This window comes from Sapajus apella, unplaced genomic scaffold (assembly GCF_009761245.1).
Source record: "Sapajus apella isolate SASKATOON/1434 unplaced genomic scaffold, GSC_monkey_1.0 scaffold4, whole genome shotgun sequence".
Taxonomy (NCBI): domain Eukaryota; kingdom Metazoa; phylum Chordata; class Mammalia; order Primates; family Cebidae; genus Sapajus; species Sapajus apella.
In genome coordinates, this window is record NW_022436944.1 from 47,396,087 (window position 1) to 47,468,175 (window position 72,089).

General features: G+C 43.0%; 1 non-coding gene and 1 pseudogene across 2 annotated transcripts; one reads left to right on the plus strand and one right to left on the minus strand.

Moving 5' to 3' along the window:
• Positions 1–20,173: 20,173 nt before the first annotated feature.
• LOC116543028 lies at positions 20,174–21,083 on the minus strand (annotated as a pseudogene). The gene has a single exon (XR_004265446.1). The product of XR_004265446.1 is annotated as a 40S ribosomal protein S2 pseudogene (transcript).
• A 157-nt stretch (positions 21,084–21,240) lies between these two features.
• Positions 21,241–21,399, plus strand: LOC116545053. The gene has a single exon (XR_004266171.1). It is a non-coding gene; the product is annotated as a U1 spliceosomal RNA (small nuclear RNA).
• The last annotated feature ends 50,690 nt before the right edge of the window (positions 21,400–72,089 follow it).

Consider the following 72,089-nt stretch of genomic DNA (forward strand, 5'->3'; position numbering starts at 1 on the left):
TATTATCATTCACCAACAGACTCACTAGCTATATCTCTCTTTTAAACACCAATTCACAATAGTGCTTATAGGCTGAGCACAGTAGCTCACACCTGTAATCCCAGAACTGTGGGAGTTCAAAGGACACAGATCACCTGACGTCAGGAGTTCAAGACCAGCCAACATGGTGAAACCCTGTCTCTACTAAAAGTACAAAAATTAGCCGGACATGGTGGCGGACACCTGTAATCCCAGCTACTCAGGAGGCTGAGGCAAGGAGAATCGCTTTTTTTTTTTTTTTTTTTTTTTTTTTTTTGAGATGGAATCTTGTTCTGTAGCCCAGGCTGGAATGCAGTGGCACGATGTTAGCTCACTACAACCTCTGCCTCCCAGGTCCAGGTTAAGCAATTCTCCTTCCTCAGCCTCTTGAGTAGCAGGAATTACAGGCACACATGACTATACCCAGCTTATTGTTGTATTTTTAGTAAAGATAGGGTTTCACCATATTGGCCAGTCTGGTCTTGAACTCCTGACCTCGTGATCCACCCATCTCAGCCTCCCAAAGTGCTAGGATTACAGGTGTGAGCCACTGAGCCCAGTGAGAATAGCTTGAACCTGGGACATGGAGGTTGCAGTGAGCCAAGATCGTGCCACTGCACTCCAGCCTGGGTGACAGAGAAAGACACCCTTTAAAAAAAATAGTGCTTATAATATTAGCAGAGTTATAGACCATAGTGTCAGTCATAAGCTACCCTCTGTATATAATAACATGACTGCTCACTATCAGTCACACATATTCTTCAAGACCTTAGTGCAACAGCAAGGATGGAATGTGACTTTTTTCATGTCCCACATAAGATATTCATTTGTGAAAATATGTTGTCAGAGAATATAAGTCTGGCATCTTGAAACACAATAAAGCAGCCAAACGCAGTGGCTCACACCTATAATCCCAGCACTTTGGGAGGCCAAGGTGGGCAGATCACTTGAGGTCAGGAGTTTGAGACCAGCTTGACCAACATGGTAAAACTCCAGTTCTACTAAAATACAAAAATTAGCCAGGCACAAAGGTACGTACCTGTAATACCAGCTACTGGGGAGGCTGAGGCAGGAGAATGGCTTGAACCCAGGAGGTGGAGGTTGCAGTGAGCCAAGATCGCGCCACTGCACTCTAGCCTGGGTGACAGAATTAGACTCCCTCTCAAAAAGAAAAGAAAAGAAAAGGAAAGGAAAAAGGAAAGAAAAAGGAACACAATGAACCATCCATAATTAGGTACATCAATAAATCATATGCATTTTCTAGTGCTTATTGGTCCCAATGGATCCATCAGTCATGAATAATTTTTAACCCCTCCCTCTAAAGACACTTCCTGAAACTAAATTGGTACACTCTTCCTGAAAAGCAATTTGGCAACATGTATTAACAATCTCAAAAAATATTTTGAAGCCTGGGCAAAATAGCAAGACCGTCTCTACAAAAAATTATTTTAAAAATAAACAGGGCATGGTGGAATGCACATGGAGTCCCAGCCACTCAGGAGGCAGACACAGGAAGACTGTTAAGCCCAGAAATTAAAGGTTTCAGTAAACTGTGATAGCACCAGGGCACTCCAGCCATGGTGACAGAGCAAGACCCTATCTCAAAAAAAAAAAGAAAAAAGAAAGAAACCCGGTCCTTCAACTAGTCCTTCAACACAGTAATTTCTTTTTCTTTTTCTTTTGTTTTTTTTTTTTTTTTGAGATGGAGTCTTGGTCTTTCACCTAGGCTGGAATGCAGTGCTGCCATCTCAGCTCACTGAAAACTCCACCACCTGGGTTCAAGTGATTCTACCACCTCAGCTTCCTGAATAGCTGGGATTATAGGTGTGCACCACCACAACTGGCTAATTGTTGTATTTTCAGTAGAGACAGAATTTCACCTTGTTGGCCAGGCTGGTCTCAAATTCCTGACCTCAGGTGATCTACCCGCCTCGGCCTCCCAAATTGCTGGTGTTATAGGCATGAGCCACTGTGCCCAGCTCTATGCAAACCTGATATAGAATATAATTCCCATGATAACTATCAACTTATGAATGATCAACATTAAATATTTCAAAGTTAATAATGAAATGATTGAAAGGAAATAGACTAAAATGCCAACGGTTTTTATTGATGGGTAGTGAAATCACAGGTGGTTTTTTTGTTGTTGTTTGTTTACTTTTAGCATCTCGATCTGTCACCCAGGCTAGAGTGCAATGGCACGATGATAGCTCACTGCTGCCTCGACCTCCCAGGCTCAAGTGATCCCCCCACCTCACATTCTTCTTTTTCTTTTTTCTTCATTTGAAATTTTAATGAAAGCTTGTATGTAAGATTACTTTATTCCTGCACCTTCACAATTGTTTCTTCCTTGTATTTGCCCTTTTCCTTTCCTACTTGGCAAGATTTGGCTTTCTGCTCAAGGATCTTTTTGCGGTCTTTGTCCAGTAAGCCTAGTGATAACTGCCTTGCTGGGTAAATGCCTGCATGGGCAGTTGTACCATTAGCCTTTTCCCGCTGCACCCGTTCAATGTAGGTTACATATCTCTTCCTGTAAACCTGGACTACTTTGCCAATTTGCTGACCTTTATAGTGACCTCGTACAACCTGAACTTCATCATTTTTTTGAATAGTCATGGATCGCGTGTTTTACTTTTGTTTCAGCTCTTTGGAAAGAGGAGAAGACATAATCTTCCTGCAAATGTAGGAAGGTGCATTGAAATGTCTTTTGTAATTCTTGCTTCAATCAGAAGCAAGGATTCAAAGGGACTGAATTTCATTTTGGCCACTTCTGCTTCGGTGATGGCCACAAAAGGGCATCTCACCTTCTTGAGTAGCTGGGACTAGAGGTGTGTGCCACCAGGCCCCGCTAATTTTGTAAGGTATTTTTTGGTAGATATGGGGTTTCACCATGTTTTCCAGGCTGGTTTCCGACTGCTAGGCTGAAGCAGTCCTCTTTCCTTGACCTCCCAGAGGGCTGGGATTATAGGCATGAGCCCCAGTGCCTGGCCACAGTGATTTTAAAATTATATTTTTAAAATTTTATTTGGCTTTCACAAATTCCTACAAGGAATAAATTATTTTTATATTGAAAAAACTGTAAACATTATTTTAATTATTTTAAGACAAAATACTCTAAAATGCTAGTGACAAATTTTTCAATGCATTGTAATAGGAATGTTTCCAAGTTAAATACCACTTTCTAAAAGTCAATCACATTAGTAGTAACTAAAACTAAACAGTGTAATTGCAGTATAAGTACTCATAACCTGTTAGTAGCAACCACTATTTGAGGCCAAGTCAAACACTGAATGGGTTAAACTAGAGTCTTCCTGGAAGTCTATTGACAATGCTATAGAGACCCAAAATAAGAATATTAAGTTCTTAGAGTAAATATGCTCAGTGGCATCTTTTCTGGAGAATGGAGACAAAAAGAATATTTTAATAAAGAGAAAACTGCAGGAGTGTCAGAAAGTCTTATGTCTCAGAAACAAAACCCAGTTGACAGAGTGGCCCTTTGCCTAGCAACCTAATGAGGGTTTCATAAAGGTGGCATTTAAGTCCATAGGTCATTGGCATCAGCCAACACAAATTTGAATTGGAAATTTTCAGCCAATTATTACAACAAATCTTCAAAGATCTTCCGAATAATCCTTCTTTAGAATAAAAGCATCTTATGATTACTGCCAGGTTGGAAGCTAAAGTTTTTGTCTTTGCTTTAGATTCTGTGAGACCAGGGTTTCCCAATTTGGCTTGTTTATAAGTAGCATCTGGGGTACTTGTGAAATACATGGATTTCTCTGAATATTATGATTCAGTAGGTCTGGGATCAGGCCAGGGAATTCATCATTTCAAGAGCCCTAGGCCGGGTGCAGTGGCTCATGCCTGTAATCCCAGCACTCTGGGAGGCCAAGGTGGGCGGATAACCTGAGGTCAGGAATTTGAGACCAGCCTGGCCAACATGGTGAAACCCCCATGTTTACTAATAATACAAAAATTGGCTGGGCATGGTGGCGTGTGCCTGTAATCCCAGCTACTCTGGAGTCTGAGGCAGAAGAATTGCTTGAACCCAGGAGGTGGAGGTTGCAGTGAGCCGAGATTACGCCACTGCACTGCAGCCTGGGCAACAAAGTGAAACGCGGTCTCTAAAAAAAATCCCTAGATAGTTCTTATAACCAGCAAGTTTGAGAAACATAATTTTAAACTTTCATTTCCTCCCTAGCGCTTCTTGCTAGTTGTAATTACATTCTGTCCTTACTTGTTTAATAATTTATTTAATGTCTGCCCCTACCATCAAACAGTTTAAGTTCCACGAAAACAGTGATGGTGTCTATTCAAGGATCAGTGTGCACATATCTAAATACAAACTTGACATAGAGCATATAATGCTGCCATATAATAAGAAATATTGACTTGGCCACAGAGCCCAATTCCTGGCACACAGCTCCTAAAACTCTTGTAAATCCTGAGCAATAAGACCGTTGGGTACATCTTTTGTTCTAATATTTGGTCTTTGACCTCAGTCCCTGACACAGAACTACTAAATCCCTTGAAATTTCCTGGGTGATGATAGGAACATCTTTTGTTCTAGTGACATGACTAAATGCATTCCTGAATGGAGCTGGTCACCAGTAAGTCCAAGCCATGATTAGAGACTTGAAACTTTTGTTTGTTTGCTTTTTGTTTTGAGACGAAGTCTCACTCCGTCGCCTAGGCTGGAGGGCAGTGGCATGATCTTGGCTCACTGCAACCTTTGCCTCTTAGGTTCAAGTGATTCTCCTGCCTCAACCTCCCGAGTAGCTGGGATTATGGGCACCCGCCATCGTGGCCAGCTAATTTTTGTATTTTTACTAGAGATGTGGTTTCATCATGTTGAACAGGCTGGTCTCAAACTCCTGATCTCTGACCTCAGGTGATCCTCCCACCTCAGCCTCCCAAACTGCTGGGATTACAAGTGTGAGCTACCACGCCCAGTGAGGCTTGAAACTTTCATCCCGCTTTCTCATTCTCCAGAGAGGGGAGAGGGGATAGAAATTGACTTAATAATCCAGCATGACTACGTAATGATGTCTCTATAAAAATTCAGATAGTATGGGGTTCAGAGAGTTTCAGGGTTAGTGAGCACATCAATATGTCAGGAGAGTGGTACACCCCAACTCCACAGGGACAGAACCCTGTCAGACCTCGCTCTATGTATCTCTTGATCTAGCTGTTCATCTGTGTCCTTTATCATATTCTTTATCAAAATAATAAGCTGATAAATATAAGTATTTCCCTGAGTTCTGTGAGCCACTTAAGCAAATTAATCCATCTGAGGAGAGGATTGTGAGAACCTCTAACCAAGCGGGAGAGAAGTTGTAAGTAACCAGGAACCCACTGCTTGGGATTGGTGGCCCAAGTGTGGGCCAGACTTGTGGGACTGAGCCCTTAACCTGTGGGGGTATGCACTGACTCGAGTTATTGACAGAATTGAACTGAATTGTAGAACACCCAGCTGGTGTCCACTGGAGACTTGCTTGGTGTGTGGGGAAAATCCCACCCATATCTGGTGTCCAAAGTGTTCAGTATATGAGAGTAGAAGGAAAAAACTTGTTTTTTTTTTTTGTTTTTTTTTTAGTAGAGTCCATTGTAACTGTCTATAAATGATCAACTGAAGGTAATACATAAAATAGTTAACAATGATATTATTGAAAAGAAATAGACTAAAATGCTAACATTAATATATTTCCTGAATGAATCAATCTATGCATCAAAATTTCTTTTCTCTTTTCCTTTTTTTTTGAGATGGATTCTCACTCTGTAGCTCAGGCTGCAGTGCAGTGGCACAATCTTGGCTCACTGCAACCTCTACCTCCCTGATCCTGATGCAAGCAATTCTCCTACCTCAGCCTCCCAAGTAGCTAGGATTACAGGCATGAGACACCATTCCCAATTGATTTTTGTATTTTTTAGTAGAGATGGGGTTTCAGCCTGGTCTTGAACTCCTGACCTCGTGATCTACCCATCTCGGCTTCACAAAGTGCTGGGATTATAGGCGGTGAGCCACTGAGCCCGGCCCAAAATTTCTTTTGTTACATATCATAAGAGCCCAACTTAAGTCTGGATTATCCTCAGGATTGTAGGAAAAGCTCTACTCCTGGAAGACACAATGTGAATCTAGACTATCTTGTACTCAAGCATGGAACTCTTGTTATCTTAAGGAGAGAGACACGCAAAACTGGAAGACTACCGCAAAACAAGATATGCTAACTGCCAGGTGTATTAAGACATCAAATTCATAGAGAAAACAAATATATATCTGTCTATATCTACTTTACTATCTCTACTTAAGCAAGCATATAAAACTTAACTTTCTGGTTCTTTTGAGGCCAGTCCTGAGGGAAGTGATAGCCAAGAAGGTCAGGGGCCAGTATGACTAAATAGGTTCCAGTTTCTCCCAATACTTAGGCTCACCAGAAACTTTAAGAATAAAGAATGTAGGCCAGGCACAGTGGCTCACGCCTGTAATCCCAGTACTTTGGGAGAACGTGGCAGGTGGATTACCTCCGGGTGTGGTGGCAGGTACCTGTAATCCTAGCTACTTGGGAGGCTGAGGCAGAAGAACTGCTTGAACCTGGGAGGTGGAGGTTGTAATGAGCCGAGATTGTGCCACTGTACTCCAGCCTTGATGACAGAGCAAGACTCTGTCTCAAAAATAATAATTATTATTGTAATTTTTTTCTGAAACAGAGTGAGCTCCAGTCACCCAGACTAGAGTGCAGTGGTACAGTCGTAGCTCACTGCAGCCTTGAGCTCCTGGGCTCAAGCAATCCTCCCACCTTAGCCTCCCAAGTGGCTAGGACCGCATGCCACCACACCTGGCTAATTTTTAAATTCTTGTAGAGACAGGGTCTTGCTATATTGCCTGGCTGGTCTTCAAATCCTGGCATCAAGCAATCCTCCCATCTCTCCTCTCAAACTGCTGGAATTACAGGCATAAACCAACACACCCAGCCTGTAATAAAATTCTTATGTGGCATTTACCATATGCCAGGCAGTATGCTAAGGTCTTTGCATATGGTAATTTCTTAGTCCTCACTACAATCCTGTGAGGAAGCTGAGGCATAAAGAGGTTAAGGTAACACAGCTAACAAGTGTCTGGCCCAGGTAGAAAGGATACTGCAAAATAAATAGGTTATCAGAAGGATTCAAGAAATGAACAAAATCATAATTTGGACACTCCAATAAATCAGCAAACAAGTCATGGTGGAAATTATGAGAATTAATGTGATTGCGGAAATGGGTTATTCCTAATAACCACATTCTGAGCAGCTGCAGATTCCTTTTGTGTGTGGGATTAGGTGAAAAAGTAATGTTTAAGAAAATAAAAAGAGGCCAGGTGCTGTGGCTCACACCTGTAATCCCAGTACTTTGGGAGGCTGAGGCAGGCGGATCACTTGAGGTCAAGAGTTCAAGACCAGCCTAGCCAACATGGTGAAACCGCATCTCAATGTTTCAGTATTTGTTTAAAATAATTTTATAAATTCATGTTTTGTATTTTTAGTAGAGATGGGTTTCACCATGTTGGTCATGCTGATCTCGAACCGTTGACCTTGTGATTCATATATATATATATATATATATATATATATGATCCCTTACATGAATTTATAAAAATCACATATATAAAAATATATATATGGTTCCTTACATGAGTATATATATATATATATATATATTTTTTTTTTTTTTGAGATGGAGTCTTACTCTGTCACCCAGGCTGGAGTGCAGTGGTGCAATCTTGGCTCACTGCAACCTCCACTTCCCCAGGGTCAAGTGATTCTCCTGCCTCCCTCCCAAGTAGCTGGGACTACAGGTGCTTGCCACCACTGGCTAATTTTTTTTTTTTTTTTTTGAGATGGAGTCTCGCTCTATTGCTCAGGCTGGAGTGCAGTGGCACAATCTTGGCTCACTACAACCTCCGCCCCCCGGATTTAAGCAATTCTCTCACTTCACCCTTCCGAGTAGCTGGGATTACAGGCACCTGCCACCATGCCCAGTTAATTTTGTGTGTTTTTAATAGAGACAGGGTTTTGCCATGTTGACCAGGCTTGTCTCAAACTCCTAACCTCAGGTGATCCATCCACCTCAGCTTCCCAAAGTGCTGGGTTTACAAGCATGAGCCACTGTGCCTGAACTAATTTTTGTATTTTTAGTAGAGATGGGGTTTCAATATGTTGGCCAGACTGGCCTCAAACTCCTGACCTCAGGTGATCCACCAGCCTTGGCCTCCCAAAGTTCTGGGATTATAGGTATGAGCCACCATGTTTGGCCAAGAAACCCAATATTTTAAATTTGTGGTTTCACTGTTATAAAATTCATTCATTTCAGTCTCAAGTCATATGATCGATACTATTTAGCTTTATAATGCACTTTATTCACCAAATGTGATCCCAGAGACTTGGCTTCTTTCAAAAAGTAAGTCCACCCCAAAGTAATACCAAGAATAGATTTTCCAGTCTTGTCTGAATAATTCACTGCTTAACACCAGAAGCTGGCACATAGTAGGTGCTCAAAATATTGTTAAACAAAAGAGTGACTTTCAAAAAAAATTTCCAAACTATTTTAGGAAATGATAATACTGTTGGAAAACCTCTCTAGGTGACTGCTTTGAAGAAGCAACACGTATTTGGTTCATCAAATTACTCTGATTAATCTTTTCAAGAAATATTCATTGAGAGGCTGGGCATGGTAGCTCACACCTATAATCCAAGCACTTTGGAGGCCAAGGCAGGCAGATCAACTGAGGTCAGGAGTTCAAGACCAGCCTGACCAACATGGTGAAACCCTGTTTAAAAAAAAAAAGAAAGAAAGAAAGAAAGACTCATTGAAAACCAGGGCTTGCTACATAATTTGTGAAGCCCAGTGCAAAATGAAAATGGAAAGCTCCTTGTCCAGAAAGCAGGAAAAAAAGTATTTTTCTTTCTTCTGCAGTCTCCTTCTCAACCTGAAATTATGTTTTAAATGTGCTAGTCAATGTCGTGTTCCTTTAGGCGTGTGGTTATTCTCAGAGCCTTGCAGACACTGCAGACTGCGCAGCTCCACAGGTGGGCATAGTGCTCCTCCGGTGCCCAGATTGTAGGTGGGGGTGTGGGGGCGTAGAAGGTGGCAACAGTCACTGAGTAGGGGCAGGGGTGCATCCGGGGAGGTGGAACCAGGCTAGAGTCTAGACTTCCAACCCCTGGTGCAAACTCCATTGTTCACTGGACTTCATTTACAAAACACAAATTCAAAAATAAATTATTATTATTTTTGAGATGGAGACTTGTTTTGTCACCTAGGCTGGAGTGCAGTGGTATGATCTTAGCTCACCACAACCTCCATCTCCCAGGTTCAAGCAATTCTCCTGCTCCAGCCTCCAGAGCTAGGATTACAGGCATATGCCACCATGCCCGGCTCATTTTTGTATATTTAATAGAGACAGGGTTTCACCATGTTGATCACGCTGGTCTTGAACCATTGACCTCGTGATTCACCCACCTTGGCCTCCCAAAGTGCTGGGATTACAGGTGTGAGCCACCGAGCCCAGGTTCAAATAGAGGACAACTTCTGAGCATTAAATTCCAAGCCCACAGCTCCCTTCTGAGTGCTCATGAAGGTGGTTCTGTTGAGAATCTACTATGTGCTACTCCCTGAGGGTACTATGTGAACAAGGCAAAGACTGGTGAACCTTTCTGCCTAACCGGGAAAGCGGACAAGAAAACAGGAAATTATTCTGCACTGTGTAACAGCACTGATGGGAGTATGGGCAAAGTCTGGTAGCTTCAGTCCTGGGGTCAAGGAAAGGGTCTCAAACACAGAAACTGCTAAGTGAGATCTAATGTACAAAAAGGAATAAAACTAGAAAAAGCATGCAGATAAAGGAAACAGTACTCGAAGAACCAGGGGTAGAAGAGAATGGGACATTCCAGGAACTAAAACAAACCGGCTAAAGTAGAAACACATTTTAGGGCTGGCAGGCAGGAGGTGGGGACTTTCTCCATTACATTAATGAGTTTCAACATTTTTTGAGGGCAATGGGAGCCATTTGGAGGGATTTAAGGCAGAGTGACTTGATCAGACTTGTGTTTATGTAAGATCACTCAAGCTGCGATGGAGAGGATAAAAGTCCCACAGGGCAAGATGGGAAAGTTGGGTAGGAAGACCCATCAAGGGCAAAGAAGAGGAAGCAGAGATTGGTTTGGGGATGTATGGGAGGCACTAGATAACTAGAGGGGCTTACACTGGGATAAGAAAGACCTGGGATATTAAAGATTGAGCCATGAAGAATTCATTTAAATAACAACTAGTAGGCCGGGTGCAGAGGCTCACGCCTGTAATCCCAGCAATTTGGGAGGCCGATGTGGGTGGATCACTTGAGGTCAGGAGTTAGAGACCAGCCTGCCAACAAGCCAGGAGAACTGCTTGAACCCTGGGAGGCCGAGGTTGTAGTGAGCCGAGATTGCACCACTGCACTCCAGCCTAGGCGACAGAGTAAGACCCTGTCTCAAAATAAATAAATAAATAAACTGCTGGAGGGGGACAAATTATATCAAACAAAACAGGATGAAGCCTGCACTGTGTTTTTCTTGGGGGGAGGACTAGGCTAGGTTAGTAGCAGGCTTCCACCATGCCCGCACGTACTGCTCCAGAACTGTTACACCACGTTGAGGCTTAATAGTTGTTCTGGAGCCCATGACCAGCATTCAGTTCCACACTGTTTCTTACGAAAGAACTTACTCTGAAAAGCAAATATAGTAAGCCTGATGGCCAGGCATGGTGGCTCACACCTGTAATCCTAGCACTTTGGGAGGCTGAGGCTGGTGGATCACCTGAGGTCAAGAGTTTGAAACCAGCCTGGCCAGCATGGTGAAACCCCTGCCTCTCTACTAAAAATACAAAAAAAAAAATTAGCCAGGTGTGGTGGCACACGCCAGTAATCCCAGCACTCCGGGAGGCTGAGGCAGAAGAATCACCTGAACCTGGGAGGCAGGGGTTGTAGTGAGCTGAGATCATGTCACTGCACTCCATCCTAGACGACAGAGTAAGACTCCGTCTCTAAAATAAAATAAAATAAAATAACCCTGAGGAAATGTTAACTGAGCAATTCTGTGAACAGACCAGAAGCAAAATATAAAGACGCACGTTTCCTCCCCTTTAAAAAGTGCAGGATCTGTGCCTATGTTTAATCTTTAGGCTTAGTGCACGCAGAATAGCACCAAGGGGGTAGATGTTGGAGAGGCAGTATTCTAACATATCCAATTTGCCCTACAATTTGTTGAACACGTGAAGTATCTACCGTATTTTGAGAATTTCCTAACTAGTTTTTTGATGCAATAAGAATGATTGATAGTTTCAAAATTAATTTTGCAAGCATGAATCTTCAGGTGTTTTCTGAACAGTGTGACCAGAGCCACAGTGGACAAAAGAGGTGGTCAGAGGACCAGCAGTCTTGGCCTCTGGGAGATTGCTGGACTTGCAGAATCGTGGGACTTTGTACACACTTAAAGTTTAGGACCACTGCTGTGAAGATCTGCTTCCTGACGTTAAGTAGATTATCATTTGAGTTGGGAAAACCATAGAGAACCACTGAGCATGGAATTCAAAAAACTTCTATATAAAGTATTATGAAATATAAGGGCTATAAGGTTTAATGAGAGAGGGGCTATTAGCAACATTAATGTTCTCACGTGATACCAGAATGCTAATTCTACTTTGGGTTGGGTTACAATTAATTGCTTTCATGCCTTCTGAATTCAAAATTAATACATTCCATAAAGTTGAGGAGAATGGGCTAGTCATCTCTGTATTCCTCTCAACTCTCTGTACATAGTACATAAAGTACATAAAGATATGTTAAATAAATGAATTTATGAAACTTCTTCCTCTTTGATAAAATGATCCTGGCTGGTTGGTTAGTACTCTACAGATTACATTTTTAGGAAGATTTTCTTAGTTAAAACATAAGAGAATGTTTAGGGTCATGGCATTGCTTGCTCTAGTCTTTATTTCATTTTAGGGGAGACACAGAATTGCTCTTCAGCCAGCTCTCTGTCGGAGAAGAGAGTAAAGCTGTTCCTTCATCATGCAACAGTAATCCGAGTCACGGATATGAAACAAGCCCTTCAGGAAGTGAGCCAATTAAATGTTATTTCCTCAGATATGAAGTTAATAAACAAAATTTAGCTAAACATCAAAACATTGGAGAATCTTATATGCCCTAAAGTGGTAGAAATAAATTGCTGTCCTATGATAAAAATAAACGAGATCCATGGGAAATTTTTCTTGTTCTTCCCCATCATATTGTCTCATCTTCCACACCTTAGGCACAACATTATGAGAAAATCAGCAGAAGAACTTTTCTTTTTTCTTTCCTCTTTTGTTAGGTGCTAAATACCAGCTGGAGCTTTGTGAGCAGTGAGTAATACACCTGGCGCAGAACCAAGGCAACTGCTACCTGAAAACTTTCCACTCTGCTGTTATCTTTCTGTTCAGGAATCCTATGGTCCAAATACATGAATGGAAGAAACCACCTCTGTGGGCTTTCATACACTGGATTTTTTGGGGAGCATTGAGTGCCTGGTTAAGTGGCTGTCAACTTTCAATCTTGTCCCTGTACCTAGTCCACACCCAAATGTTCAATCTCGGATTGGTTTCCTCTTGTTTCTCAGCACCCATCTGAGCACTCTCTCCTGGCCACAATTTGGTTTGTTCTAAGGGGATGGAAACTGACTACCTAACAAGCAAAATATATTTACGACTGTCAGTATAGCAGAGGCCACAGTGACACGTCCTTGCTCATATCCCTCAGGTCTTCCCTGCAAACTTCCAGCTGTCAGTACGTACCTCTCTGCCCTCAGGCCATTTCCCCAAGCCCCAGAAGTCTGCTCTACCTATGCACAAAACAGACCTGAAATTTAGGAGAATTACTATGCCCAGGAGGAGCCATTACCAATGGTTAACAAGTGCTGGTGATTGATACTCCAGCTTCCTAGTCCTTGAGCCAAGTGTGTGTTCTGTTTCACAGTGGGGCTAAGCTGCTAATGTACCTTTGAGTGGCTGCATTTCCTATCCCTCTATCGTGCACCTGCCATACCAGTGTTTCCTGCAACTTTTTTTTTCTTTTTTCTTTTTTGTTTGAGACAGTCTCTTGCTCTGTCATCCAAGATGGAGTGCAGTGGTGTGATCTCACTGCAACCTCTGCCATCTACTGGGTTCAAGCAATTCTCCTGCCTCAGCCTCCCGAGTAGCTGGGACTACAGGCAAGAGCCACCATGCCCGGCTAATTTTTTTTTTTTTTTGTACTTTTAGTAGAGGCAGGATTTCACCATGCTGGCCAGTCTGGTCTCGAACTCCTGACCTCGTGATCTACCCAGCTCAGCCTCCCAAAGTGCTGGAATTACAGGGGTGAGCCACCGCGCCTGGCTCCTGCAACTTTCAAATAAACCACTAGTCCTTGAATCTTTGTCTCAGGGTCAGCTTCTGGCAGAACTCAAAGTGGGATGAGCAGTAGGCTGCCAAAATATTCTCATAATGGCTTCCAAGGCCAGATATATATAAATTTTGAATCTCCCAGGGGACAATTAAAAGTCAGCAATTCATAGATAAGCCAAGACTCAAAGTTGCTAAACCTAAATTCCTTCACTCACAGCATCAATATTCATCACATTGGCTCTTCATGCTCTGAAAGTGTTCTTCTCACTCAATGACCTCTGCTGGTAAATCGTTTACCAGAATGCATTTCCAATCATTTTAATGTGCTTTGAAGGTTACAGCCCCAGCCTCTGAATCATGATTCACAGGTGTTTTCCGTAACTCTAATTCCGATGTACCAAGTGACCTTGGCCATTTTAATGCCTATTTTCAACTAGAATGCACTGTGGTTGTGAAAGCATAGTTTATGACAAATAAACATAAATTTTATATTTTAGTGTTATTTAATTAATTTTCAATTTCTTCTATATTTTCCCTTTTCCTCAAATGGTGATTAATACTTTTTTCTTTTCACTGGCATTTCTCCCTCTGTTTATTTCTATCCTATTATTATTCTTTTTATCACAAAATAATACAGTCCATCTAATATGCATACAGGTGCCTTTGGATCAAGGCACTCAATCCTCCAGCTGCTGGATATTGCCTGCTGATGGCTCACAGCTCAGCTTCTCTCAAGGAATTGCCCTGGGCCGAAAGAAGTTATCTAGCCCAAAGTTATAACTCTCCCTCGGGATAGCCAGCATCCAAAAGGGCCCAGACACTTTGCCCCAATTTGGAACAAGGTTGAAGGGCAGTCACAGCTTCAAACCTCTCTGTAGGATCCACAGAGACCTTTTTTGCAATTGTATAGGGGTTCAATTTCCACTTTTGTCCAGTTCCGTTTTCCTTACTCCTGCTGATCCTGAAAGCATTGATTCTGAAAAGGCTGATCCCGAAAGCAGACACCGCAGTTAACCTTCTGCACAAAAATCTCAGACTTTCAGAATCTGGTTTCCAGAAAAGTCCCAGGAACTTCCAAATAAAATTAGAAAATTATGAAGGAACCAGGTGCAGTGGTTTATGCCTGTAATCCCAGTGCTTTGAGAGGCCAAGGCAGGAGAATCACTTGAGCCCAGGAGTTCAAGACCAGCCTGGGCAACATAGTAAGGCCGTGCCTTTATTTATTTATTTTTTCTTTTGAGACGGACTCACTCTGTCACACAGGCTGGAGTGCAGTGATGCAATCTCAGCTCACTGCAACCTCCACCTCTTGGGTTCAAGTGATTCTTCCTGCCTCAGCCTCCTTAGTAGCTGGGATTACAGGTGCTCGCCACCACGCCCGGATAATTTTTGTGTTTTTATTAGAGACAGGGTTTTGCCTTGTTGGCTAGGCTGGTATCAACTTCCTGACCTCATGTGATCTGCCAGCCTTGGCCTCCCAAAGTGCTAGGATTGCAGGCGTGAGCCACCATGCCTGGCCTGAGGTCCTGTCTTTAATAAAACAACAATTTGGTGGACTGTCCTTGAGTAAAAAAATAAATACATCAACAACAACAACAAAAGAAAATCAAGAGGGATAAATATGTCTTCATTTTAATCTATTATTATTATATTATTATTATTTGAGATGGAGTCTTGCTCTCTTGCCCAGGCTGGAGGGCAGCGGCCCAATCTTGGCTCACTGCAACCTCCACCTACTGGGTTCAAGTGATTCTCCTGCCTCAGCCTCCTGAGTAGCTGGGATTACAGGTGCATGCCACCACGCCCAGCTAATTTTTTGTATTTTTAGTAGAGACAATGTTTCACTGTGTTAGCCAAGATGTCTCGATCTCCTGACCTCATGATCCACCCACCTTGGCATCCCAAAGTGCTGGGATTGCAGGCATGAGTCACCATGCCCGGCCATTTTAATCTATTATTTGTGCACTCTGCCTAGAATATATTAGATGCTGTCACAAAAACTTAGAGAGTACAAATACATATTCGCCTATTGTATTAATAAAAAATGTATGGAAAAATCAAGTGCATAGATTTATTTGAGCTGTAGAAAATAAGTATAATGGCACTTGATATATGGAAGGAAGCCGTTTCCTGAATTTTTGACTTAGCTTTCTTACAATAAAATAGGATTTACAGCTAGCTGCAGTGGTTCACACCCGCATTCCCAGCACTTTGGGAGGCGGAGGCAGGTGAACCATGTAAGGTCAGCCTAGCCAACATGATGAAACCCTGTCTCTTCTAAAAATAAGAAATCAGCTGGGTATGGTGGCACACACCTATAGTCCCAGCTACTCTGGAGTCAGAGGCAGGAGAATCACTTGAACCTGGAAGGCAGAGGTTGCAGTGAGCTGAGATTGGGCCACTGCACTCCAGCCTGGGTGACAATGTGAGACGATACTCTGTCTCAAAAAAAACAAAAAACAAAAAAGAAAAGAAAAAATGCTACCAATAAATACATTAATTAAAACATCAAAAGTGAGCCAATAATAAAGTAAAAATAAGAAACAAAAGAAGGTAAGGGTAAGAGTTACGTTTCTAAGGCGTATTTACCATGCCCTCCGTGAAGGCACATCTGTTGTGACTGCTTCCTTTAATTGCAATACTTCAATTGCTAGCCATTCCAATCACTTAGTAGTTAGGGTGCTATGGCCTGAATGTTTATGCAGTCCTCTCCCCAGTTTTTTTTTTTTTTTTTTTTTTTTTTGAGACGGAGTCTCACTCTGTCACCCAGGCTGGACTGCAGTGGTGGGATCTTGGCTCATTGCAACATTCACCTCCCAGGTTCAACCCATTCTTTTGCTGCAGCCTCCCTAGTAGCTGGAGTTACAGGTACCTGCCACCACCCCCGGCTAATTTTTGTATTTTTAGTAGAGATGAGGTTTCACCATGTGGCCCAGGCTGGTCTCAAACTCCTGACTTCAGGTGATCTGCCTGCCTCGGCCTTCCAAAGTGCTGGGATTACAAGTATGAGCCACCATACCCAGCTCTTCTCCTGATTTATATGCCAAAATCCTGACCCCGTATTTTTTAAAATAATGTCATAGATCATTATTCTCCATGTGTTCCATAGATTAGAATTCAATGATGGTACTAGGATATGAGGACTGAGGACTTTGAGAGGTGGTTAGGTCATGAGGAACCCTCACGGATGGGATTGGCATCCTTATAAAAGAGGCCTGAGAAAGCTCCCTTGCCCCTTGCACCATGTAAGCTACAGTGATATAACTGAATTCCATGTATCAGAAAGCAGGCTGCTATCAGACACTGAATTTGCTGGCATCTTGATCTTGGACTCCCAACCTCCAGAAGTATGAAAAATAAAAGTTTATTGTTTATAAACCACCGAGTGTATGGTAATTCATTATAGCAATCCTAATGGACTGCCATATAGGCTCGTACTAACAGCTGTAATAAATAGACCTCAAAATATATATTACGAAAACATAATAACAGTCTCTCTTTCTTTCTTTCTTTCTTTCTTTCTTTCTTTCCTTCTTTCTTCCCTCCTTCCTTCCTTCTTTCTTTCTTTTCTTTTCTTTTTTTTTGAGACAAACTCTCACTCTGTCTCCCAGGCTGGAGTGCAGTGGCACGATCTTGGCTCACTGCAACTTCTGCTTCCTGGGTTCAAGCAATTCTCCTACCTCATCCCCCTGAGCAGCTGGGATTACAGGCACGTGCCATGATGCCTGGCTAATTTTTTGTATTTTTTTACTAGAGATGGTTTCACTGTGCTGGGCAGGCTGGTCTCGAACTACTGACCTCATGAGCCGTACGCCTTGGCCTCCCAAAGTGTTGGGATTATAGGTATGAGCCATCGTGCCCAGCCTAATAACAGTTTATTTCTTGCTCACCTAAGAGGTTGTCGTTTCTGAGGGGTGATGGACCCTGTCTGTATCAGGCCCCCTCATGTTACGTTAACTTAATTATGTAGCTCTCTTTTCCTCAAATCCTCATTGTCATCAGGATCTGGCCATTGAAGGGGGAAATAAAGCAGGGAAGAGACTTACATATTTCTTTTGGTGTTTTTGGGGACGGAGTCTCACTCTGTCACCCAAGCTAGAGTGCAGTGGCATGATCTTGGCTCACTGCAACCTCTGCCTCCCTGGTTCAAGCAATTCGCTTGTCTCAGCCTCCCGAGTAGCTGGGATTACAGGTGCACACCACCACGCCAAGCTAATTTTTTTTGTATTCTTAGTCGAGACAGGGTTTCACCATGTTGGCCAGACTGGTCTGGAACTCCTGACCTCAGGGAATTTGCTCACCTTGGCCTCCCAAAATGTTGAGATTACAGGTGTGAGCCACCATGCCCGGCCAAGAGTTATGTATTTCTTAAAATAACGTCATAGATCATTATTCTCCACGTGTTCCAAAGATCGGAATTCAATTGTGTGGCCACAAATAACTACAAGGCAAGCTTGGAAAAATAGTTTAGTTGTGTGTTCAGCAAAAAGAGGAAACTCATTTTTGCTGCACAGTTGACAGACCCAGACAGAGTCCCTGTGCAGCATAAGAAACACAAACATACCAAGCTTTTCAAGCCATGCTAGATGGATCTTAAAGGTGCCACTTGGCTGACTGCTAGAGTCAGTCAGTAGCAGAAACGCTTCGGAAGGAAATCCACCTTCTTTAGCTGTCCTGAGAGTGCTTAAAACTCAGTATCTAAAAATAATTCTAACATTCAATAATAGTTGTACCAATATATCAAGTAGGCCCCACAGTAAAGCACTTTGTCTGCTTCAAGACAGGATAGATGGCCTCTTAGGAACAGACTGAGTCGGCCCTTTCTCCTCCTTCCCCCTTCTAATGAATCAGCCACATTGTTTGGGAAGGCTTCTGAGACCATTATCTGGATGTCTCATTGCTCTGACACTACCACTTTGGACGCTAGAATTTCAATCAAGAAGACCAGTGAGACTTAACCAGTTCATTTTCCTAACATTTTGTCAACAAATGAAATAAACTTTTCTGGTAAAATGGCTGTTAAGAAAAAAGTTATTTATCTTGACCTATTGGCACAAGTAAACAGTGAATCTTTCAACATTCAAACTAGAGATCAGAATTTTATTTGAAGAAGATGACGACTTTGTGGTTAATGGTATTCTTTTTGTACTTACTCACTCTTCCAGATCAGCGACAGAGAATAATTGGCCATTCTGTAGATGGCTTCACAAGAGAAGAACTTACAACACATATCGGTTGCTGTTTTTTTTTCTTTTTAAGTTCAAGAAGGATGTTCCTGGGGGAAAATATAATCAGGTTTAAATTTCAAAGGAAACTGCCTGTGCAGGAGGTTTTCTATTTGTAGCCTAAATGGTTAACTCAGACATGTCTACACACAGAACAGCCAAATAATAATTAAGTGCTGTCAATGAACACCACCACACCAGATATTATCAGTGTTTACTTGTAGTGTCTGCTCATATTTACAAATCACTTTATAATGTTCATGAAAGTATTTTGCCTCAATTATTTATTTCTAACTAGTCATATAGCATGGGTGGGTGATCTTTTTTTCAAATTACTGACTACATCTCCTAAAGCAAAATCAACTATATAATTAAGTTAGAGTTGTTTTTCCTTAAAGAAACATTAACATCAAAATCGCATCCTTTTCTACCTAAGCTAACGAGTTTTATATGACACCATTCTTACCAATAAATGGAATTCCGTAAGGATAAACAAGAAAATATTAACCATTGTTAATTCTGTGGAGTAGAACTAAATGAGGGGAGTGCAAAGGAGTTTTTATACATTTTATTTTTACCCTACTGTATGTAGGGTAAAATGGATGTTAATTTTATTTAAGAAAAAAAAATCAATAAAGAAATTACCAACCTCTGGAAAAAAAAAGAAAACAAAAAGTACATAATTCTTACAAAAATGCTTTAACATGGAATTTATTTCCATTCTGTGGCCAGTTAGCAGAGAGGGGAGCGAATAGGAAGGAAGAAGGAAGAGGTAGGAGGCAGAGGTGGGAAATAGAGACCGGGATAAAGGGGTGAGAAGACATAAAAAAGGAAAAGGAAAACATGAATGACCAAGGAATGGTTTGGCAGAAACGAAGCAGGGGAGAGAATGAGAAAGAACATGAAAGAAGAGGCCAGGCACAGTGGCTCACACCTATAATCCCAGCACTTTGGGAGGCCGAGGCAGGGGGATTACCTGAGGTCAGGAGTTCAAGACCAGCCTGGCCAACATGGTGAAACCACATCTCCACTAAAAATACAAAAATCAGCCCAGTGTGGTGGTGTGCATTTGTAATCCCAGCTGCTCAGAAGGCTGAGACAAGAAAATCGCTTGAACCCAGGAGGCGGAGGTTGCAGCCCAGATTGCGCCAATGTACTCCAGCCCAGGCAACAAGAGTGAACTCCATCTCAGGAAAACAAAAAACAAAAAACATTTTTTTTTTCCAAGAAAATGAAGGAAGGGAAAGAGCAGCAGATTTTTTTTTTTGAAAAAAGTGGGGGACATTTGGATAAAGTGAAGAGCAGAACCTACCTATTAGGGAGGGGAATTGGGGGGAAAGTTTTCTATGGTACCGCAGCCGTTGTGATCAGAACAAGGCTAAGGTGAAATGAGTCCAAGATAGTCTAGCTGTGGATTGGGTTTCCTACCTTTTCTGTAGACTCCATGAAGAGCAATAAGTGACTCTTACAACCTACTTGTTTATAAATTTTGTAGATTCTTTTTTTTTTTTTTTGCAATGTTAATTCACTTTATTTTTCGTGTATAAAAACCCTATGTTGTAGCCACAGCTGGAGCTTGGGTCCTCTGCACGGAGACTCTGGTGTGGGTCTTGACGAGGTGGTCAGCGAATTCCTGATAGGGAGACTTGGTGAATACAGTCTCCTTCCAGAGATCGGGAGTCAGGTAGCTGTAAGTCTTAGAGATGGCATCAAAGGTGGCCTTGGAGAAGTTGCCCAAGGTGGCAGTGCAGCCCCTAGCTGAGGCATGGCAGTCATCGATACCAGCCATCATGAGCAGCTTCTTGGGCACAGGTGCTGAGACAATGCCAGTGCCCCTGGGCGCAGGGAGGAGGTGCTAGCACAGAGCCACAGCGGCCTGTCACCTTGCAAGGGACCGTGTGGGGCTTGCCGATCTTGTTCCCCCAGTAGCCTCTGTGCACAGGGACAATGGAGAGCTTGGCCAGGATGATGGCCCCACGGATGGCAGTGGCCACCTCCTTGGAACACTTAACACCCAGACCAACGTGACCATTGCAGTCCCCAATAGCAACAAATGCCTTGAACCTGGTGCACTGGCCAGCACGGGTCTGCTTCTGTACCGGCAAAATCTTCAAAACCTCATCCTTGATCTCAGATTCCTTGATGGGCAGAGAGAAGAGATAGATCTCTTCCAGAGATTTAATCTTCATGTCTTTGACCAGGCGGCCCAACTTGGTGACAGGCATCCACTCCTTATCCTCGGCTTTGCCTCCGCGAGCTCTGCGGCCTTGGCCCGGCCCCAGATACCACTGCCTAAACCTCAGTGGAAGCCACCGCGGTTCCCCATCTCAGGGCCCCCAGGGCCCCCGGGTCCCCCCGCCACCCCCACACCCCCCCATCCCCCGTCCCTGCACCGGCGTCATCTGCCATTTGGTGTTTTATCGGAGAAGAAGGTGTAGATTCTTTCTTAAAAATTGAAATATAATTTACAAACCATAGAGTTCATCCTTTTAAAATAAACAGTTCAGGATTTATGGTAAGTCCACAAGTTATGCAATCTTCACCACTAATTAACTCAAATATTTTCATATTTACCTGGCAGGTGAAATACCATCATCACGAAGGTGGCTCTCCCAGAGTGAGCCTTATTGATTGCACTCTGGATCTGCTGATGATTGCAATTTCAAGTATGGAAAACTCAACTGCATAATCTTTGGTAGTGGAGGACTGTGTTCACACTCTTCCCTGTAACAACAACAACAACATATATATTTTTATCACCCCCTAGGAAATCATGTGGTTTACTACATTAGCAGTAACTCTCCATTTTTCTCCTCCCTCTAGCACCTGGAAACCAATCATCTCTTTTCTGTCTCTATAAATTTGCATATTCTGGAAATTTCATATAAACAAAATCATCAAATATGTGACATTTTGTGTGTGCCTTCTTTCACTTACCATAATGTTTTTAAGATTTATCCATGTTATAGCATGCATTAATATTTCTTTCTTTTTTTTTTTTTTTTTTGAGATAGAGTCTTGCTCTGTCGCCCAGGCTGAAGTGCAGTGGCGTGATCTCAGCTCACTGCAACCTCCACCTCCTGGGTTCAAGCTATACTCCTGCCTCAGCCTCCCGAGTAGCTGGGACTACAGGCACACACAACCACATCCGGCTAATTTTTGTATTTTTGGTGGGGACTGGGATTCACCATGTTGGCCATGCTGGTCTCGAACTCCTAACCTCAGGTGATCCACCTACCTCGGCCTACCAAAGTGCTGGGATTATATGCTTGAGCCACCATGCCTGGCCTATTTTATCCCTTTGTATAGCTGAATAACATTCCATTGTATGAATATATCACCTTTTATTTAACCATTTTTCAGTTGACATTTGAATTGTTCCTACTTTTTTGCTATTATGAATAATGTTACTCTGAACATTCCTATAAGAGTTTTTGTGTGAATGTATTTTTCAGTTCTCTTGGATATATAACTAGGAGTGAAATCGCTGGGTTAGTAATTCTATGTTTAACTTTTTGAGGAGCTGCCAGACTGTTTTCTAAAGTGGTTGCACCATTTTACATTCACACTAGCATCTATGAGTGTTCCAAATTCTCTCCGCAGCCTCACCAACACTTGGTTTCATCGAATTCTTCGATTAGAGTCATTCTACTAGGTATGAAGTGGTTCTCATTGTTGTTTGAATTTGCCTTTCTTTCTTTCTTTCTTTCTTTCTTTCTTTCTCTTTCTTTCTTTCTTTCCTTCTCTCTTTCTTTTTCTTTCTTTTCTTTCCTTCCTTCCTTCCTTCCTTCTTTCCACTCTCTCTCTCTTTCTTTCTTTTTTCTTTTTTTTTTTTTTTTTTTTTTTTTTGATGGAGTCCTGCTCTGTTGCCCAAGCTGGAGTTGCAATCTTGGTTCTGCAACCTCCACCTCCCGGGTTTAAGCAATTCTCTTGCCTCAGCCTTCCAAATAGCTGGGATTACAGGTGACCACCACAATGCCTGGCTAATTTTTTTGTATTTTTAGTAGAGACAGGGTTTCTCCATGTTGGCTAGACTGGTCTCGTGCTCCTGACCTCAGGTGATCTGCCCACCTCAGCCTCCCAAAGCACTGGGATTACAGGTATGAGCCACAGCGTCGGGCCTGGATTTGCATTTATTTAATGACTAATGATGTTAAGCATCTTTTCATGTGTTTATTTGTCATTTGCATACTTTTTGCAGAGAAATATCCAATCAAATCCTTTTTTTTTTTTTTTTAAATAGGATCTCTCTCTGTCCCCCAAGCTGGAGTGCCATGGCGGAATCTGGGCTGACTGCAACCTCCACCTCCTGGTTCAAGCAATTTTCCTGCCTCAGCCTCCTAAGTAGCTGAGATTACAGGCATTCACCACCATGCCTGGTTAACGCTTTGTATTTTTAGTAAAGACAGGGTTTCACCATGTTGGCCAGGCTGGTCTTGAACTCCTGACCTCAATGATCCTCCTGCCTTGGCCTCCCAAAGTGCTGGGATTACGGGCGTAAACCACTGCACCAGGTCCCTAATCAAATCTTGACCCATTTTTAAATTGGATTTCTGTCTTTTTATTATTAACTTGGAAGTATTCTTTACATGTACTGGATACTAGACTATAGGGGAGGAAAACCACTTTTCCTCCACTTTCTTAGGTTAAGTGACTGAGGCTTGTGAATTAAACCAATAAAAGATGATTAATAGGAGAAAAGGTTTATTTCACATGCATGTGGGAGCTTCACAGAAAGTGAAAACTTGAGAGTTTGTTTATATACTATTTTAACAAAAGAAAATGGATTATGGAGAAGTTATAAGATAAAGGAAAGGGATTTGGCTTCTAGGGTTGGTAAGTTGTGGGAAGATTAATATATGGAGGAAACTAACAGAAGATAAGGGCTAATTTAGTAAAACTTATCATACAGATTCAAGTAGGTGTCCTCTCCAGTGACAAGAGTAAATTCTTCCTCTGGTATAGGAGCGAGCAGGGGAGACATCTTCAGAAGGGGAAATGTATGCCCTACTTTTAGGTAGAAAGGGGAAGAGCAGAGAGTTCTTTTTGTATCTGCTGTTCCCTAATTGTCTTCAGCTCCAAATAATGCTTATGTCAAAGTGACATATTTTAGAGTGGCAAATTCTGATCCCCTTCTACCCTTATCAGACATGTAATTTGCAAGTATTTTGTCCCATTTTTTGGATTGTGTTTTCACTTTCCCATTGCATGAAAGTTTTGCATTTATTTATGTAGGTATTTATTTATTTTCTGAGACAGGGTCTCACTCTATCACCTAGGCTGGGGTGTAGTGCCACAATCTCCGCTCACTGCAACCTCGGCCTCTTGGGCTCAGGCCATCCTCCCGACTCAGCCTCCCAAGTAGCTGGTACTATAGGTGTGCAGCACTACACCCAGCTAATTTTTGTGTTTTTAGTAGAGACAGGGTTTTGCCATGTTGCTTATGCTAGTCTCGAAGTCCTGAGCTCAGGTAATTTGCCTGCCTTAACCTCCCAAAGTTTTAAATTTTTATGAGTTCCAATTTATCCATTTTTTTTTCTTTGGTCACTTGTGCTTTAGGTGGTAGATCCAAGAAACAATTGCCCAGTTCAAGATAAAGAAGATTTCACCTTCATCTTGTATGAGTTTTAAAAATGTAGTTCTTACATTTAGGTACTTAATCCATTTTGAGTTAATCTGTTATATGGCATGAGATTGGTGTCCAACTTCATTCTTTTGCATGCAAATGTTAACCCAACACCATTTAAACAAGATTATACTTTTACTATTGAATTATCTTGGCATCTTTGCCAAGACCAATTATTTCTGGAGTCTCAATTCCATTCCATATATATACATGTCTATTCTTATGTTTGTACATAACTGTCTTGATTATTGTAACTTTGTAGTGACTTTTGAAATCAAAACATGTAAGTCCTCTAAGTTTGTTCCCTTTCAAAATTGTTTTCACTATTTTGGTTTCCTTTTGGATTTCCATGTGAATTTCAGCATCACTTTGTCAGTATCTGTAAAGAAGCTAGCTTGGAATTTGATAGGGATCACATTAAATCTTTAGATCAATTTAGAAAATGCTGCCATTTTAACAATATTAAATCCTTTGATTCATGAACATGAGATGTCTTTCTATTTATTTAAGTCTTCTTTAGTCTATTTCAACATGTGTTTGGTTTTTTTCATTTGTTTGTTTTCAGACAGCATGTACCTTTATCACACAGGCTGGAGTGCAATGGCACAATTACAGCTCACTACAGACTCTACCTCCCAGGCTCATGTGATCCTCCCACCTCAGGCTACTAAGGGACCACAGGCATGCACCAACATGTCTGGCTAATTTTTCTTTTTTTTTTTTTTTGAGACAGAGTTTCACTCATGTTACCCAGGCTGGAGTGCAATGGCGCGATCTCGGCTCACCGCAACCTCCGCCTCCTGGGTTCAGGCAATTCTCCTGCCTCAGCCTCCTGAGTAGCTGGGATTACAGGCAAGCACCACCATACCCAGCTGATTTTTTGTATTTTTTAGTAGAGACGGGGTTTCACCATGTTGACCAGGATGGTCTCGATCTCTTGACCTCGTGATCCACCCGCCTCGGCCTCCCAAAGTGCTGGGATTACAGGCTTGAGCCACCGCGCCCGGCCTTAATTTTTCATTTCTTATTTATTTATTTGAGACACAGCCTCACTCTGTTGCCGATGTTGGAGTGCAGTGGCGCCATCTCTACTCAGTACAACTGATACGGAATTTTCACCTATTGCACTGGGTGCCTTTTAGCTCTTCAAAAAAATCTTTTTGTTTTTGGGGACAGGGTCTTGATTATGCCAGGCTAGAGTGCAGTGGCATAATCATGGCTTACTGCAGCCTCGACTTCCTAGACTCAAATAATCCTCCCACCTCCGCCTCCCAGGTAGCTTGGTCTACAGGCATGCGTCATCAACACTGGCTAATTTTTGTAGAGATGGGGTTTTGCCACGTTGTCCAGACTGTTCTCCCACTCCTGAGCTCAAATGATCTACCTGCCTTAGCCTCCCAAAGTGCTGGAATTGCGGGTGTGAAATGCTGGACCTGTCTGCCCTTTTAGTTATTTTTCCTATCTAATCACCCTGGTGAGAATATCTGGGACAATGGTACATAGAAATGGCAAGAATGACCAGGTGTGGTGGCTCACGCCTGTAATCCCAGCACTTTGGGAGGCTGAGGTGGGCAGATCACCTGAGGTCAGGAGTTTGAGACCAACCTGGCCAACATGGTGAAACCCCGTCTCTATTGAAAATACAAAAATTAGCCAGGCGTGGTGGTGGGAACTTGTAATCCCAGCTACTGGGGAGGCTGAGGCAGGAGAATCACTTGAACCCGGGAGGCAACAAGAGTGAAACTGTCTGAAAAAAAAGAAAAAGAAAAAAGAAATGGCAAGAATGTACATTCTTCTCTTGTTCCTGACCTTCAGGGAAAAGCATTTAGTCCTCCATCATCAAGCATGGTGGTAGCTGTGCATTTTTTGTTGATGACCTTTATCAGATTGAGGAAGTTAGGTTTCTTGCCTGTTTGTGTTGGGTGGTTTTTTGTTGTTTTTTGTGGTTGTTGTTGTTTTGAGATGGAGTCTTGCTCTATCACCGAGGCTGTAGTGCAGTGGTGCAATCTCAGCTCACTGTAACCTCTTCCTCCCGGGTTTAAGTGATTCTCCTGCCTCAGCCTCCTAAGTAGCTGAGACTACAGGCACATGCCACCACACCTGGCTAATTTTTGTATTTTTAGTAGAGACGGGGTTTCCATGTTGGTCAGGCTGGTCTCAAACTCCTGACCTTGTGATCCACCTTCCTGGGCCTCCCAAAGTGCTGGGATTACAGGTATGAGTCACTGCATCCAGCCTAAGTTGAGTGTTTTTTTATTAAGAAAGAGTGCTGGATTTTGTCAAATGTTTCCCAAATCTATTGAGACAATCATATGGTTTTGGTTTTTATTCTATTAACATGGTACGTTATATTCATTTATTGGGATTATACATCAAACCAATCTTACATTCCTGGGATAAACCTCACTTAGTTATGGTACATAATCCTTTTTTACATGCGGCTTGCTAGTATGCTAGTATTTGGTATCAGGGTAATATTAGTCTCACAAATTAGTAGAAAAGTGTTCCCTTCTCATATTTTTCAGAAGGTTTTGTGAAGGATTGGTGTTCATTCCTATTTAATATTTGGTAGAATTCTCCAGAAAAGTCATCTGGTTCTGGGCTTTTATTTATAGAAAGGTTTTTTGATGATTCATCAACCTTTCTACTTGGTATAGGTCTTTTCCGGTTGTCTATTTTTCAAGCAGTTTGATAGTTTGGATCTTTTTTGGAATATTCCCATTTCATCCAGGTTATCTTATTTGTTGGCATATAATTCATTGTTTTCTGTCATCGCTTTCATTCCTGGTTTCAGTACTTTGAGTCTTTTTTTGAAATTTCTTTTCGGTCAGCCTAGCTAACTGTTGTCAATTTTGGTTATCTTTTCAAACAACCAACTTTTAGTTTTGCTGATTTTCTTCATTTTTATTCTATTTTCTATTTTATTTATTTCTGCTATAATAGTTATTTTCTTCCTTGTGGTTGCTTGATTTAGGTTTAGTTTTCTCTTCTTTTCTATTTCCTGAGGGAGAAAAGTTAGGTTATTAATATTTGACCTTTACTCTTTTTAAAATAGAGTCATTTAGAGCAATGAATTTCCCTGTAAGCACCAATTTAGCTGCATTGAATTTACTGTAGGTTGTGTTTTTAAATTTTTATTTATCTCAAAGTATTTCTAATTTTCTTTTTCTTTTCTTTCTTTTTTTTTTTTCTGGAGTGCAGTGGTGAAATTTTGGCTCACTGCAACCTTCGCCTCCCAGGTTCAAGCAATTCTCCTGCCTCAGCCTCCCGAGTAGCTGAGACTACAGGCACGCACCACCACGCCCAGCTAATTTTTGTATTTTAGTGGAGACGGGGTTTCACTATGTTGGCCAGGATGGTCTCGATCTCTTGGCCTTGTGATCAAACCGCCTGGGCCTCCCAAAGTGCTGGGATTACAGGCGTGAGCCACTGTGCCCGGCCTTTTTTTTTTTTTTGAGATGGAGTCTTGCTCTGTTGCCCAGGCTGGAAGGCAGTGGCGCAGTCTCAGCTCCCCACAACCTCTACCTCCCAGGTTCAAGTGTTCTCTTGCCTCAGCCTCCTGAGTAGCTGGGATTACAGGCACACCCCACCATGCCCAGCTAATTTTTGTATTTTTAGTAGAGACAGGGTTTCACCATGTTGGTCAGGCTAGTCTCAAACTCCTGACCTCATGATCTGCCCACCTCAGCTTCCCAAAGTGCTGGGATTACAGGCATCAGCCACCTGGCCCGGCTGTATTTCTAATTTTCTATGTGACCTCTTCTTTGACGCATTAGTTATCTAGAAATACGTTGTTCAGGCAAGGTGCAGTGGCTCACGCCTGTAATCCCAGCACTTTGGGAGGCCAAGGTGGGTAGATCACCTGAGGTCAGGAGTTCACCACCCACCTGGCCAACATGGTGAAACCCTGTCTCTACTAAAAACACAAAAATTAGCCAGGCATGGTGGTAGGCACCTGTAATCCTAGCTACTTGGGAGGCTGAAGCAGGAGAATCACTTGAACCCGGGAGGTAGAGGTTGCAGTGAACTGAGACCTCGCCGTTGCACTCCAGCCTAGGCAACAAGAGTGAAACTCCATCTCAAAAAAAAAAAAGAAAAGAAAGAAACATGTTGTTCAATTTCCAATATGCATAAATTTCCCAAAATATCTTCTATTATTATTTCTAATTTTATTTTACTGTAGTCAGAGAACATACTTTGTATTATTTCAGTCTTTTGAAGTTTTCTGAGCCTTCTTTTATGTCTAACATATGGACTGTCCAGAAGAATATTCCATGTTCACTTGAGAAGAATGTGTATTTTTTAAATTTATTTTTATTTTATCTTATTACTTTTTTTAGATAGGATCTCACTCTGTCACTCAGGCTGGAGTGCGGTGCCACAATCTCGATTCACTGCAACCTCTGCCTCCCAGGCTCAAGCAATCTTCCCACCTCAGCCTCTCAAGTAGCTGGGACTATAGGTACTTACCACCACCCCCGGCTAATTGTTATATTTATAGTAGAGACAGAGTTTTGCCATGTTGCCCAGACTAATCTCAAACTCCTGGACTCAAGTGATCTGTCTGCCTTGGCCTTCCAAAATGCTAGGATTACAAGCGTGAGCTACCATACCTGGCTGAATGTGTATTTTATAGACATCTTTGAATATCTTTAGAATGTTGGGTGTTATTATTACTATGATTATTTTGGAGAGATAGGTTCTTACTAAGTTGCCCAGACTGTCTCAAACTCCTGGCCTCAAGCAATCCTCCAGCCTTGGCCTCCCAAAGTGCTGGTACTATAGGTATGAGTCCCCATGCCTGGCTGAATGTTGGATATTCTATAGATGCCTTTCACGACAAGTTGATTTGTAGTGTTGTTAATATATTCTATTTGCTTGGCCATCTTTTATCTAGTTGTTTTACCCATTATGGAAAGCAGGGGCACAGTGGCTCACAACTGTGATCCTAGCACTTGGAGGTGAAGGCTGGAGAATTGCATCAGGCTAGGAGTTTGAGACCAGCCTCAGCAACATAGTAAGACTCCATCTTAAAAAAAAAAAAAATAGTAAGGGCCGGGCATGGTGGCTCAGGCCTGTAACCCCAGCACTGTGGGAGGCCAAGGTGGGTGGATCACTTGAGGTCAGGAGTTTGAGACCAGCCTGGCCAACGTGGTGAAACTCCATCTCTACTAAAAATACAAAAATTAGCTGGGCATGGTGGCACCCGCCTGTAATCCTAGCTACTTGGGAGGCTGGGCCAGGAGAATCACTTGAACGTGGGAGGTGGAACTTTCATTGAGCCAAGATCATGCCACTGTACTCCAGCCTGGGTGACAGCGAGAGACTCCATCTCAAAAAAGTAAAAAAAAGTAAAAAATCCATTCTACCAATCTCTACCTATTAAGTGAAGTGCTCAATAACACACATTTAATGTAATTGCTGATAAGGAAGGATTTACAACTGTCATTTTGCTGGTTGTTTTCTATATGTTTTGTATCTTTTTGGTTCTCTTCCTCCATAACTGCCTTCTTTGGTGTTAATGTCAGGTTTTCCCACAATGCTAATTTTGATCATTTGACAATAAAGACATATTAGCTATTCTGCAGCTGTACATATGATTTTAAATCTCATTTGAGACTTTGATTATTCTTCACTCTTCCAAAAAAAAACCATGAGTAAGATTTCAGAAGAATACAATTTAGGATTTATTCACTGCTTACTTGAAAAATGTGCCAGGTGTGATGGCTCATGCCTATAATTCTAGCAGTTTGGGAGGCCAAGGTGGGAGGATCACCTTGAGCTTAGGAGTTTGAAACCAGCCTGGGCAACATAGTGAGACCTCATCTCTTAAAAAAATAGAAAGAAAAGAAAAATTCAATGTATCGTCAATGACAATCATTTTTTTTTTTTTTTTTTTTTGAGCCAGGTCTTGCTCTGCCACCCAGGCTGGAGTGTAGTGATGCGATCTCCACTCACTACAACCTCCGCCTCCCGGATTCAAGTGATTCTCCTGCCCCAGCCTCCTGAGTAGCTGGGATTACAGGTGCGCACCACCACACCCAGCTAATTTTTGTATTTTTAGTAGAGACAGGGTTTCACCATGTTTGTCAGACTGGCCTGGAATACCTGACCTTATGATCTGTCTGCCTCGGCCTCCCAAAGTGCTGGGATTACAGGCGTGAGTCACTGTGCCCAGCGGACAATAAAATAGTTTAAAAAGTTTTGTGTCTCAATCTTTTCATTATTTATTACCACAAGGAATTACCTATCTACTAGGCCAGGTGTGGTGGCTCACGCCTGTAATCCCAGCACTTCGGAAGGCTGAGGCGGACAAATCACTTTACATCAGGGGTTTGAGACCAGCCTGACCAACATAGTGAAATCCTGTCTCTACTGAAAAATACAAAAATTAGGCTGGGCGCGGTGATTTATGCCTGTAATCCCAGCACTTTGGGAAGCCGAGGTGGGTGGATCACGAGGTCAAGAGTCCAAGACCAGCCTGACCAAAATGGTGAAGCCCCATCTCTACTAAAAATACAAAAAATCAGCTGGATGTGGTGGCAGGCACCTGTAAACCCAGCTACTCGGGAGGCTGAGGCAGGAGAATCTCTGGAACCCGGGAGGTGGAGGTTGCAGTGAGCCGAGATAACACCACTGCACTCCAGCCGGGGTGACAGATCAAGACTCCATCTCAAAACAAAACAAAAGAAAACAAACAAACAAACAAAAACAAAAATTAGCTGGGTATGGTAGGGGTTGCCTATAATCCCAGCTACGTAGGAGGCTGAGGTGGGAGAATTGCTTGAACCCGGGAGGTGGAGGTTGCAGTGAGCCAAGATTGCGCCACTGCACTCCAGCCTGGGCAACAAAGTGAGACTCCAGCTCAAAAAAAAAAAAAGTGTCTTTTATATGCCAGGCAATTTTAGAGACACTGGGAAAATTACAGTGAATAAGATAGACTGGGTCCTGTCCTCATGAAGCTTGAGTTCCAGTGGGAGAAACAGTTAACAAATTAGTGAATGAGTATATTCTAAAATACACAGAAAGACAAAGGACAAGAAGAAAATAAGGCAAGGGAAATGTATAGACCGTTATGGAAGGGCTATCTTAGATTGGAGGGTTAAAAGTAGTAGTCTCTGAGGAAGTGACATTTGACCAGACATCTAAACGAAGAGAGGGTTCAAGTCTTAAAGATCTACTGGAATAGAGTGTTTCAGGTAGAGAAAATAGTAAATACAAAGACAGATGTGTGCTTGGCCTATTTCCAGAACAGCAAGGATTCCCTTGGAACTGGGAATAAGCAGAGGGACTGCAAGAGAGGTAGCCAGTGATCACATAGATAGGATTTTATGGGTCTTTTAGATTTTATTTTAAGCGATTAGAAGGTTTGGCTGGGCGCAGTGCTCATGCCTGTAATCCCAGCACTTTGGGAGGCCGAGACGGACTGATCAAGAAGTCAGGAGTTCAAGACCAGCCTGGCTAAGGGCTAAGATGGTGAAACCCCCACCTCTAAAATACAAAACACAAACATTTTGTAAAAATATAAAAATTAGCTGGGCATGGTGGTGGGAGCCTGTAATCCCAGCTACTCGGGAGGCTGAGGCAGAGAATTGCTTGAACCCAGGAGGCGGAGGTCACAGTGAGCCAAGGTTGTGCCATTGCACTCCAGCCTGGGTGACAGAGTGAGACTCATCTCAAAAAAAAAAAAAAAAAAAAAAGATTGTGAGCAAGGGAATGGCACTGTTAATTTTACATTTTAAAAGAATCACTCTGGGTTTTGATTTTAAAAGAATCAGTCTGGGTTTTGTACAGAAGATAAACAGCAGAAGAGCATGAATGGAAGCTGGGAGACCAAGCTGGGGACACAGCCTAAGTTGACCTCCAGTGAGTCATGCCCTTGTGTAATACTCTCTCTTGAACGCCGACAGAACCTGTGACTTGCTTCCAATGAACAGAATATGGCAAAGATGTTGGATGTCATTTTCATGATTATGTTACATTACATAAGACTTCATCTTCGCCTGCCACAGTGTGAGTGATTCTGCTGATTCTGCTGAAGAAGCAAATCACCATGGTGTGAATTGCCTGTGGAGAGGGCCATTTGTCAGGGAACTGGGAGAGACCTCTAGGACCTACAGATAGCTCCCAGCCAAGAGCCAGTGAGGAGCTGGGTCTCCAGTTATATAACCACAAGGAATTGACTTTACCAACAATCAGAATGAGCTTGGAGTTAGATTCTTCCCTAGTCAATCCCTCAGATGAGAATATAGCCTGCCTACATCTTCATTACAGATTGTGGACTCTGTAAGCTGGGTATCTGGTTAAGCCGTTTTCAGACTCCTGACCCATGGGAACTGTAAGATAATAAATGTGTGTGGTTTTTTTGTTTGTTTGTTTTTTGAAAGACGGAGTCTTGCTCTGTCACCTAGACTGGAGTGCAGTGGCACGATCTCAGCTCACAGCAACCTCCACCTCCTGGGTTTAAGCAATTCTCCTGCCTCAGCTTCCCAAATAGCTGGGATTACAGGCGTGAGCCACCATGCCCAGCTCTTTTTGGTATTTTTCAGTAGATTTCGGGTTTCACTATATGTTGGCCAGGCTGGCCTCAACCTCCTGACATCAGGTGATCCGCCTGCCTCAGCCTCCCAAAGTTCTGGGATTACAGGCGTGAGCCACCGTGCCTGGCCAAATGTGTGTGGTTTTAAGCCATTAATCATGTGGCAATTTGCTACACAGCAATAGAGAACCAACACAATCAGTTAGGATGTTTTTGCAGTAGGCAGGTGAGACTTGATGGTGACTTGAACCCGGCTAGTAGCCATGAAGATGGGGGAAATGGTTGGATTTGGGATATGTTTTTACCACAGAGTTGATAGATTTGGTAAGGGCTTTTTCCAAAAGCGTGGGTATGTTACATGTGAGAGAGAGGAGTCCAAGATGACTCCAAGAATGGCTCAATAAATACAAATACTCAGCTCATAAAATACAATTAATTTCTAGTTTGCTCATCTTAGACATCAGATCTGTTTGAACTCTATTGATGTGCTATAGCACCTCTTCCAGGAAACTTGACCCTTTTCTAAACCAGGCTTGTTCTACTGACACTTCAAGTTTCAAATGAAGTGCTTTCCTTCTTGAAAACTTTCCCATGCAGGTTAGTTAGCTTAACTCTTTACTTCCTTTGCTCAAAAAATTTTTATAGTATTTTGTCTAATTAATCATAATGTATATGCATTGTCTCCTATACAAGGTACTTGGCTTTTTTTTTTCCTTGAATGGAGTCTTGTTCTGTTGCCCAGGCTGGAGTGCAGTGGTGCAATCTCGGCTCACTGCAACCTCCGTCTCCCAGGTTCAAGTGATTCTCCTGTCTCAGCCTCCCAAGTAGTTGGGATTACAGGTGCCCACGACCACACTCAGCTAAAGTTTGCATTTTTAGTAGAGATGGGGTTTCACCATGATGGCCAGGCTCGTCTCGAACTCCTGACCTCAGGTGATCTGCCTGCCTTGGCCTCCCAAAGTGCTGGGATTACAGGCTTGAGCCACTGTGCCCAGCAAGTACATAGTTTTTTTTTTTTGTTTTTTTTTAATTTTTGTATTACCAGAGCCTAGAACAAAGTCTGGGACATCTAGGAAATATGCAAATATTAATAAATGAATATTACCAGAGCCTAGAACAGAGTCTGGGACATCTAGGAAATATGCAAATATTAATAAATGAATAATTGTAGTCATTCTGAAAAATTTTGAAATCAGCAGATTAACTGTATTTTACCTAATTCTGTCTTCTCATAGCAACATAGTTCATCTCACTGTATGATTAACTAAAGCAGACAAGATATGAATGTATGCATATATTACCTGCGTAATAAGTATAATGCAGTATGCCCATTTGATAGTGTTGACTCCATAAGTAATAACACGCATAACTGACACAGTGTGCATATGTGTCTGTCTGTGTGTGTGAGAGAATTCTATAAGCTACGAAATTTTTCTATTCAGTTTGAGTGGTAGATCCAGCATTTATTGTCTTGATTTATTGTTCTCCAGCCTTATAAAAGGACAAAAGTAAAGTTTTTGAAAAGACTTTGGTACAAATATACTTCAACTATTCCAGAATGTGAAAAAGGGATAAGATAAATGCTGGGTCCCTTTAGAAAGGGAAAGGAATGTTCCAATTTAAAAAACATGGTACTCGTGGGCTAGTTTGTTCAAACACACCGGAGTGACTTTCCAGGCTTCAATCCAATTGTATGATGCATTCAGAAACTGTGCCTACTCATAAAACTATCTCAGATGAAAGATTTTGAAATTTGTTTATGAGTTTAACTGTCCTGAAAACTGCAATGTTGGCCATTTCATTTTGTGACCAGAGAGAGAAACTTCTGTTCAATATTAAACCTAATAGACCACCGACCATTTTCCCTAATTCCAGAAGACAACACACACACACACACACACGCACACACACACACACACCTTTCCTACAAGGTCAAGTAACCTCAAAAGATTGGAGGAGTCTCTCTGAATCAGTTCAGGATTTGCCTTAAAGGGTTCATTTTCCCACTCATATAATTCTGGGACACCCAAACTTGCCAATAAATCTCAAATGCATAACTGCTGTCACTTGGGGAAACTTTTTGGCAACAAGACTGATGACCTGAAGCATGATGGAATTTCTGTCTCTCCAGTTAAAAATGATGCTCAAAGCGGCCCATTAATTTGGTTAGTTATTCACAGATTGGAAGCAAATCTGAAATGCCAAGTCCAGAAGAAAGCCAGGCCTAAAAACAACTGAAATGATTTTCCATGGATAAAATTAAAAAGCAGAACAAATCTAGGTTCCTGGAAAGGTTACTTAATCCAAACTCAGGACTCAAATAAAGATGGAATAACAACTGATAAGGACTGGTATGCCTTTACCAGTACGAGCTCAAGCCATCCAAGGAACACTACCAGATGGCAAGTCTCAAAATTTGGCCTGGTACCTTATAAACATTCAAGGGATTATCATTGCTGGAAATGGATAGCAATTAGAATCTACATATTTTCTTTTTTTTAAGAGACAGTTAAGCTCTGTCACCCAGGCTGGAGTGCAGTGCGATCATGGCTCACCGTAGCCTCCAACTCCTGGCCTCAAGTGATTCTCTTGCCTCAGCCTCCCAAAGTGCTGGGATTACAGACATGAGCCTGGCCACAATCTACACATTTATTACAATGCATTCACTATATACTGTATTCACTAAGCCCCTCATAGCTCTATCAGTGACTCTGTTAATGGAGTCAAACAGAATGATCAAGTATGCCATTTAGGTGGACACCCTGGTCGGGGTCTCTGGGCTTGTCCCAGGCCCTTGTCGTGGCTCCATGGCCTGCAGGGTTTGCCCCACTCTGCATCCTCCAGAGCTGTGCTTCAGAATGGCCACAGCCTGTGCGTCCTGCCATGCCAGCTTGTACCTCCACTGTCTCAACCTGATTCTGAAAGCCCAAAAGCAGAGACTGCCTATTTGATGAATTTGAGGAAATCGGGAACTTTGGGTAACCTAGGCTCTCTAGATGAGACCACCTATAAAATACCAGCCAAGGAAACACTGGACTCCTAGGCAGAATTTTTTCTAAAAGACCTTACAGACGAGGCTTACCCATTTGAGCACTACGATGTCTCCTTTGGGAGTGGTGTCTTAACATTTAACCTGGGTGAAGGTCTAGGAACCTACGTGGTCAACAGCAGACTCCAAACAAGCAAATGTGGTTGTCTTCCCCACACAGTATCTAAATAAGTTGCACTTTGTCTTCAAGCCATGTTAGTTTGACCTCTAGTTTGTTCTGAGCATCTCAGCTAAAGAGGAATACATGATCATGCTGGAGGCACAGCGCAACCTGTGCAGCACGAAAACCTCATGCAAGGGAAGATGACGTCCCTCATCCCTCATCTGTCTGGCTACCAATTCAGTAGTTGTAAGAAAATAAAAGGGAACTGCCCACAGAAAGCTCTCAGGCCTGCCTTCCTGGGTTATTTATTTGCATTTCAAAAGAGAACATGTTGACTGCCAAGTGGAGAAGGCCCAAGTACAGCCAGGCTGAATTCTTTGCAAACCTGGCCAGGCTCAGTGGCTCACACCTGTATTCACAGCACTTTGTGAGGCTAAGGCTGGAGGATCATCTGCGAGTTTGAGACCAGCATGGCCAACACGGTGAAACCTCGTCTCTATTATGCATACAAAAATTAGCCGGGCATGGTGGTGGGTGCCAGTAATCCCAGCTACTCGGAAGGCTGAATCAGGAGAATCACTTGAACCCTGAAGGCGGAGTTTGCAGTGAGCAGAGAGATTACACCACTGCACTCCGGCCTGGGTGACAAAGCAAGACCTTATCCCCCAGCAAAAAAGGTTTGAGGTTTCCCTACAAACTGTATTTGAGTGCTTCTAAGAGAGAATTTAGAACTTGAGTTCTCCCATTCATTCTCTTTGGGGTTCTGAACCAATGGAGGCCACACAAAATGATCAGTGACTGGACAGGAAACAATACTCTTCTGCTTAGGAAGCACCATCTAATAACCTCTGGAAGTCTGTGCTGGAGGCAAGGCCTAGGCCTGGGGCTAAAGCGCTCTGCTTTCCAATCCAGAGATTCTCAGAGACCCTGTTCCAGGTGCAGAGATGCTGAGACAGAGGGGGGCCACGTTCCTGAGCCTACCACTCTAAGGCAAGTGGCCTGCCAAGAGAAAAATGGTCCAGTTCACCTGACTGCTAGAAATATACGAGAAAGAATGAAGTCTGGTCTCTGCTTGTGAGGTACACTACCAAAATGTGGCCCCATCCATGTCTTAGATTTTGACCAATCACAACATTTCTTCTGATCAGTGAGAAGGGAGGAGGGGAAGATGAGACCCGGCCAAGAAAGCAGGCCGCACATCACCCAGAGTATGCATTTATCCAACTACAAGTGACAGTAGGGTTGATTTAAAAGTGCAGGTTGGTTAGGCAGAGCGGGGGATACCCAGCTTCTCTCCCCATAATACATACTTCTCTCTACCCCTCCCTGGGCTCTGATGAGATGTGGGAAATGCCAGATAGCCCAGTCTCATAAACTCACACGTAGGGCTGTGGGTCTTTTCCTTGGCTACACACTGGAATCATTTTAGGTATGTTGAAAAATAGACTTTGATTTAATTGTCTAGGGTGTATCTTGAGCATCAGGATTTTTTTTTGGAGACGGAGTTTCGCTCTTGTTACCCAGGCTGGAGTGCAATGGCGCGATCTTGGCTCACCGCAACCTCCGCCTCCTGGGTTCAAGCAATTCTCCTGCCTCAGCCTCCCATGTAGCTGGGACTACAGGCACGCGCCACCATGCCCAGCTAATTTTTTGTAGTTTTAGTAGAGACGGGGTTTCACCACGTTGACCAGGATGGTCTCGATCTCTTGACCTCGTGATCCACCAGCCTCGGCCTCCCAAAGTGCTGGGATTACAGGCTTTAGCCACCGCGCCCGGCAGGATTTTTTTTTAATCTTTCCTAAGCGGGATTTTAAAAAAATCTTTCCTAATGAAGCTTGCAAATAGTCAGATTTGAGAACCACTCCAGATGGCCTCGGAGAGCAAGAACCTGACCTCTTTTCTCTTCTTTTCTTTTCTGAGACATAGTTTCACTCTTGTTGTCCAGGCTGGTGTGCAATGACAAGATCTTGGCTCACCGCAACCTTGCCTCCCGGATTCAAGAGATTCCCCTGCCTCAGCCTCCCAAGTAGCTGAGATTACAGGCATGCACCGCCATGTCCGGCTCATTTTGTATTTTTAGTAGAGGCAGGATTTCTCCATGTTGATCAGGGTGGTCTCAAACTCCCAGCCTCAGATGATCTGCCCACCTCAGCCACCCCAAGTGCTGGGATTGCAGGCGTGAGCCACTGTGCCTGGCCTTCTTTCTTTCTTTTTTAAGACAAGGCCTCACTCTGTCGCCAAGATTGGAGTCCAGTGGTGCGATCATGGCTCACTGCAGTCTCCGGTTCCTAGGCTCAAGCTATCCTTCTGCCTCAGTCTCTTGAAGCGCTCCTGAGCTCAAGTGTTCTGCCCATCTCAGCCTCTCAAAGTGCTGGGATTACAGGAGTGAGCCACCATGCCTGTCCAGGTTTGTCTATTTATTTATTTATTTAGATCTGCAAATTACCTGATTTTCTCTAAAAAAAAAATATGCATGCTTTCTGGCTCTGAAACATGGCTTTTGTAACCATAGAGCAAATATTTCTTTACCTGCTGATTTTTTTTTTAAAAATTCACAAGCATATATATTTTATTTTACAGTTTTGAGGGAGGCATGCCACTTTATTCTGAACAAAAAAATACATACCACAGCATGATCAATGGTACAATATTAACTGCCTTAAAATGATGTCAATGTTGGGAGGTAATGTAAGGTTATAATTGTTTTTAAATGCAAATACCATTAGGTTTTTTTTTAGGCCCTCACAGCCTAAAAAAAGCAGCTGGAATTTTCCATTCTTCTCCCCCAACCAATTCGTATATGCATTTCAAATTCTATGCATAGTATGCGTATTAGTATATGCAAGATATGCTAAACACTGTGTGAAACTAAGAAGGTAGACCCTCTCCTAGCTCACAAAAAACATGTACAATTAAAAATATTTGGCCGGGCGCGGTGGCTCACGCCTGTAATCCTAGCACTTTGGGAGGCCGAGGTGGGTGGATCACCTGAAGTCAGGAGTTCAAGACCAGCCTGGCCCACATGGCAAAACCTGTCTCTTAAAACAAAAAAAAAAATTAAAAATTAAAAATATATGACAATGGTGAAGGCATGGGCAATGGCTATTTACAAATCAAAATAGAAATATTTTAATATTTTTGTAATATGCATGATAGTACCAGTGTGTCTCAGCTAAATAGCAGCCTTGCCCCAAAGTGCTCTTGAGTGCTTTGCCACGTATGCATCAATGGACTCAGGAATGTAATGAGAGTTCTCAAAAGTAATGGAAGCAAAGCCAAGCAAGTCTCCCACATCGTACACCTCACTTTTCCCTTTCTGTGGTGAATTCTGGATCTTCCGCAAAGGGTACTGGGCCCCCCTGCAGCAGCCCAGCTAGGGAACTGTCAGAGCTGGGGGGAGAGGATGGATACAAGCCTGAATTTGCCTTCCTACCAGACAAGCTCTGGCTTGAGGAATAGAGAAGTGAAAGAAAAAAGAGGTCCTTCGACTCAGTTGGAGACAGGGAGGGTATGAGTGGAGTGAAGAGGAGACTCTTAATTCAAGCCGCCTCAAATTACATTTGTCCACACACGCATGCAAAATGCTGCTTAAAAATAAATGAGGTTAATTTCTCTTTACAGGCTCCCTTTCATCTCAGGGTTTCAAAGTACTTTGCCACAAAAGATCCTCCATCTTCACAATTCTTTATTTTATCTAAATATAAACTGAGGGCCCTAAGTTTATATTTAAAGTTCAGTAAAGCCCTAAACTTTGGAAAGAAAAAGTACATTAAAAGTTCTTTTATCATTATAAGATCCAAGTGGCCAATCAAGGACCACACAGACAGAAAATCCACATTCAGATGAAAGGCCACACCTCTGCTCAGATGACCTGCTTGCTAATTAAAATCACAATTAAAACAAGCATAGGAGATGGAGAGTGGTGACTTAACTTGTCCTAACCCCAGCAGATATACTCACAACTGACTCACACAGGATGCATCGGATTTTCTCCCACAGGCGTTTGGAAAAAAGCAAAGAAGAAATTCTAGTTTTAGCTGCCCTCCTACTACTAACCCAGTAAACTCCATCCCTGGGTCGGTGACACATCCCTGACTCGAAGCCACCTCAGCAGAGCCCCAGTGCGTGCAGGAAGAGCCAGCTTGGCCTCCTGGTGATGGGAATGTTGTTTGCATATGCATTTTTCAGCATAAGAAAGTCTCAAAATCTCCCTGGTTCCAGCGCGTGAGTCATTAGTGGGTGTTTGTTTTTTGGGTTCTGAGTGTGAGTCACTACCTTTCCTGCTGTTGGTCTTCTCAATCCTGGGGTGACAACTAAAAAGAGATGACTAGAGACGCCTGTGATGCCTAAAAGCGGACACCTGGACATTATTCATTTGGCAATTGTATCAACAACTAATTTTAAAGTTGATTCTTTTTTTTCGGTAAACAAGCACATCACGTTTATAAATAACAGTGGGGAAGAGGAAGGTGGGGGAAGGGAGAGAAACAAATCTAAAAAGGATATGACTGAGGTAAACGGAAGCAGAGTTTAGTCAGAGTAAAAATAGACAACTGCCTGTTTGTCAGCTAGAGGCTGGTGATAATTGACGAAACTCTACACATGAACACGCATCTGATGCTGCTCTGTAGCACTTTTCCTCTTTGGCCTGGGAGTGTGGGTGGGGAGGGCAGACAGAAGGGGCTGCCAGTGTCACCCATCAACTCTAGAATCTGAAAGAACAACATGGCTTTGAAACGACACCTTACTGATGTCTCTCCCATTGGTGCTATGCCTGGTACCTATTTATTACCGGGAAAGGACCTCAAGACCATCCAGAATTCTACAATGGAGAATGTTCTAAAAGGTCACAGTGTTATGCCGGGACCAGGAACCGAAAAACAGCAGCTTGAAAACCAGTGATTTGACAATTTGGGTTACCATAACAGCTAGTTTTTATTTCAGTGACATCAGCCCATAAATTAAGCCATTTGAGATGGTTGGAAAAAATCAAGATGACCACACACACACACACAACAAAGCAAAACCAGGTTGTGAGCTCATGGGAGACGTCAACCTGGAATTTGACTCAGAGAAGGTATTTGACCACAGGCATTTCAGTTTGCTTTCAGAAAGCAGAGAGATTGCAAATGAAAAAAAGCTTTGACTTTTCTGCTGGTTTGCGTGTGGAAATCAAAGCTCGGCTTTTGGTACCCAGAGGATGCTGGGTACTCTGTCATTTCTAGTATATAATTAAAAGATATCTGTATGGGCACATATTAGGTACTTTACAAAGCCGAGAAAAACGGAGTGCCTGCCCTGGCATTCCAAATGTTAGTCCACCTGTACAAACTCTTGGTAATGGTAAGATAATGAAAATGAGCTCTGCTGTCACTGTTGGCATAGTCACCGCAGAAGGAAGCAGTATTATTTGATTCAAAACATTCTCATTTGTGGGAGAAAAAAGTGTAATGCACATCACCACCAACTGGAAAATAAAGATTATAAACTTGGAGTTGTATTTCTGAGACCTTGACATTTTAAAATAAAAGGCTTCAGCGTTTGCAGAATATTTTTTCATTAATGTCTTAGTTATTTGTTTTTAAGGATAATTATTTATAAATATTACAAAAGAACTTCCTGAACCACCCTTTACTTGTGGGCATACACATTTGAAAGATGCCCGAGGCCCACTCCTAAAGAAAGCAATACATACACTTAATTGTGACTTTATGCCTAATTAGCCCGATATTCATGACACATCTTTAAAAATTTTCTCAAAAAAATGACCAGTTGTGATGGCTCCTGCCTGTAATCCCAGCTCTTTGGAAGACCAAGACAGGAGGACTGCTTGAGGCCAGGAGCTTGAGACCAGCCTGGGCAACATAGTGAGACCCTGTCTCTACAAAAAGATTAAAAATTGGCCAGGTAAGGCCATGTGCATCTGTAGTCCCAGCTACTCAGGATGTTGAAGCGGGAGGATCACTTGAGCCCAGGAGTTCAAGTTTGCCCTGAGCTATAGTTGCACCACTTCATTCTATCCTGGGCAACAGAACAAGACCCTGCCAGTAAAAAAAAAAAAAAAATTAAAATTCTATAAAAAACATGAAGACCTGGGATCAGACTCTGGCAGACTGACTTGTTCACATTTTTTCAGAAGCATTCTGCTTTTATCTCACTTAACCTTGAGTACCTTTTCTCAGAAAAGTGACTGATGAGATGTTCTCAAATCTTATGACAACCCGTCAAGTTGCTTCCATGCTCAGCTCAAGGTATCCAAGAAGTCGGTACCCAGGGGCCATGTCTTTGCCGTCATCCTGATTCTTTTTTTTTTTTTTTTTTTTGAGACAGAGTTTCACTCTTGTTACCCAGGCTGGAGTGCAATGGCGCGATCTCGGCTCACTGCAACCTCCGCCTCCTGGGGTCAGGCAATTCTCCTGCCTCAACCTCCTGAGTAGCTGGGATTACAGGCACGCACCACCATGCCCAGCTAATTTTTTGTATTTTTAGTAGAGATGGGGTTTCACCATGTTGACCAGGATGGTCTCGATCTCTTGACCTCGTGATCCACCTGCCTCGGCCTCCCAAAGTGCTGGGATTACAGGCTTGAGCCACCGCACCCGGCTGATTCTTTAGCTGTAGATTATCAGTACGCCTGTCCCAAGTCAGGCTAGTTTGGCAGAGAATCCCATATTCTCTTGTATGAGAGCATGGTGCATGAAATTTGGAGATGTGGTGTTCCTTGCCATATAGAGGAAGCCAATCTTCAGAAAAAAAAAAAAAAAACAACAAAAGAGCTCACATTTAGAGAGATGAGGCAGAGAAAGTGCTGGCTGCATTTGAGTTTTTGTCCCCTAAGATCATTCACTTTGCCACTTAGGGATAACATATGCCAGAAGACCTTTTAGAAATGATCACCACTACCTTCTCCTTTTTTTTTGGCCTAAGCTACTTCGGGTTGGGTTTCTAAAATATTGATCAAGTTGATTATAAAAAAAAAAAAATGTATCAAGGTTGACAAATTTTTTTTCCTAAGGAAAATTAGATCCAAGGGACTATAGAAAGATATGTATTTACCTTGATAAGAATATTTCAACAAGTGTCTGGAGAGCATGCAAATAGAATGTGCTACCTGAATGCTACTATAGGGCTTTAAGACCAGGGAGTTATTTTAAGACTGGAATTACTATTATTCCTGTCCTTCTAGGAGCTTGAAGTCTTGTTGATATGATAGAATTAGCTTTGCTTCCACGGGAATTTTTTGTTTTTCTGTATATTACGCACCACGTATGTAGTCACAAGGCAGGAATATGGGCTTTGTTTTTTGACGCAGCCAACCACTTGGGTTAATGCTTTACATTTAGTAGGCCTGCAAGAAAAATTTGCTAAATGGATGAACTAATGTTTGTTCACGTCCTATTCCTGTTAGGTATATTCGTTCTTATAGGAATGATAGAAGAAACAATGAAATTGAAGGAAAGGAAGATGAACACTAAGGTAATTAGGACAAAACGCAAACTCAAAGGTCACAAGAGAACTATTTTTAAATTTAACAATTTGGAAAATTTTGCTAACACTTCTTTTTCAGTCATTGATCATAGAAGAACCACAAGTATTTCTCTCCATCCCATCTCTATTTAATTTCCATTTTACTTGTTGCTAATTATAGGCCTTCACATATTCTTTCTTTTCCTTAGTATTAGCACCCCTTCAATTTAAGCTAAGCAAATGGGAGTGCAGCCAAAAACCTTATTTTCCAACCTGCTCCCCACACCCAGGTTCCGGCATGGTGAGTCCTGGTCATTCCTCCCTCGTACAGGGAGACAATCCTCCTGTCACTGTGGAAGATCGTGGTGCCCCAGTGTCTTGCTTGGGCTTCCTGTGGCATGTTGCAGTGTGGGGCCAATCCATTTGACATTGTAAATTAGGCACCAGGCCATTTCCAGGAGTGGAGTTGTCTCAGAACTACGCAATTTCCCATGTCTTGTTAAATAACCACAACTTACCCTTTCTTTCTTTCTCTTTCTTTCTTTCTCCCTCCTTCCTTCCTTTCTTTCCTTTATTTCTTCTTTCTTTCCTTTCTTTCTCTCTCTCTCTTCTTTCTTTCTTTCCTCTCTCTCTCTCCCTTTCTTTCTTTCTCTTTCTTTCTTTCCTTCTCTTTCCTTCTTTTTTTCTTTCTTCCTTTCATTTCCTTTTTTCTTTCCTTTCCTTTCCTTTTTCCTTTCCCCTTTCCTTTCCTTTCCTTTCTTTTCTTTTTTCTTTTCTTTTCTTTTCTTTTTTTTTCTTTTCTTTTCTTTTTTCTTTTTTCTTTTTTCTTTTCTTAGATGGACTCTAGCTCTGTTGCCCAGGCTGGAGTTGCAATGGCGAGGTCTCAGCTCACTGCAACAACCTCCGCCTCCCAGGTTCAAGTGATTCTTCTGCCTCAGCCTCCCAAGTAGCTGGGATTACAGGCATGCACCACCACGCCTGGCTAATTTTTGTATTTTTAGTAGGGACAGGGTTTCACCACGTTGGTCAGGCTGGTCTCGAACTCCAGACCTTGTGATCCGCCCACCTTGGCCTCCCAAAGTGCTGGGATTACAGGTGTGAGCCACTGTGCCTGGTGATTTACCCTTTGTTTGTACCTACTAAACATCTCTCTCCCTTTTGCCCATAGGTGATGTGCAGCAAACCTCTTTGTTACCATGGCCCAGAGGGTGGGGTCTGCAGACAGCTGCCCCCTTCTCCAGCCTGGGCCTGCTGTGGTAACCAAGTAGCTAACCTGAGTACCTGGAGCCACTTTTATATTGTTTGTATTGCTGCTTTGGGGTCTTGCTGCAATGCTCCTCCACATAACTGGCCCTCCGCATGCCTGGCCCAGGGAAATCGTGGAAGAACAGCATGATAAGAATGTGGGGGTCACTCAACAGGATAGTGGGGTGGAGGGTATTGTAGAAGCACCTGACAGCAACAACTTAAGAAAAAGAATGTGTGTTTGGGGCTCTGAGCTTAAGGAGTCCAGGAGGGGGCAAGCCGGAGATTCACTCCTTATCTATGAGGAACTTCTGAACCTCCAGACTGTCCCATGAATACAGGCGATAGGGGAGATTGAGGTCCTTTGTTTTGGGTTGAATGAAGGTTGCCACTTGGAGGTTGCTAGGAGCAGGATGCTAAGTGAAAATGTTATCTAAACTGCATGCTTTCTGCAAGGAGTCTCCGTTCTCCTGCCCAGCCCACTGCCACTGGGCTGTCCCCACATGTAAGTTACCCCTAATAAAACTCAATATCAGCCGGGCACAGCGGCTCATGCCTGTAATCCCAGCCCTGTGGGAGGCTGAGGTGAGAGGACCACTTGAGGTCAGGAGTTGCCCAGCCTGGGCATATAGTGAAATCCTGTCTCTACTAAAAAATACAAAAATTAGCTGGATGTGGTGGTGGGCACCTGTGGTCCCAGCTACTTAGGACGCTGAGGCAGGAGAATGTCTCAAACCTAGAAGGCAGAGGTTGCAGTGAGAAAAGATCGTGCCACTTCACTCCAGCCTGGGTGGCAGAGCAAGACTTGTCTCTCAAAACAAACAAACAAACAACCCCTCACCACCACCCCCCCAAAAACTCGATATCTCCTTTGCTACCTCTGAGTCTCTTCTTCAGCCTCTGGAACCTAGTGCTGGCCCTACTGAAGTCATTAGGGATCCAGCATGACAGGTGGATGGACAGCTTAAACAGTAGCCTAGACTCAGGAAAAGGCATGCCATCCTCATTCAGAGTTGGCAGTTCATGTGAGAAGTGTGGGGTACATTTTTTGCTTATTTCACTTACTTCTCTTGCTTTGAGAAATTGCTCTTCTATTTTTGTTTTTCAGATTGTCATGTCAATCACATGACCCTGTCTGCCACTAACAGGAACGGACTGGAGACTCAGTCTGGCCAATCTGAATGCTTTATCCACCTGGCCCAGAACGTGTAACTTCTCTGGACTAAGCACGTGACCTTACGATCAGAGTCCTTTGAGGGAATTAACATCATGTCAGAAGAGAAGGGATTATATTCTCCTTTCTGCTATTCCTAGCTGTGAAGACAGTGGAAATTTAGCTCTGCGGCAGGCACTGCTGTGGTTACAGAGAAGAAGGCCGCCTAAGCGTTAAGGCAACTCAGAAGTATGAAGAACCAAGAGGGGAAGAGAGGGAGTCCTAAGGACATTGTTTAAACTCTTGGAGCCAACCTGTGTCTGAAGCAAGACTCTCCTCCTTCCTTGGATTTTCCATAGACAAGAACCAACAAATTCCTTTTGTGTTGGAGGTATGATGTGTTTCTGTCACTTGCAACTGAAAGAGACCTAATGCGGGTGTAATCAAAAATAAGATTAGAACATGGATATAGCTGTGTTATGGTAATCCTGGAATGCTGGACAAAAAATGGTGGACTTGTTTTTGAAGGCAACGAGATGAGCCACTTAAATTAGGAAGCTCCTATGTGATATAATGTGGTTTGCTGGAAAGGGCACAGGTAGGTTCAACTTTCAGCCTTAACTCCTGGGAATGTGACCACATGCAAATCCTGAGTAAAGAATTTGCATATGCAAAGCAGGAGTAATTCTGGATGATTGTGAGGGATAAATTAAGTAATGTGTTAATACCTAAAACAGTGTCTGACACAGGGTAGACATAATGATGATAGTGGTGTAATAATAATAATAATAATCTTGTAATAATGGTGATAGTGGTAATAGTGAAATAAGATGAGGAGGGGGAAAGGGGAGAATGAGGGAGAATGGAGGGGAAGAAGAGGCAGGTAAGAAGAAGAAGAATAGAGAAACTATTCCTTGGCCGGGCGCGGTGGCTCATGCCTGTAATCCCAGCACTTTGGGAGGCCGAGGCGGGCGTATCACAAGGTCAAGAGATGAAGACCATCCTGGCCAACATGGTGAAACCTGGTCTCTACTAAAAATACAAAAATTAGCTGGGCGTGGTGGCGTGTGCCTGTAGTCCCAGCTACTTGGGAGGCTGAGGCAGGAGAATTGCTTGAACCCGGGAGGCGGAGGTTGCAGTGAGCTGAGATTGTGCCACTGCACTCCAGCCTGGCGCCTGGCAACAAGTGAGACTCTGTCTCAAAAAAAAAAAAAAAAAAAAATCTATTCCTGGACTAGGTTGGTGAGAGTGAAAATGATTAAGAAAGGGTGGCTCAGGCCTGTAATCTCAGCACTTTAGAAGGTAGCGGCTGGAGCATTGCTTGAGCTCAGGACTTTGAGACCAGCCTAGGCAACATAGTGAGTCCCTCTATCTCGCACACACACAATAATAATAATAATAAATTAATTTAAAAAAGAAGAAAAGATGGATTTGAGAGCTATTAGCAAACATCAGTAAGTGTAGTCTGGAAATGGGAAGTGAGGTAAAAGGAAAAGCTAGTTATGATTCAAGTTTAAAATATCAGTTGACTCGGCTTATTCTTGAACTTCATCATTTGCATTCGCAGTACCAAAAATAGGAACAACAATGATGAAAAATAACTCTGTGTGTGTGTGTGTGTGGTGTGTGTGTGTGTGTGTGTGTGTGTGTGTGTGTGTGTGTTTGTATAAGAAGCTAAGGTTTTCATTGAGTATTCTTCCTATCTGGCACTAGTTACATAAGTTGTGGGACTCCATGAAAAATGAAAATTCAGGGGCCCTTGTTCAAAAACTCAAGAAAACCATGTTTTCCCTTCTTCCATGGCCTATTTCTTGATCTGGCATGTGAATTACATTATTATTATTATTATTATTATTATTGGCCACTTAATGTCAAATTACTTTGGGCGTGGGATGCTCATGGTGTGAACACAAACCCTCTAGTTGCCTTGGCCCCTGGGATGCATGTGCCCAATCTCAATCCTCCCCACACTTGTGCTCAGGACCCATGCTGGGGGCAGAGGACAGCAGTGTACATGAGGCAGAGGATGAGAAACAGGCAGACAGGACCAGGTTCCAGGAGGTAGGGAGGTGGGATGATGGTGAACCAAGGCTCCAAGACCCTGGCACATGTTCCACTGTCCATTGGACTTCAGTTAGGAAATAGGAATTCAAAGATAAGAGTATTAAAAAATTTTAGATGATGACCCCAGATTATTAAACCCCAAGCATGTGGTCCCTTTTGGTGACTGCTATTTTATGTTTCAGCTTGACCAGGCCATGGGATGTCCAGATATTTGGTTAAACATCATTCTGCCTGTTTCTGTGAGAGTGTTTTGAATGAGATTAACATTTCAGTCTGTACACTAAGCAAAGCAGATTGCCCCCCCTAATGTGGGGGGCCTCACTCAGTCAGCTGAAGGCCAGAACAAAGTAAAAAGGCTGACCCTTCCCAAATAAGAGAGAGGTTTTCCTGACTTCAGATTTAAACTGAAACATCATTTTCTTCCTGGGTCTCCAGCCTGCTGGCCATCATACTGGAACCACACCATCAGCTGTCCTGAGTCTACAGCTTGCCAACTCACTTTGCAGACCTTGAGACTTGACAGCCTCCATAATAGCATGAGCCAATTCCTTACAAGAAATATCTTTATACACACATACATGTGCATACACACATGTACACACACACACACACACACACACATGCACCCCTACACCTTTGAAGAACCTGACTCCAGATAAAGTGCAGGATCTTGATCACATATCCACAAAGCCGACCCTGTTCCTATTTTCCCTACTTGCCAACACATACCACAAAAAGAGAGAAAGAAAGAAGTGGGGAAGGAGGAAGAGAAAGAGGTGAGTTAGCGGGAGGAACAAATTGGCTTGGTTTTTATGAGCTATCCATAATCTCTTGCTGTCACTATAAAGCATACATAATTTTTTTATATAGCAATAAAAGTATAGACCACACAAAATAGCCTACACATTTCCAATGTCCTGAGATTGTATATTGAAACCTATTGATTTAGAAAAATATTAATTTCATATGCTAAAGGATAAGGCTTTAGAAATAATATTAACTGAACCAATGTCCTTCCTTTGTACAGCTGTCTCTGCTCTTGCAGGATCACAAGGCTTTATCTAAAACTCTGGAGCCAGATGTCAGGGTTCAGAATTATCTTGGATTTTTAGAAAAGTAATACAGTGTATGTACTGTAGATTATTTACACTCCCAGCAGACTATCGGACAGCACTCTGTACTAAAATACATTAACATTTCTGCAGTAAAATGTGAATATTTATGCTACTTGGCCAAAGACTGTAAATAGTCTCATGTCAGTTCAGGTAAAGTTTTGCTCTCAAATAAGTTCAGGTGAGGTCAGATTTTGCTGCCAAATAAGTTATAAAAACTCAGCTAGGTGTGGTGGCTCATGCCTGTAATCTCAGCACTTTGGGAGATCGAGGCAGGCGGATCACCTGAGGTCAGGAGTTTGAGACCAGCCTGGCCAACATGGTGAAACCCTGTCTCTAAAAAAATAAAAATAAAAAAAAACATGAGCTGGGGATGATGGTGGGTGCCTGTAATCCCAGCTACTCGGGAGTCTGAGGCAGGAGAATCACTTGAACCCAGGAGGCAGAGGTTGCAGTGAGCCGACATGGTGCCATTGCACTCCAGCCTGGGTGACAGACAGAGTGAGACTCCGTCTCAAAAAAAAAAAAGTTACAAAAACTCAGTTTGTAGAGCTTCCTGGCTTTTGGAATGCAGGTGAGGATTACTCGATGTGTGGTTCCTGTTTCCATCAGCTGGCCTCTCCTGCCACTCACATTCATGTTCCAGTTGCAATGAACTCAGGAGAACAAAATACCAAAGGCGAGCTTGCTGGGAGAGAATCCCATGGGACGTTGGAAAGGCCAAAAGGATGTCTCCCATGATACATCAGGATTTAACCTTGAAACTACCTTCCACACCCCTTGGCCCAGGTAAGTGAGAGCTATGTGATCCTAGAAAGTGAATCAGAACTAAGGTGTGGGGGACAAAAGTCCCCACAGACCTTTCCCGGAGTTGTTCCTTCATGCACTGTAGCACACCCATGGAAACTTCCTCCTAAGTTATCGTAAGTCAAAGTGACTGCTACCACTTGGGGCTCTGAACTGGAGGAAGTCCTCCCACTCTTTAAGGAATATTCACGTCTGTCAACTGAAGGGCTAGTTGCAGTTAACTGTAGGCAAAGTGCTTCAAAAGACTCTACAACATTCAGCCACGTAAGCACTTATTTGGAATCATCTTAAAATGCATATATTGACACACTACATATGTTTATATGCAATTATCACATACATAGAACAAGCTCCACACCATGTTTCCTCCACAAATCTTTAGTCTCGCTCTTAAAATATATGTAGAAGCCTTATCAGCATCTTGTGACACTACCTTGGAAATTCTCAGATGTATGGCCATGGTATAAACATTGCTTGAGGCCTTCTTTAAAGGATGCAATCTTTAAGTGATTTAATGTTGTGCATATTAAATGTAAAGGAAGACTTTGCCTGTGGGGATCCTTCTGCACAGAGGTACATACTCATCCATTCTGTCCTCAAAGGCCCAGGACCAATGCCCCTTCCTCTGCAAAAACCAGAAACAAAGCCTCACCGGGTTCCTCCAGTTGGAAGGGAACTCTCTTACATCTTCTGAACTCTCGCAGAACTTTTTCAACATCTTTTGTGTAGTGTCAATTACTTTTTATCTTGCCAATCGTTTCTGGAAACCATTCATTTTTATATCTGCAACAGGCCCCGGCTAACACCTTAAATGGAGGTGAATACTTAATAATTTAAAACAAATGTTTTTTATTTAGAGATAGGGTCTCACTCTATTACCCAGGCTGGAATGCAGTGATGCCACTGTAGCTCATTGTAGCCTTCATCTTTGGAATCAAGTGATCCTCCCGCCTCAGCCTCCCCGGTAACTGGGACTACAAGCGCAGGCCACCACACCGGGCTGTTTTTATTTTTTTTATTGTAGATATGGAAATCCCACTATGTTGCCCAGGCTTGCCCAGACTCCTGGCCTCAAGTAATCCTCCTGCCTCAGCCTTTCAAAGTGTTGGGATTACAGGTGTGAGCCACCGTGACCAGGCGTGATATTAACTTTTAATATGAATATTTGTGCACTTAACTCTGAGAAAATGAAGTTAGTCTTAAAAAGTTTCTCTAGGCCGGGCGCGGTGGCTCACACCTGAAATCCCAGCACTTTGGGAGGCTGAGGCGGGTGGATTGCCTGAGGTTAGAAGTTTGAGACTAGCCTGGCCAAGTCTAGTGAAACCCTATCTCTTCTGAAAATACAAAAATTAGCCTCGTGTGGTGGCATATGCTTGTAGTTCCAGCTACTTGGAAGCCAAGGCAGGAGAACTGCTTGAACCTGGGAGGCAGAGGTTGCAGTGAGCTGAGATCGTGCCACTGCACTCCAGCCTGGGCAACAGAGTGAGATTCTGTCTCAAAAAACAAACAAAAAAAGCCGGATGCAGTGGCTCAGGCCTGTAGTCCCAGCACTTTGGTTGGCCAAGGCAGGTGGATCACCTGACATTGACTGTTCAAGACCAGCCTGATCAACATGGAGAAACCCTGTCTCTACTAAAAATACAAAATCAGCCAGGCATGGTGGCGTATGTCTGTAATCACAGCTACTTGGGAAGCTGAGTCAAGAGAATCGCTTGAATCCGGAAGGCGTAGGTTGCAGTGAGCCGAGATCATGCCATTGTACTCCAGCCTGGACAACAAGACAGAGACTCCGTCTCAAAAAAAAAAAAAAAGTTTCTCTAATAAGTTGTTGGTGAAACTGAATTAGAAGAGATATTGTATTTTTCAGAGGAAATTAGATTACTCATTTTATTCATTAATTACTCAACATCAGTCACTATGAATTGTGCAATAATGAAAGTAAAATTTAAAAACAGGAGACTCCGAAAAGAGTCAGCAAATTAGATTATGAGTGGAATGTTTAAAAGATGAGGATTGAGCAATTTTAAGGGTCACAGCTGTTCCTAGGAACTTAACCAACTACAATGTTCAGAACAATAGTGTATGTAAAGGAATGCATATTAGATCAGATCACGTAAAGCCAAGGGTTGAAACACTGAAATTCAAGCAAGGAACCTACACAATCCCCATTGTTAAAAGAGAGTGCGGGAGAGAAAAGTAATTTATTCATCTTCAATACATGATCATTCACTATGTTGAAATGCTAAGGCAGTAAATAATCTAAGATTTGGGTTTGATGAAATTAGTATGTCTATTTCTCAGACATGGAGAAGGAGGTATTTAATTAACAAGCAAGGTTACCGGATGAAATAAAGTACTCTCAATTAAATCTGAATTTCAGATAAACAACAAATAATAGTTTAACATAAATGTATCTCACATTTTTCACAGATTTGTATCTCAGTTCTGATTTTCTGCTACCATCTAATTATTATGACTAATTAATTCAATCACTGATTCAACAATAATTTATCGAGGGCCTTACTCTATGTCAAGTTCTGTGCGTGATATTGACCACATAGTGACAAGCAAAATAGTCATGATCTTTCCCCCACAATTCATACAGTTTAATAGGCTGATTGAAATGAGTAAATAGGCAATTACTCTAACATAATACATGCCATGATTCACAATTTATTCATTAGAGGGACAATTAACCCAGGCTTGGGTCAGAAAAAGACTCCTAGAGAAAGCAATTTAGATTAGGCCAAAGGCAAACAGTTAAGGAAGTAGAAGGAGAGTCCAATGAGAGTGTACCTACCGCAAGGTGAAAACTTAGAGGACAATGGATATCACGGGACATTTGAGAAACTGAAAACTCCAACAAAGTCTGGTTGAACCATAGACCACAAAGCTGTGAGTGGCAAGAAATGTGACTAGAGCAGTATGCTGTGGTCAGATCATAAGGGGCCTGGTGTAAATCCAATGGAAGCCTTATTAAATTGTCCATGCCATGCAGCAAAGTGATAGTCATACTTACAAATTAGAAAGCTCACTTTGGCAGTAGAGGAAAAAACGGACTAGAAGTGAGGACAGCATTGTTGTGGGTTGGGAATGGGTATAGAAAGAAGTAAATAGAGTCAAGAGCTATTTAGAAGTTCACTCAAAAACTGCTTTGTTCTTTAAATAGTTGCAACATTGGAGACAGCATCTCCCTCTGTCGCCCAGGCTGGAGTGCAGCAGCACTCCAGGAGTTCAAGACCACCCTGGGCAACATCGTTTCTATGAAAAATAAAATTAGCTGGGCATGGTGGTGCATGCTTGTGGTCTCAACTGCATGAGCCAAGATTGTGCCACTGCACTCTAGCCTGGGGTGACAGAGAGAGACTGTGTCTCAAAAGAAAAAGAAAAAAAAATTAGGCCAGGCGCGGTGGCTCACACCTGTAGTCCCAGCACTTTGGGAGGCTGAGGGGGGTAGATCACCTGAGGTCAGGAGTTCAAGATCAGCCTGGCCAACATGGTGAAACCCTGTCTCTACCAAAAATACCAAAAATTAGCTGGGCATGGTGGGGGGTACCTGTAATCCCAGCTACTCGGAAGGCTGAGGCAGGAGAATCGCTTGAACCCAGGAGGTGGAGGTTGCAGTGAGCTGAGATTGCGCCACTGCCCTCCAGCCTGGGTAAGGAGAGCGAAACTCTATATGAAAAAAAAAAAAAAGTATCTAATTTACCCATAATGTGATTTTTGTTGACCTCGAGTTATTGGAAAACCAGCCCATAAATGAGCACTTTGCCAGAGTTAATAGATAGAAATTACCATGGGCCTTACTCGACTGCCTGCCTATGAAGATCACCAATCATACAAACTACCTGTGCAGATAGTTCTTATTAATAGAGGAGTATGGTCAGGCACAGTGGCTCATGCCTGTAATCCCAGCACTTTGGGAGGCCGAGGTGGGAGAATCACCTGAGGTCGGAAGTTGGTGACCAGTCTAACAAACATGGAGAACCCTCATCTCTACTAAAAATACAAAATTAGCCAGGCGTGGTGGTGCATGGCTGTAATCCCAGCTACTTGGGAGGCTGAGGCAGGAGAATCGCTTGAACCCAGGAGGTGGAGGTTGTGGTAAGCCAATATTGCACCATTGCACTCCAGCCTGGGCAACAAGAGCGAAACTCCATCTAAAAAAAAAAAAAAAAAATATATATATATATATATATATATATATATATATATATATATATGTGTGTGTGTGTGTGTGTGTGTGTATATATGTGTATATGTGTCTATATATGTGTGTGTATATATATGCATTGCATGTATATGTAGGCGCATACATATATAGAGTATCTTCAGTTTTTTTCATGAAGATCATCTATGCCCAGCCATGATGAGAGAAATAATTTAAAAAGGAAGCCAGAAAGAGAAATCAATGATATGCAAAGGAATGAAGGCCAGTGACCAACATTGGCAAATGGAAATGGGAAAGAAGCAATGTCATCAACTAAAACAAATAAGCAAACATAGCCATAGTTTCTCTTTTTATTATTAATTGTTTTTCTTTCAGAAATAGAAGTGGGGGCTCTTGGGCCACTTGCTTGAACCGGCTCCCACTCTGTGGAGTATACCTTCAATAAATCTGTGCTTTCGTTTAAAAATAATAATAATAATAATAATAGAGGTGGGGTCCCACTTTTTCAACTACACTGGTCTTCAACCCCTGACCTCAAGTGCTCCCCTCACTTAGCATTCTGAGTAGCTGGAACTACAGGCATGAGCCATTACATCCAGCCCATAGTTACAATTTATTGAAAATTGGGCCAGGCACGGTGGCTCCTGCTTGTAATCCCCATACTCTGAGAGGCTGAGGTAGGTAGTTTGCTTGAGCCCAGGAGTACAAGACCAGTCTAGACAACATAGTGAAACCCCGTCTCTACAAAAGAATACAAAAATTAGCCAGATGTGGTAGCATGCACCTGTAGTCTTAGCTACATGGAAGGCTGAGGCAGGAGGATCACCTGAGCCTGGGAGGTTAAGGCTGCAGTCATCCGAGAGACCTTGTCTCAAAAAAAAAAAGAGAAAATTGACTCTTGTGCCATGCCCTGTTTCAGGACAGTACATATATTACCTAATTTCACTCTCACAAATGAACTAAGGAATTAATCGTTGTTCCTGTTTTACAGACGAGGAAACATGTGGCTCTAAGTAACCTCCCTAAAATCACACAGCTTGTAACTGTTAGAGTCAATATTTGCATCCCGGGTTTCTCTACCTCTAAAGGACAATGTGCTGCTCAGAAAATTTTCTCATGGAGGGTCAACCTGGCATTTCTGAGGCATCATCTTTGCATGCCGAACAGAACGACAAGGACAACTCACAGGCACCACTAAGTGTATGGAATTCTGGCCTCTTTCTTTTGGGAGGTTAAAAAGCTTCCATGCATAGATTTGACCAGGGTAATGGAGACATGTTTTATAATTTGTGAAGACGTTATTCAAGATTCAGTACACCCACTATTACTTCTTTATTTGTTTATTTGTTTTTAGGCTCGTCAGGTGAAGCAATGGGAATGGAAAAAAAAAAAAAAGAAATCTGTAACTGGTTGTGATCAATTAGTTGTGAACGCCACTGCCCTTGGACCAGCCACCCACCAAGAACTTCCTAGTTCTACTGTTTAGGTAAGGATAGAAGATGTAACCAAAATAATTAGATTATTGATGGTTGATTTATGGTTACTTAGAAAACAGTAACATTCATTTGGAGTTAGCAGTAGGAGCTGTGTTCACCAAGAACAAGCCATGTCATGCTAATCTCATTTTCATCTATGTCTATGCTATTCAGCTGAACAGGAAGATCAGGGGAATGCCGTAGAAACACTTTACCTGGGTTTCATCAAGGTTCTTAGAAAAATGCTTCACAGTGTCACTGTGAAATGAGGATGATAATCTGAATACTAGTTCAACTGAAGAGAGCTGTAGTTACTTAAACAATCATATCCTGAGAGAATCAATACGTATTTGGTGTGTCTGGTGAAATTCTATAAGGCATCATATTTGTTTGTTTGTTTGTGAAAGGGTCTCGCTTTGTCACTCAAGCTGGAGTGCAGTGGAGATATCACGGCCCACTGCGGCTTCAACTTTGAGGGATCAAGCAGTCCTCCCATTTCAGCCTTTTGAATAGCTGGGACTACAGGTGTGCACCATCAAGGGCAGCTAATTTTTTGTTTTATTTTTTTGTAGAAATGGGGTTTTATTATGTTGCCCAGGCAGGTCTTGAACTCCTGGGCTCAAGTAATCCTCCCTCCTCAGCCTCCCAAAGTGCTGGAATTACAAGCGTGAGCCACTGTGCTTGAAGGCATATTTGGACTTGTCTTTTTCAGTAATTTTTTTTTTTTTGAGATGGCATCTTGCTCTGTCACCCATGCTGGAGCACAGTGGTGTGACCTCGGCTCACTGCAACCTCCGCCTCCCAGGTTCAAGCAATTCTCCTGCCTCAGCCTCCCGAGTAGCTGGGATTACAGGCACACGCTACCATGCATGGATAAATTTTTATTTTTAGTAGAAACAGAGTTTCACCATGTTGGCCAGGCTGGTCTCGAACTGCTGACCTCATGATCCACCCACCTCGGCCTCCCAAAGTGTTGGGATTACAGGCGTGAGCCACCGCCCCATGGCCTCAGTCAATTTTTAATAACTTGGATAATGTGATTATCTTTTTGAGCTTCAGATTTATAATAAAAGGATTCCTAGAAATCTTCATGTGAATGTCCAAAGCAACTCAACCTAACATGTCAAAATTGAACTCATTATCCTCTCTTGGAATTGCTCTGTCCATTTTTCCCTAACTCAATTAATGGAACTACCAAATAGTTAAGATTCTTAGCTGCAAGTGCCCAAACTTATTTTTACATAGCTTAGGCAATGAAGGTAATGTATTATCTCAAGAAATCCAAGGAAATTTTATATAACTAAACTGTAGGAGGGGCAGGGATGCAGGTGGGCCCTGGGAACAATGGCAGACAGGGTCTCTAATATTATCAGGACTCTCCTCCCTGTTTCTCCTTGCCTTTTGGTTTCGTTTTCTTTTGCTTCAGACAGACTCCTATATAATGAAAATTATGGCTCCCAGCTGCATCATCTTATATCTGTCTATTACAACTTCTATCCTTTAAGAGGGACTAACTAGGCTGGGTGCGGTGGCTTATGCCTGTAATCCCAGCACTTTGGGAGGCTAAGGTGGGCAGATCACAATGTTGGGAGTTGGAGACCTGCCTGGCCAACATGGTGAAATCCTGTCTCTATTAAAAATAAAAAAAGTTAGCTGGGCATGGTGGCAGGAGCCTGTAATCCCAGCTCCTTGGGAGGCTGAGGCAGGAGAATTGCTTGAAACCGGGAGACGGCGGTTGCAGTGAGCTTATATCATACCACTGCACTCGTGCCTGGGCAACAGAGCAAGACTTCATCTCAAAAAAAAAAAAAAAAAAAAGTGGGGGGACTGACTAAAGCCTACTTTGGTTCCAAGTTAGAAATGTTGGAGGAAAAGTCTGACTGGCTTGATTTAAATCAGTTGTTCTCCCCTGTATCCATCTCTGTCTATGCCAGTGAGTTGGGATATATGCTTGTCACAGGTAAAGTGCCTTCCTGCACCAATTAGTTAGGGCCATTGTGGCAAAATTATAGGAAAACCAACTCCAGTTCCCTTGAAGTAAATTGTAAAGAAGTTTCAGAAGAGCCAGGCACAGTGGCTCACACCTGTAATCCCAGCACTTCGGGAGGCTGAGGCAGGCGGATCACAAGGTCAGGAGTTCGAGACCAGCCTGACCAACATGGTGAAACCCCGTCTCTACTAAAAATACAAAAAGTAGCTGGGTGTGGTGGCACATGCCTGTAATCCCTGCTCTTCAGGAGGCTGAGGCAGGAGAATCATTTGAACCCAGGAGGCGGAAGTTGCAGTGAGCCGTGGTTGTGCCACTGCACTCCAGCCTGGGCGACACAGTGAGACTGTGTCTCAAAAAACAAAAAAAAAAGGTTTCACAAGAAAAGCTGGGAATTTTTTTTTAAGATAGGGTCTTACTTTGTCACTGAGGCTGAAATGCAGTGGTGCAGTCATGGCTCACTGCAGCCTCAACCTTCTGGGCCCAAGCGAGCTTCCCACCTCAGTCTCCTGAGTAGCTGAGACTACAGATGACACCACCACGCTCGGTTGATTTTTTGTAGAGATGAGGTTTCGCTTTGCTGACCAGGCTGGTTTCAAACTCCTGAGCTCAAGCAATCCTCCTGCCTGGCCTCCCAAAGTATTGAGATTATAGATATGAGCCACCACACCTGGCCTGATTTTTTTATTTTTAGTAAACATAGGGGTATACTAAGTAGCAAAGACATAGATGCCACAATCACGACAAATCCATCCATTCAAATGAGAGACAGTCATCCTAGACCTCTATCCCTCTTGAACTCTCTTAGCCAATCAGTCAACAAATCCCCAAATGTATTAAATTGGTTTCTTCCCATTTTTGCCAACTACGTTCCACTTGCCTACTTCAGATCCTCTCCATATCTCACCCGAACAATTGGCGGCGGTTTTATCTGGCGGCACTGCCTTCTGCTTTCAGTACTCTTCCTCTTTGCATCAGAACAAGCTTCCTAAAACACAAGTCTAATCATATCTACACTCCTTCCAAGACTCAGCATCACTCAGAGGATAAAGTTCCAAACCTAACCTAGAGGAAAATCCCAACGAGGCTTGATGCCACTTCTCCAGTCTCATCCTCACTGACTCCTGATTTATTCATATTTCATGATTTCAACACACTTCTGGAAATTCCCTCAGATGTCTCACCCAGCAAAGGCAAGGAGAATCTACTTAACTGTAGGACTTTAGAAGTTAGCAAGTTAGTTCCAAAGATCTCCTTTGTCAGCCCCTGATGGGGCATCTTACACAGAATCTAAAGAGATAGACAGAGACGCTCTAATCCATCCTGTTTTTTTATAGATGAGATCTTGAATTCCAGCAAAATAAATTTACTTTATCTGTGTAACGGTGGGCAACAGCTCAAGTCTTCTGATTCTCATTCCGGTGCTCAAAATCCAGTGAAGTGTGAACAGATCTTATAAACAAAAGGGTTGAGAAGAAGGAAGGAATATAGCCCCAGGGAGAAAAGATCCAGAAGGAGGATGCACATTCATTTCCCTAAATCATACTCCAAGAGTGTAAAATTAAACCAAAAAAGCTTATGAAGGTTAGGGAGAAGACAGACTGGAAGCCACAAAGGGGAAGTGGAGACGGAAGAAAAGAAGAAATGGAGTAACAGGGAGCTTAAGAAATCATCTTCTCGGGAGAGGGCCAGGGCCAGGAACAAAGGATCCAGATGGTTTTAATGACCAAACTCTGCCTCATTCCTTTCATCTGACTGCGGCAGGGACTGTCACCAGTGGTGAAGGCACCCCCGGTGCCTTGAAAGTTTCTCATTGAGGCTGGGATACTTTCCCACTTGCCAAATCTCACTCCAAGAAGGCTGTTTACTCACTCTCAGGACTGCTCCAATATTCAGGACTAGGTTGAAATTTATAGAGTAACAGTCTCTCAAGTTGCCTTTGGTCCTGCTCACGATTTACTTTAAAATATAATTTATGTTGGAATATGACTTCTGGCTTATCTCAGCCTGCTTGATAAAGAATTGTTAACACCTGGCTGGGTGTGGTGGCTCATGCCTGTAATCCCAGCATTTTGGGAGGCCGAGGTGGGAGGATCACAAGGTCAGGAGTTCAAGTCCAGTCTGACCAACGTGGTAAAACCCCATCTCTACTAAAAATACAAAAATTAGCTGGGCGTGGTGGTGCACACCTGTAATCCCAGCTACTCAGGAGGCTGAGGCAGGAGAATTGCTTGAACCCAGGAGACAGAGGTTGTGGTGAGCCGAGATCACGCCAATGCACTCCAGCCTGGGCGGCAGAGCAAGACTCCGCCTCAAAAAAAAAAAAAAAAAAAAAAAAAAAAAGAATTGTTAACACCTGTGATAAATAAATTAAAAAAAAAAAAACCAACCAATGTATGTTAAAAAAAAATACTTTGAGACTGGGCAAGGTGGCTCACACCTGTAATCCCAGCACTTTGGGAGGCCAAGACGAAGGGATCATGACGTCAGGAGTTTGAGATCAGCCTGGCCAACATGGTTAAACCTGTTTCTACTAAAAATACAAAAATTATCCAGGCGTGGTGGAGGGCACCTGTAATCTCAGCTACCTGGGAGGCTGAGGCAGGAGACTCGATTGAACCTGGGAGGCAGAGGTTGCAGTGAGCCAAGACCGTGCCATTGCACTCCAGCCTGGGTGACAGAGTGAGACTCCATCTCAAAAAAAAAAAAAAAGAAAAGAAAAGAAATAATTCTCCTCTCTTTTCTTCTTGTTGCCCAATCCCTGCAAAAGAGAATCGCTTGAGGCCAGGAGTTTGAGATCAGCCTGGGCAAAATAGCAAGAACCCCATCCTATAAAAATTTTTAAAAATTAGCAGGGCATGATGGCATGCTCCTGTAGTCTAGTTACTTGGGAGGCTAAGGAGGGAGGATTGCTCGAGCCTAGGAGTTCAAGGCTACAGTGAGCTGTGATCCTGCCATTGAATTCCAGTCATGCAATGGAGTGAGATCCCGACTCTAAATTAAAAAAAAAAGAGAGATTTCTCCATAAGAACAAAACAGTAAAGAAATGCCATGAGTTCTGAAGTGAATCATTGGCCTTCCCTAAACTCGCCCAAACTTATTTTTCAACAACTTGAGTTAATATCAGCATCATGAGATCCCAGACTGGGTTCTTTTTGTTAGTTTGGGAAAGAATGACTAATCCCTGTATTCTATTCTTGGAAACTGTTATTTTCACCAACTTAGGAAGAATGGACTAATACTAATAATATCCAACATTTACAGCACGTTCACAGTTTACAAAGTCTTCTTCCCTAGAATCCTCACAGCAGTTCCCAGATGAAGTGACTTGTCATGTCTCGCCTGCAGTGAAGTGGCGGAGCTAGGATAGAAACACAGGTTTTCTGAATCTAGCCTTCAGTTCTAACTGTGCACTGGACAGGCTGCTGGAACTCATGACACCCATGTTTCAGTGGTGTAGCGCAGTCAAGTTGATTCCTCATTCTGGCCACAGCAGGATGGCTTGATGGGGCTGGGGATTCTGCTCCATGCAGTCATGCAGAGACTCATGTTCTTTCTACCTGTGCAGCAGTATCTTCCACATGTGGCTTCCAAAGCTACTAGAGAGTGGGAAATAGTGAGAGATTACACATGGGAGCTTTTTATGGGCCAGGCCTGGAAATGGCTCGTATCACTTCTGCTCATGTCCTTTGGCCAGAGCCCAATCTCAGCAAGGGAGGCCAAGATGTAATTCAACTGTTTTCCCAGATCCACAGCGTTGGGAAAGTAGATTTGAGAGTTTTGTCTTTTAGTACGTTATTTATCAGGCCTCCATGAAGTCCCTTCTGCTGAGGCCATGCTTAGCAATCTCTGGAAGTTTATTTTCCTTCCCACAGTATCCTTTTGCTTCTCTAAGCTCCCAGAACTCCTTCTTATTCCTCCCACTTTTCCAACCTTCCTCAGAGGTGCTATCTTCTTATTTTCTTTAACTTTTCACCTGTGTATTTCTCTTCTCTGACATGAAACACAAACTCTTTAAAAGCAGAATTGTATCTATGGGAATTTTGGGAGCCACATTTCTTCTAGTTGCCTTCATCAATCCTCCACTTTCATCCAAAGAAATTAAATTCTGCCAAAATTGATAGAGGCTTATGATGTACAAGGTTCTATGCTTGGTGCCATTGGGAGAAGCAAAGAGGAATTAGGCATGGGTCTTAAAAAGCTTGTTTAAAAAAAAAGGGTATATGTGAAAGTGCAATCAAGAATGTAGAAATACACTGCTAAGAAAACATAGTGGGAAGAGGCTGTTACTGAATTGAGGGAAAGGGGACTGGAAAAGCTTTCACTGAAGAAATTAGAAACATGATAGAAGTAGCCAGCAGCTACCCAAGTTTTCCTACGAGCCAGGCACTGCATTGGAGTGCTTTATATATGTCACCTCATGTCATTCTCATAACAACCTTGTGAGGGGGCAATGTCATTGTTCCCATTAACCACATTAGAACAAACATGGGGAGAATTTGCTATAAAGGACATTCCTGAGTCAACTGGTGAGATGTCAATACGGACTCTAGATTAGATAGATAATTGTATTGTATGAATGCTAAATCTCTTGATTTTGATCCTTGTTTTCTGGTTATATGAGGAATGTCCTTTTTTGTTGTTTTTGTTTTGAGATGGGGTCCCTCTCTGTTGCCCAGGCTGGAGTGCAGTGGCGTGATCTTGGCTCATTGCCACCTCTGTCTCCCAGATTCAAGCAGCTCTCTGCCTCAGCCTCCCAAGTAGCTGGGACTACAGGCGCCCGTCACCACGCCCTGCTAATTTTTGTATTTTTAGTAGAGACGGTGTTTCATCATCTTGGCCAGGCTGGTCTTGAACTCCTGATCTCATGATCCACCTGCCTCAGCCTCTCAAAGTGCTGGGATTACAGGTGAGAGTCCCTGCACCCGACCAGAAATGTCCTTTTTTTGTTTGTTTGTTTTCTTCCAGAGACGGAGTCTTATTCTTGTTGCCCAGGCTGGTGTGGAATGGCCCAATATGGGCTCACCACCACCTCTGCCTCCAGCGTTCAAGCGATTCTCCTTCCTCAGCCTCCCAAGTAGCTGGGATGACAAGCATGCGCCATCATACCAGGCTGGTTTTGTATTTTTAGTACAGACAGGGTTTCTCCATGTTAGTCAGGCTGGTCTCAAACACCCTACCTCAGGTGATCTGCCTGCCTTGGCCTCCCAAAATGTTGGGATTACAGGTGTGAGCCACTGTGCCTGGCCAAATATCCTTGTTACTAGGAAATTTACTCTGAAGTATTTAGGAATAAAGGGCATGATGTCATAAATTTACTCTCAAAATATTTCAGAAAATGGTAATAATTAGATATGTGTGCTTTCCTGTGTAGAGAGAGAGAGAGAGAGAGAGAGAGGGAAAGAATGATGAAACAAATGTAGCAAAATGTGAACAATTAGTGACCTATGGCATGTTGGACTGCTATAACAAAATACCACGGACTAGGTGGCTTAAACATCAGAAGTCTATTTTTTTATAGTTCTCCAGGATGGAGGTTCAAGATCAAGGAGCAGCATGGTCAGGCTCTATTAAGAATTCTCTTCCTGGCTTGCAGATGGCTTCCTTCTTACTGTGCTCTCACATGGCAGGAGGGTAGCAAGTTCTCTGGTGCCTCTTCTTATAAGGGCACTAATCCCATCATGAGACCCAACCCTCATGACCTCATCAAAACCAAATCACCCCCTAAAGGCAAGTACAAAGGCCTTGAGGTGAGGATGAGCCTGAGGTGTTTATGGAACAGCAAGGGGTTCAGTGTGGCTGGAGTGAAACCAAAGAGGGAAGCCGGGCGCGGTGGCTCACGCCTGTAACCCCAGCACTTTAGGAGGTCAAGGTGGGTGGATCATCTGAGGTCAGGAGTTCAAGACCAGCCTGGCCAACGCAGTGCAAACCCCATCTCTACTGAAAATACAAAAATTAGCCGGGCCTGGTGGTGGGTGCCTATAATCCCAGCTACTCAGGAGGCTGGGGCAGGAGAATTGCTTGAACCCAGGAAGCAGAGGTTTCAGTGAGCTGAGATCATGCCATTGCACTCCAGTCTGCATATCAAGAAAATAAATAAACAAATAAATGAATAAACATGAACAAGGAAAGTTGTGTTTCACATTTCTTTCTTTTCTTTCTTTCTTTCTTTTTTTTTTTTTTTTTGCAAAAGCTGGAGAAATCTTTGACTATGAGCAGCCCTACTTCTAACGTCTTTAGCTTTCACACTTTCCCAAAATTATGTTCCTAAACCTAGCTCTGGTGACAAAGTGCTTGGAATTCTAAGGTTCAAAATCTGTGTGACCTTGACCAAGTTTATTAACCATTCTAAGCTTTAGGGAATAATAACAGTATCCATGTCATAGGATTATTGATAGAATTAAATGAAATAATTTATGAAAAATGCCTAGCACACACAAAAAAAATGCTTAGCACAAAGATTAGCAAATGGTATTTTTTTTTTTTTTTTTTATTGTGACGGAGTCTTGCTCTGTCATCAGGCTGGAGTGCAGTGATGTAATCTCGGCTCACTGAAACCTCTGCCTCCCTGGTTCAAGCAATTCTCCTGCCTCAGCCTCCCAAGTAGCTGGGATTACAGGTGTGTGCCACCATGCCCAGCTAATTTTTGTATTTTTAGTAGAGACGGGGTTTCACCATGTTAGCCAGGCTGGTCTCAATCTCCCAGCCTTAATATACACCTGCCTCAGCCTCCCAAAGTGCTGGGATTTAGGGCATGATCCACCACACCAGGCTAGCAAGTAGTATTAATAAGTACTTAATAAACATTCATTGCTAATGCTACTATCATCATCCCCAACCTTATCATCATCACAATTATTATTATTTTATTCATCCTACCTCAAAAAGTCCTCATAGCTCACTAATGCCCACAGAATGTTGTCTAAACTCTACAGCAGGCATTTAAGCCAATCATCTTTTATTGCCTCTTAATTTATTCCCTGTATTCCATTACCACCCACCTACCCCACACTACAATCTCAGCAAGCCATTTACTGTTATCCCTCATGCTTTACCTAAAACCACACCTACTTACTGGCCTGGCTGTGGCCCATGCCAGTTATCCCAGCATTTTGGAAGGCCAAGGCAGGAGGATCTCTTGAGGCCAGGAATTGGAGACCAGCCTAGGTAACATAGCAAACCTTGTCTCTACAAAAAATTTTAAAAATTATCTGGGTATGGTGGCACCTGCTTATAGTCCCAGCGACTCAGGAGGCTGAGGTGGGAGCCTTGCTTGAGGTCAGGAGTATGAGAAGCCGTGGTGGGCCATGATCATGCCACTGCACTCCAGCCTGGGTGACAAAGCGACACACTGTCTCAAAAATAAAGTCATTCCTACTTTTTGTATTGCCTTTCCCTCAAATTTCTGGTCATCAAAATATTACCTATCTTTAGGACCCAGCTCTAATTAGGGGCAGTACAGCATAGGTTTTCAGTTTTTTGTTATTTTTGAGATGGAGTCTTGCTCCATCACCGGGCTGGAGTGCAATGCTCACTGCAATCTCCTCCGCCAAGTGGTTCTCGTGCCTCAGCCTCCCGAGAAGCTGGGATTACAGGCTCGTGCCACCACACCCAGCTAATTTTTGTATTTTTAGTAGAGATGCGTTTCACCATGTTAGCCAGATGGTCTCCATCTCCTGACCTTGTTATCCACCCACCTCAGCCTCCCACAGTGTTGGGATTATAGGCAGGAGCCACCCCGCACAGCCTCAGTTGGCTAAAGTTTGCTCCCCAGGCAGAAACTATTTTACATTCCTGCTTGCATCATTCTTTCCCTTCCCCTATCTGATCCTCTGCCCTACAACACAGCATTTCATCCAAATCCGGAAGCAGTGGGAGAAGCCAGACCTTCTGGAGAGTGTCTGCTTGACCCAGCTGCACTAGCCAAGGGGAAGAGCCCACTTGGTCCTCAGCTGCAGTGTGATTGAGGAGGTGGACAGTGTCGGCGGATATGAGAAGTCACAAAGCATCTGTGTCCATACAGCATCTAAGAGAGTAGGTTCTAAAGAAGATAGGAAAAGACCATTTCCTACCACTCACCAGCTGCATGATCTAGGCAAAACACTTCATGCCAGTGTTTTTTCTTTTATCTTTTACCTTCTTATTTTTAAATAATTCTAAACTTAGAGGAAGTTGCAAAAATAGTACAAAATTTCCACTATACCCATCACTCACTGCTATGGACTGACTGGTGTCACCCCACAATTCATATGTTAAAGCCCCAGCCCCCAGTGTGATGGTATTTAGCCTAGCTAGAAATCCTCGCCCCTCCCCTAACAACACCTAGCACTTCCCAGCCTCCCTCCCTGTTCCGTAGTAATCCATGGGTTGCTATAACAAAATCCCACGGGCTGAGTGGCTTAGCAACAACAGAAATTTGTTACAGTTCCAGAGGCTGGAAAATCCAACATTAAGGCTCCAGCAGATTAGGGATCTGTGGAGGGCCTCTTCAGGCCTTCTTACTGTATCCTCACGTGGTGGAAGAGGCAAGGAAGCTCTCTGGGGTCCCTTCATTCGGACACAAATGTGATTCATGAGAGCTCTTCCTTTGTGTCCTAATTGTCAGGCCTCCATGTGCAGGCCTGGACCCAGAAAGTCTGAAGTCCTTCCTGCCTGGGCTAATCACGCCCCGCCCCCTGCCTGCGTTCTCCATTATCCCTAATCGCCCAGTGGAGCTTCCCGGACAAGCTTCTCACCCCACCCTGCCATCTTAACTGTTCTTATAATAATGTGAATACTCCTCGCCCCACCCTACCATCTTTTTTTTTTTAATTAAATTTTAGGTTTTGGGGTACATGTGAAGAACATGCAAGATTGTTGCATAAGTACGCACATGGCAGTGTGATTTGCTGCCTTCCTCCCCATCACCTACATCTGGCATTTCTCCCCATGCTATCTCTCCCCAACTCCTCACCCCCCGCTGTCCCTCCCCTATTTCCCCCACCCCCTGACAGATCCCAGTGCGTGATGCTCCCCTCCCTGTGTCCATGTGTTCTCATTGTTCAACACCCACCTATGAGTGAGAACATGTGGTGTTTGATTTTCTGTTCTTGTGTCAGTTTGCTGAGAATGATGGTTTCCAGGGAACTACTCTTGCACCTTACCCCCCGACCATTGTAACTGAACTTATGGTAACATATACTCCTTGCCCCTATTCCCACCACTGTAACTGATCTCACTCCATAACACCCCTGATCCCTCCCCAAAATATTTTCCGCAACCTATAAAACCAATTCCCATCCCACCGCCCTTTGCTAACACCCTTTTTAGCCTTAGCACACCTGCACCCAGGTGAATAAACAGCCATGTTGCTTACACAAAGCCTGTCTGGGGTTCTCTTCATTCAAAGCACGCGTTTTAACACTAATAGCCTCCCCAAAGACCCTACCTCTCAATACCATCACCTTGAGGGTTAGAATTTCACATATGAATTTGTTGGGACAGGGGTGGCAAAAACATACCCATGGTAACAGCCCCTGTCTAACATACTGTGCGTTCTAATCAGCTCTTCTGTTTAGGATCTCTGTGCCCCTACCACTGGAATGTAAGCTCTATTGTGTTCACTGTTGGGATGCTTTAGCATTCAAAACAATATCAGCCATATGGTTGAAATTCAGTACAGTAAGTGGTTGTTAAATTAATTAACTTTTGGGGGTGATTGTTCTGCAAGGTACTTTGCTGTTGCATTAGCTCAGGATGAAAGAGAGGAGGTCTAGGAATCCCAGGCCCCTGTGGGTCTCCCTGTAAAACAGCAAAGAGTTTAGATACATTAACTTTTTTTTTTTCTTTTTTAAAGAGTCTTACCCTGTAGTTCAGGCTAGAGTGCAGTGGTTTGATCTCTGCTCACTTCAACCTCCACCTCCCAGGTTCAAGCGATTCTCCTTCCTCAGCCTACCAAGTAGCTAGGATTACAGGCATGCACCATCACGTACAGCTAATTTTTGTATTTTTAGTAGACACAGGGTTTCACCATGTTGGCCAGGCTGGTCTCAAACTCCTGACCTCAGGTGATCTGCCCACCTAGGCCTCCCAAAGTGTTGGGATTACAGGCGTGAGCCATGGCATCTGGGCTAGGTACATTATTTTGTGATGCACAGATCAGACCATTCTTCAGGAATGAAGGTCTGACTCCCTCAGCTGACGGCCTTTTTAGGGGATTGTCTTAGCCAAAGAAAGGTGCCTCGTCAAATGTCACACATTTGTCCCAGGGCAGCCCAAATCCAGTGACTGATGTGTGTAAATTTTAGAGGCCCTGACCTCTTGCCTCAGTTTAGGACAACTCTGAAGTGTCTCCCATCTTCAGAACTCCCCATGGGGTTGGCTGTGGCCTTCTTGTGTCTGTGTGGTAGCTCTGCCTCTCCCTGGGCCCAATTTTGCTTCATTTCCTTTCCTTCCACAAATGTGGATTACAAACACACTGCTCTGCAAACCTCCTGCACAGGAACTCCATCTCAGAGCCTGCTTCCTGGGGAACCCTATGACAACGCCCCAGCTCAAGATGCATCTCTATTTCTGATATGTAGACTCACAAAGACAGACCCTTTGTCCTAAAAGGGAAAAACAGACTGTTTCCTGGAAGAGACAATTAGCTTCATAAAGGCCAAGAGGTAATTTACCTCCGAACTCTCAAAATCAATGGCATGCCATTACTGAGGAAATACAAAACATATCCAAGCAGTTGTAAAGAAGGGAATTGCTATCTCTGGCGTTCTGGGAATTTTAGTGTCATGCCCAGGTAACATATCTACACTGTTAACTGGGGCCTCCTGAAGATAGCTCATGCCCTTTTATGAGAATGCTGAGAACACCATAGTCTTCTCTGTACCTTGGCATCTAAAAATAATCAGAGTTAATGGAGTCTAACTTTCGGGAACCTTGGGGCAGGGAGGGCTAAAGTGAGGCAGTTAAGGTTTTTAAACATGCTTCTGTGTTATTTCAACATTTTAGGAGAAAATATTTAGGTTTACTCTTTTTTTTTTTTGAGACAGTCTCACTCTGTCACCCAGCCTGGAGTGTAGTGACATGATCTCTGTCCCCTGCAGCCTCTGCCTCCTGGGTTCTAAGTGATTCTCCTGCCTCAGCCTCTTGAGTAGCTGGGCCTACAGGCATGTGCCACAAGGCCCGGCAAATTTTTTGTGTTTTTAGTAGAGATGGGGCTTCACCTCGTTAGCCAGGATGGTCTCGATCTCCTGACCTCGTGATCTGCCCTCCTCAGCCTCCCAAAATGCTGGGAGGTTTACTTTTCAAATCAAATAAACAAAAACATGAAAGACTATAAAATAAAATACATGTTTTCTGAACATCATTGAATCTGGGGACACAGGAGTCCACTCCCTGGCGGTGTGCCTGCCGTTGCCGTTCCAGCCCTTGCTCCCTGCTGCTACTCCCTGTCAAACACATCTGGGCAGGTCTCAAACCATCTTAGGTGCCGCTTCTAGATGCTCTGTGCTGGCAACACGAAGACCAAACCCCTTACTACAATACTGAATGCCTTTCACAGTCGAACTGCAATCAGACACTCCACGTTCCATTCTTAGGCTTGCAACATTTCTTTCCTCCCTGCCACTGACCTTCAGAACCACTTCCTATTCCCTTCCCAGCTCTTTGTTTTGGTATCTACTAACATTCTCCATTCTCGGCCGGCCGGGTACAGTGGCTCACGCCTGTAATCTCAGCACTTAGGGAGACTGAGGTGGACAGATCATGAGGTCAGGAGTTCGAGACCAGCCTGGCCAACATGGTGAAACCCCATCTGTACTAAAAATACAAAAAAATAGCTGGGCATAGTGGCAGGCGCCTGTAATCCTAGTTCCTTGGGAGGCTAACGCAGGAGAATTGTTTGAACCAGGGAGGCAGATGTTGAAGTGAGCTGAGATAGCGCCATTGTACTCCAGCCAGACTGGGTGACAGGGCGAGACTCCATCTCGAAAATAAAATAAAAAATAAAATAAAATAAAATCTCCCTTTCTCTCTTCCTCTAATTCTGTGCCTGCTTTAATGTTACCTGTCTACCCGTCCTCAGACTCCCCTAGATCCCCACTCATCACTCCCACCTTTGTTCTCATGCAGCACCTTGTATTTATATTTCTAGCTTTTTTCTTTATAAAAAAAAATCACAATATTAGTAAATGTTTATTTAAAAAAGAAACATTAGGCCTAGCGTGGTAGCTCACACCTATAATCCCAGCACTTTAGGAGGCCAACACAGGTGGATCACCTGAGGTTAGGAGTTGGAGACCAGCCTGATCAACATGGTGAAACCCCCATCTCCACTAAAAAAAATACAAAATTAGTAGGGCATGGTGGGGCATGCCTGTAATCTCAGCTACTTGGGAGGCTGAGGGAGGAGGATCGCTTGAAACCGGGAGGCAGAGGTTGCAGTGAGCTGAGATCGCACCATTACACTCCAGCCTGGGCAACAAGAGGGAAACTCTGTCTCAAAAGAAAAAAAAAGAAAAGGTAAGAAACAGAGAAAAAAGAAAAATATTTAAAGATGGACACAGTTACTCACCCCTGTAATCCCAGTACTCTGGGAGTCTGAGGCGGGTGAATCACTTGAGGTCAGGGGTTCCAGACCAGCCTTGGTAATATAGTGAAACCTTGTCTCCACTAAAAACAAAAAAAATTAGCCAGGTGTGGTGACGCATGTCTGTAGTCCCAGCTACTCTGGAAGCTAAAGCAAGAGAATCACTTGAACCCCGGAGGGAGAGGTTGCGGTGAGCTGAGATTGCACCATTACAGTGAGCCTAGATTGTACCACTGCACTGCAGCTTGGGCAGCAGAGCCAGAATCTGTCTCAAAAAACAAGTACGTAGAGTGGCCAGTGTGAAGCCCTTCACCCACATTTTTATTCAGAAGCTGGTTGGTGTGGTTAGAAATGGTACACAGCACACAAGTGCTCTTAAATTATTTTGTATAAATTTTTGTATCTGAACTATTTCATTAAAAAGCAGTCTTTCCTTTTCTTTGCCATTCATCCTGTTTGCTGGAAAATGACTGTTAATAGTTTATTGGGTATTAATTTTTCTAGAGCATTTGCCATGTTTCCAAACCTATGGACACAAATATGCAATTTTTAAATACTTGGAACCATACTATACCTATTATTCTATGATTTAAAAGAAATTAATAGGCTTTATTTCTTAGAGATGTTTTAGGTTTAGAGAAAATCAAATAGATAAAAGTCCTCGGCTGGGTGCGGTGGATCACGTCTATAATCCCTGCACTTTGGGAGGCTGAGGCAGGCAGGTCACCTGAGTTCAGGAGTTTAAGACCAGCCTGGGCAACACGGTGAAACCCCATCTCTACTAAAAATACAAAAAAATTAGCCAGGCATGAACTCCTGTAGTCCCAGCTACTTGGGAGGCTGAAGCACGAGAATCCCTTGAACCGGGGAGGCAGAGGTCACAGTGGGTCGAGATCACACTACTACACTCCAGCCTGGGCAACAGAGTGAGATTCAGTCTCCAAAAAAAAAAAAAAAAGGGAGAAAGAGAGTCCTCATGACTCCCCTTTCTGCTCATAGTATCGTATATACATATACATATTGTGAGATGGCTTCTTGCTCTGCCGCCAGCCTGGAGTGCAGTGGCGCGATATCGGCTCACTACAACCTCCCCCCACCTCCTGGGTTCAAGCAATTCTCTTGCCTCAGCCTCTTGAGAAGCTGGGATTACAGGTGCGCGCCACCACGCCCAGCTAATTTTTGTAGTTTTAGTAGAGATGCAGTTTCACCATGTTGCCCAGGCTGGTCTCAATCTCTTAACTTCGTGATCCCCCACCTCAGACTCCCAAAGTGCTCGGTGGGATTACAGGTGTGAGCCAAAATGTCCCATATTATTAACATCTTGCATTAGTGCGATACATTTGTTACAACTGATGAGCTAATATTTGATACATTATTATTGGCTAAAGTCCACAGTTTACATTAGGGTTCACTCTGTGTTGCACATGTTAAGGGTTTTACCAAATACAGTCATGTATGCACCATTATAGTATCACACGGAACAGTTTCACTGCTATAAAAATCCTCTGAGCTCTGCCTATTCATCCCTCTCCCCTAACCCTGGCAACCACTGATCTTTTTACTGTCTTTGCACTTTAGCCTTTTCCAAAATGTCATGTAGTTGGAATCATACAGTACATAGCCCTTTTAGACTGTTCTGTCACTTAGCAATATGCATTTAAATCTCTTTCCTGGCTTTTCGTGGACATGATTTATTTTTCAGTAAATTTAAAAATAAAATAAAATGAAAATAAAAAATGATAAAAATACATAAGTGGATATGAACATTTTTCCATATCCTTAGAGAACTATCTTTTGCTCTTTAATATCTACATACGTATTTTATATTATGACTGTACAAACAATGTTACCCTTTTTCTTCTTGACAGACACGAGTTTTTTTTCAAATTTTTGAATTGTCTGTTCACACGTGTTTAGTTCCTACTAAACTTTGTACTTCGTCACCTTAAAACATCATATTCAATAAAATGTTATAATTGTTTCTGTCAACAAAGAAGACCTATTTATATAAGAAAACAGTGGTGGCAACTCAAAGAAAGAAGACTGAAGGGT